Here is a 72,089-nt window from a genome sequence, read left to right as displayed (position 1 = left end):
CTGCTGTCATTCACTATCACAGCCCTTTGAACTTACTGTCATTCAATAAAACAGCCTTTCGAACATGCTGTCATTCAATAACACAGCCCTTTGAACCTGCTGTCATTCAATAACACAGCAGTGTGAACCTGTTGTCATTCAATAACACAGCCCTTTGAACCTGCTGTCATTCAATAACACAGCCCTGTGAACCTGCTGTCATTCAATAACACAGCCCTTTGAACCTGCTGTCATTCAATAACACAGCCCTTTGAACCTGCTGTCATTCAATAACACAGCCCTGTGAACCTGCTGTCATTCAATAACACAGCACTTTGAACCTGCTGTCATTCAATAACACAGCCCTTTGAACCTGCTGTCATTCAATAACACAGCCCTGTGAACCTGCTGTCATTCAATAACATAACACTTTGAACCTGCTGTCATTCAATAACACAGCAGTGTGAACCTGCTGTCATTCAATAACACAGCCCTGTGAACCTGCTGTCATTCAATAACACAGCCCTTTGAACCTGCTGTCATTCAATAACACAGCGCTTTGAACCGGCTGTCATTCAATAACACAGCCCTGTGAACCTGCTGTCATTCAATAACACAGCCCTGTGAACCTGCTGTCATTCAATAACATAACCCTTTGAACCTGCTGTCATTCAATAACACAGCCCTGTGAACCTGCTGTCATTCAATAACACAGCCCTGTGAACCTGCTGTCATTCAATAACACAGCCCTTTGAACCTGCTGTCATTCACTAACACAGCCCCTTGAACCTGCTGTCATTCAATAACACAGCCCTTTGACCCTGCTGTCATTCAATAACACAGCCCTGTGAACCTGCTGTCATTCAATAACACAGCCCTTTGAACCTGCTGTCATTCAATAACACAGCCCTTTGAACCTGCTGTCATTCAATAACACAGCCCTTTGAACCTGCTGTCATTCAATAACACAGCCCTTTGAACCTGCTGTCATTCAATAACACAGCCCTTTGAACCTGCTGTCATTCAATAACACAGCCCTTTAAACCTGCTGTCATTCAATAACACAGCCTTTTGAACCTGCTGTCATTCAATAACACAGCCCTTTGAACCTGCTGTCATTCAATAACACAGCCCCTTGAACCTGCTGTAATTCAACAACACAGCCCCTTGAACCTGCTGTCATTCAATAACACAGCCCTGTGAACCTGCTGTCATTCAATAACACTGCCCTTTGAACCTGCTGTCATTCAATAACACAGCCCTGTGAAACTGCTGTCATTCAATAACACAGCCCCGTGAACCTGCTGTCATTCAATAACACAGCCCTTTGACCCTGCTGTCATTCAATAACACAGCCCTTTGAACCTGCTGTCATTCAATAACACAGCCTTTTGAACCTGCTGTCATTCAATAACACAGCCCTGTGAACCTGCTGTCATTCAATAACACAGCCCAGTGAACATGCTGTCATTCAATAACACAGCCCTTTGACCCTGCTGTCATTCAATAACACAGCCCTGTGAACCTGCTGTCATTCAATAACACTGCCCTTTGAACCTGCAGTCATTCAATAACACAGCCCTGTGAACCTGCTGTCATTCAATAACACAGCCCTGTGAACCTGCTGTCATTCAATAACACAGCCCTTTGAACCTGCTGTCATTCAATAACACTGCCCTTTGTACCTGCTGTCATTCAATAACACTGCCCTTTGAACCTGCTGTCATTCAATAACACAGCCCTGTGAACCTGCTGTCATTCAATAACACAGCCCTGTGAACCTGCTGTCATTCAAAAACACAGCCCTTTGTACCTGCTGTCATTCAATAACACTGCCCTTTGAACCTGCTGTCATTCAATAACACAGCCCTGTGAACCTGCTGTCATTCAATAACACAGCCCTGTGAACCTGCTGTCATTCAATAACACAGCCCTGTGAACCTGCTGTCATTCAATAACACAGCCCCTTGAACCTGCTGTCGTTCAATAACACAGCCCTGTGAACCTGCTGTCATTCACTAAAACAGCCCTTTGAACCTGCTGTCATTCAATAACACAGCCTTTTGAACCTGCTGTCATTCAATAACACAGCCCTTTGAACCTGCTGTCATTCAATAACACAGCCCTGTGACCCTGCTGTCATTCACTAACACAGCCCTTTGACCCTGCTGTCATTCAATAACACAGCCCTTTGAACCTGCTGTCATTCAATAACACAGCCCTGTGACCCTGCTGTCATTCACTAACACAGCCCTTTGACCCTGCTGTCATTCAATAACACAGCCCTGTGAACCTGCTGTCATTCAATAACACAGCCCTGTGAACCTGCTGTCGTTCATTAACACAGCCCCTTGAACCTGCTGTCGTTCAATAACACAGCCCTTTGAACCTGCTGTCATTCACTAAAACAGCCCTTTGAACCTGCTGTCATTCAATAACACAGCCCTTTGAACCTGCTGTCATTCAATAACACAGCCCTGTGACCCTGCTGTCATTCACTAACACAGCCCTTTGACCCTGCTGTCATTCAATAACACAGCCCTTTGAACCTGCTGTCATTCAATAACACAGCCCTGTGACCCTGCTGTCATTCACTAACACAGTCCTTTGACCCTGCTGTCATTCAATAACACAGCCCTGTGAACCTGCTGTCATTCAATAACACAGCCCTGTGAACCTGCTGTCGTTCATTAACACAGCCCCTTGAACCTGCTGTCGTTCAATAACACAGCCCTTTGAACCTGCTGTCATTCACTAAAACAGCCCTTTGAACCTGCTGTCATTCAATAACACAGCCTTTTGAACCTGCTGTCATTCAATAACACAGCCCTTTGAACCTGCTGTCATTCAATAACACAGCTCTGTGAACCTGCTGTCATTCACTAACACAGCCCTTTGAACCTGCTGTCATTCAATAACACTGCCCTTTGAACCTGCTGTCATTCAATAACACTGCCCTTTGAACCTGCTGTCATTCAATAACACAGCCCTTTGAACCTGCTGACATTCAATAACACAGCCCTTTGAACCTGCTGTCATTAGATAACACAGCCCTTTGAACCTGCTGTCATTCAATAACACAGCCCTGTGAAACTGCTGTAATTCACTAACACAGCCCTGTGAAACTGCTGTCATTCAATAACACAGCCCTTTGAAACTGCTGTCATTCAATAACACAGCCCTTTGAACCTGCTGTCATTCAATAACACAGCCCTGTGAACCTGCTGTTATTCAATAACACAGCCGTTTGAACCTGCTGTGATTCAATAACACAGCCCTTTGAACCTGCTGTCATTCACTAACACAGCCCTTTGAACCTGCTGTCATTCAATAACACAGCCCTTTGAACCTGCTGTCATTCAATAACACAGCCCTTTGAACCTGCTGTCATTCACTAACACAGCCCTGTGAACCTGCTGTCATTCAATAACACAGCCCTGTGAACCTGCTGTCATTCAATAACACAAGCCTTTGAACCTGCTGTCATTCAATAACACAGCCCTTTGAACTTGCTGTCATTCAATAAGACAGCCCTGTGAACCTGCTGTCATTCAATAACACAGCCCTTTGAACCTGCTGTCATTCAATAACACAGCCCTTTGAACCTGCTGTCATTCAATAACACAGCCCTTTGAACCTGCTGTCATTCACTAACACAGCCCTTTGAACCTGCTGTCATTCAATAACACAGCCCTGTGAACCTGCTGTCATTCAATAACAGAGCCCTGTGAACCTGCTGTCATTCACTATCACAGCCCTTTGAACTTACTGTCATTCAATAAAACAGCCTTTCGAACCTGCTGTCATTCAATAACACAGCCCTTTGAACCTGCTGTCATTCAATAAAACAGCCTTTCGAACCTGCTGTCATTCAATAACACAGCCCTTTGAACCTGCTGTCATTCAATAACACAGCCCTTTGAACCTGCTGTCATTCAATAACAGAGCCCTGTGAACCTGCTGTCATTCACTATCACAGCCCTTTGAACTTACTGTCATTCAATAAAACAGCCTTTCGAACCTGCTGTCATTCAATAACACAGCCCTTTGAACCTGCTGTCATTCAATAACACAGCCCTGTGAACCTGCTGTCATTCAATAACACAGCCCTTTGAACCTGCTGTCATTCAATAAAACAGCCTTTCGAACCTGCTGTCATTCAATAACACAGCCCTTTGAACCTGCTGTCATTCAATAACACAGCCCTTTGAACCTGCTGTCATTCAATAACAGAGCCCTGTGAACCTGCTGTCATTCACTATCACAGCCCTTTGAACTTACTGTCATTCAATAAAACAGCCTTTCGAACCTGCTGTCATTCACTAACACAGCCCTTTGAACCTGCTGTCATTCAATAACACAGCGCTGTGAACCTGCTGTCATTCACGAACACAGCCCTTTGAACTTGCTGTCATTCAATAACACAGCCCTTTGATCCTGCTGTCATTCAATAACACAGCCCTGTGAACCTGCTGTCATTCACTAACACAGCCCTTTGAACCTGCTGTCATTCAATAACATAACACTTTGAACCTGCTGTCATTCAATAACACAGCAGTGTGAACGTGTTGTCATTCAATAACACAGCCCTTTGAACCTGCTGTCATTCAATAACACAGCCCTGTGAACCTGCTGTCATTCAATAACACAGCCCTTTGAACCTGCTGTCATTCAATAACACAGCCCTGTGAACCTGCTGTCATTCAATAACACAGCCCTTTGAACCTGCTGTCATTCAATAACACAGCCCTTTGAACCTGCTGTCATTCAATAACACAGCCCTTTGAACCTGCTGTCATTCAATAACACAGCCCTTTGAACCTGCTGTCATTCAATAACACAGCCCTTTGAACCTGCTGTCATTCAATAACACAGCCCTTTAAACCTGCTGTCATTCAATAACACAGCCTTTTGAACCTGCTGTCATTCAATAACACAGCCCTTTGAACCTGCTGTCATTCAATAACACAGCCCCTTGAAACTGCTGTAATTCAACAACACAGCCCCTTGAACCTGCTGTCATTCAATAACACAGCCCTGTGAACCTGCTGTCATTCAATAACACTGCCCTTTGAACCTGCTGTCATTCAATAACACAGCCCTGTGAAACTGCTGTCATTCAATAACACAGCCCTGTGAACCTGCTGTCATTCAATAACACAGCCCTTTGACCCTGCTGTCATTCAATAACACAGCCCTTTGAACCTGCTGTCATTCAATAACACAGCCTTTTGAACCTGCTGTCATTCAATAACACAGCCCTGTGAACCTGCTGTCATTCAATAACACAGCCCTGTGAACATGCTGTCATTCAATAACACAGCCCTTTGACCCTGCTGTCATTCAATAACACAGCCCTGTGAACCTGCTGTCATTCAATAACACAGCCCTTTGAACCTGCTGTCATTCAATAACACAGCCCTGTGAACCTGCTGTCATTCAATAACACAGCCCTGTGAACCTGCTGTCATTCAATAACACAGCCCTTTGAACCTGCTGTCATTCAATAACACTGCCCTTTGTACCTGCTGTCATTCAATAACACTGCCCTTTGAACCTGCTGTCATTCAATAACACAGCCCTGTGAACCTGCTGTCATTCAATAACACAGCCCTGTGAACCTGCTGTCATTCAAAAACACAGCCCTTTGACCCTGCTGTCATTCAATAACACAGCCCTGTGAACCTGCTGTCATTCAATAACACAGCCCTGTGAACCTGCTGTCGTTCATTAACACAGCCCCTTGAACCTGCTGTCGTTCAATAACACATAGCTTTGAACCTGCTGTCATTCGATAACACAGCCCTGTGAACCTGCTGTCATTCACTAAAACAGCCCTTTGAACCTGCTGTCATTCAATAACACAGCCCTGTGAACCTGCTGTCATTCAATAACACAGCCCTGTGAACCTGCTGTCATTCAATAACACAGCCCTGTGAACCTGCTGTCATTCAATAACACAGCCCTGTGAACCTGCTGTCATTCAATAACACAGCCCTTTGAACCTGCTGTCATTCAATAACACAGCCCTTTGAACCTGCTGTCATTCAATAACACAGGCCTGTGAACCTGCTGTCATTCAATAACAGAGCCCTGTGAACCTGCTGTCATTCACTATCACAGCCCTTTGGACTTACTGTCATTCAATAAAACAGCCTTTCGAACCTGCTGTCATTCAATAACACAGCCCTTTGAACCTGCTGTCATTCAATAACACAGCGCTGTGAACCTGCTGTCATTCACGAACACAGCCCTTTGAACTTGCTGTCATTCAATAACACAGCCCTTTGAACCTGCTGTCATTCAATAACACAGCCCTGTGAACCTGCTGTCATTCACTAACACAGCCCTTTGAACCTGCTGTCATTCAATAACACAGCCTTTTGAACCTGCTGTCATTCAATAACACAGCCCTTTGAACCTGCTGTCATTCAATAACACAGCCCTTTGAACCTGCTGTCATTCAATAACACAGCCCTTTGAACCTGCTGTCATTCAATAACACAGCCCTTTAAACCTGCTGTCATTCAATAACACAGCCTTTTGAACCTGCTGTCATTCAATAACACAGCCCTTTGAACCTGCTGTCATTCAATAACACAGCCCCTTGAACATGCTGTCATTCAATAACACAGCCCCTTGAACCTGCTGTCATTCAATAACACAGCCCTGTGAACCTGCTGTCATTCAATAACACTGCCCTTTGAACCTGCTGTCATTCAATAACACAGCCCTGTGAACCTGCTGTCATTCAATAACACAGCCCTGTGAACCTGCTGTCATTCAATAACACAGCCCTTTGACCCTGCTGTCATTCAATAACACAGCCCTTTGAACCTGCTGTCATTCAATAACACAGCCTTTTGAACCTGCTGTCATTCAATAACACAGCCCTGTGAACCTGCTGTCATTCAATAACACAGCCCTGTGAACATGCTGTCATTCAATAACACAGCCCTTTGACCCTGCTGTCATTCAATAACACAGCCCTGTGAACCTGCTGTCATTCAATAACACTGCCCTTTGAACCTGCTGTCATTCAATAACACAGCCCTGTAAACCTGCTGTCATTCAATAACACAGCCCTGTGAACCTGCTGTCATTCAATAACACAGCCCTTTGAACCTGCTGTCATTCAATAACACTGCCCTTTGTACCTGCTGTCATTCAATAACACTGCCCTTTGAACCTGCTGTCATTCAATAACACAGCCCTGTGAACCTGCTGTCATTCACTATCACAGCCCTTTGAAATTACTGTCATTCAATAAAACAGCCTTTCGAACCTGCTGTCATTCAATAACACAGCCCTTTGAACCTGCTGTCATTCAATAACACAGCGCTGTGAACCTGCTGTCATTCACGAACACAGCCCTTTGAACTTGCTGTCATTCAATAACACAGCCCTTTGAACCTGCTGTCATTCAATAACACAGCCCTGTGAACCTGCTGTCATTCACTAACACAGCCCTTTGAACCTGCTGTCATTCAATAACACAGCCTTTTGAACCTGCTGTCATTCAATAACACAGCCCTTTGAACCTGCTGTCATTCAATAACACAGCCCTTTGAACCTGCTGTCATTCAATAACACAGCCCTGTGAACCTGCTGTCATTCAATAACATAACACTTTGAACCTGCTGTCATTCAATAACACAGCAGTGTGAACCTGCTGTCATTCAATAACACAGCCCTTTGAACCTGCTGTCATTAAATAACACAGCCCTTTGAACATGCTGTCATTCAATAACACAGCCCTTTGAACCTGCTGTCATTCAATAACACAGCGCTTTGAACCGGCTGTCATTCAATAACACAGCCCTGTGAACCTGCTGTCATTCAATAACACAGCCCTGTGAACCTGCTGTCATTCAATAACATAACCCTTTGAACCTGCTGTCATTCAATAACACAGCCCTTTGAACCTGCTGTCATTCAATAACATAACCCTTTGACCCTGCTGTCATTCACTAACACAGCCCTTTGACCCTGCTGTCATTCAATAAAACAGCACTTTGACCCTGCTGTCATTCAATAACACAGCACTTTGAACCTGCTGTCATTCAATAACACAGCCCTTTGAACCTGCTGTCATTCAATAACACAGCCCTTTAAACCTGCTGTCATTCAATAACACAGCCTTTTGAACCTGCTGTCATTCAATAACACAGCCCTTTGAACCTGCTGTCATTCAATAACACAGCCCCTTGAACCTGCTGTAATTCAATAACACAGCCCCTTGAACCTGCTGTCATTCAATAACACAGCCCTGTGAACCTGCTGTCATTCAATAACACTGCCCTTTGAACCTGCTGTCATTCAATAACACAGCCCTGTGAACCTGCTGTCATTCAATAACACAGCCCTGTGAACCTGCTGTCATTCAATAACACAGCCCTTTGACCCTGCTGTCATTCAATAACACAGCCCTTTGAACCTGCTGTCATTCAATAACACAGCCCCTTGAACCTGCTGTCATTCAATAACACAGCCCTGTGAACCTGCTGTCATTCAATAACACAGCCCTGTGAACATGCTGTCATTCAATAACACAGCCCTTTGACCCTGCTGTCATTCAATAACACAGCCCTGTGAACCTGCTGTCATTCAATAACACTGCCCTTTGAACCTGCTGTCATTCAATAACACAGCCCTGTAAACCTGCTGTCATTCAATAACATAGCCCTGTGAACCTGCTGTCATTCAATAACACAGCCCTTTGAACCTGCTGTCATTCAATAACACTGCCCTTTGTACCTGCTGTCATTCAATAACACTGCCCTTTGAACCTGCTGTCATTCAATAACACAGCCCTGTGAACCTGCTGTCATTCAATAACACAGCCTTTTGAACCTGCTGTCATTCAATAACACAGCCCTGTGAACCCGCTGTCATTCAATAACACAGCCCTTGAACCTGCTGTCATTCAATAACACAGCCCTGTGAACCTGCTGTCATTCAATAACACAGCCTTTTGAACCTGCTGTCATTCAATAACACAGCCCTTGAACCTGCTGTCATTCAATAACACTGCCCTTTGAACCTGCTGTCATTCAATAACACAGCCCTGTGAACCTGCTGTCATTCAATAACACAGCTCTGTGAACCTGCCGTCATTCAATAACACAGCCCTGTGAACCTGCTGTCATTCAAAAACACAGCCCTTTGACCCTGCTGTCATTCAATAACACAGCCCTGTGAACCAGCTGTCATTCAATAACACAGCCCTCTGAACCTGCTGTCATTCATTAACACAGCCCTTTGAACCTGCTGTCATTCAATAACACAGCCCTGTGAACCTGCTGTCATTCAAAAACACAGCCCTTTGACCCTGCTGTCATTCAATAACACAGCCCTCTGAACCTGCTGTCATTCAAAAACACAGCCCTTTGACCCTGCTGTCATTCAATAACACAGCCCTGTGAACCTGCTGTCATTCAATAACACAGCCCCTTGAACCTGCTGTCGTTCAATAACACATAGCTTTGAACCTGCTGTCATTCAATAACACAGCCCTTTGAACCTGCTGTCATTCGATAACACAGCCCTTTGAACCTGCTGTCATTCAATAACACAGCCCCTTGAACGTGCTGTCATTCAATAACACAGCCCCTTGAACCTGCTGTCATTCAATAACACAGCCCTGTGAACCTGCTGTCATTCACTAACACAGCCCTGTGAACCTGCTGTCATTCAATAACACAGCCCTTTGAACCTGCTGTCATTCAATAACACAGCCTTTTGAACCTGCTGTCATTCAATAACACAGCCCCTTGAACCTGCTGTCATTCAATAACACAGCCCTTTGAACTTGCTGTCATTCAATAACACAGCCCTTTGAACCTGCTGTCATTCAATAACACAGCCTTTTGAACCTGCTGTCATTCAATAACACAGCCCTGTGAACCTGCTATCATTCAATAACACAGCCTTTTGAACCTGCTGTCATTCAATAACACAGCCCTTCGAACCTGCTGTCATTCAATAATACAGTCCTGTGAACCTGCTGTCATTCAATAACACAGCCTTTTGAACCTGCTGTCATTCAATAACACAGCCCTTTGAACCTGCTGTCATTCAATAACACTGCCCTTTGAACCTGCTGTCATTGAATAAAACAGCCCTTTGAACCTGCTGTCATTCAATAACACAGCCCTTTGAACCTGCTGTCATTCAATAACACAGCCCTTTGACCCTGCTGTCATTCAATAACACAGCCCTGTGAACCTGCTGTCATTCATTAACACAGCCCCTTGAACCTGCTGTCATTCAATAACACATACCTTTGAACCTGCTGTCATTCGATAACACAGCCCCTTGTACCTGCTGTCATTCAATAACACAGCCCCTTGAACCTGCTGTCATTCAATAACACAGCCCTGTGAACCTGCTGTCATTCACTAACACAGCCCTGTGAACCTGCTGTCATTCAATAACACAGCCCTGTGAACCTGCTGTCATTCAATAACACAGCCTTTTGAACCTGCTGTCATTCAATAACACAGCCCCTTGAACCTGATGTCATTCAATAACACAGCCCTTTGAACCTGCTGTCATTCAATAACACAGCCCTTTGAACCTGCTGTCATTCAATAACACAGCCCTTTGAACCTGCTGTCATTCAATAACACAGCCCTTTAAACCTGCTGTCATTCAATAACACAGCCTTTTGAACCTGCTGTCATTCAATAACACAGCCCTTTGAACCTGCTGTCATTCAATAACACAGCCCCTTGAACCTGCTGTAATTCAATAACACAGCCCCTTGAACCTGCTGTCATTCAATAACACAGCCCTGTGAACCTGCTGTCATTCAATAACACTGCCCTTTGAACCTGCTGTCATTCAATAACACAGCCCTGTGAACCTGCTGTCATTCAATAACACAGCCCTGTGAACCTGCTGTCATTCAATAACACAGCCCTTTGACCCTGCTGTCATTCAATAACACAGCCCTTTGAACCTGCTGTCATTCAATAACACAGCCTTTTGAACCTGCTGTCATTCAATAACACAGCCCTGTGAACCTGCTGTCATTCAATAACACAGCCCTGTGAACATGCTGTCATTCAATAACACAGCCCTTTGACCCTGCTGTCATTCAATAACACAGCCCTGTGAACCTGCTGTCATTCAATAACACTGCCCTTTGAACCTGCTGTCATTCAATAACACAGCCCTGTAAACCTGCTATCATTCAATAACACAGCCCTGTGAACCTGCTGTCATTCAATAACACAGCCATTTGAACCTGCTGTCATTCAATAACACTGCCCTTTGTACCTGCTGTCATTCAATAACACTGCCCTTTGAACCTGCTGTCATTCAATAACACAGCCCTGTGAACCTGCTGTCATTCACTATCACAGCCCTTTGAACTTACTGTCATTCAATAAAACAGCCTTTCGAACCTGCTGTCATTCAATAACACAGCCCTTTGAACCTGCTGTCATTCAATAACACAGCGCTGTGAACCTGCTGTCATTCACGAACACAGCCCTTTGAACTTGCTGTCATTCAATAACACAGCCCTTTGAACCTGCTGTCATTCAATAACACAGCCCTGTGAACCTGCTGTCATTCACTAACACAGCCCTTTGAACCTGCTGTCATTCAATAACACAGCCTTTTGAACCTGCTGTCATTCAATAACACAGCCCTTTGAACCTGCTGTCATTCAATAACACAGCCCTTTGAACCTGCTGTCATTCAATAACACAGCCCTGTGAACCTGCTGTCATTCAATAACATAACACTTTGAACCTGCTGTCATTCAATAACACAGCAGCGTGAACCTGCTGTCATTCAATAACACAGCCCTTTGAACCTGCTGTCATTAAATAACACAGCCCTTTGAACATGCTGTCATTCAATAACACAGCCCTTTGAACCTGCTGTCATTCAATAACACAGCGCTTTGAACCGGCTGTCATTCAATAACACAGCCCTGTGAACCTGCTGTCATTCAATAACACAGCCCTGTGAACCTGCTGTCATTCAATAACATAACCCTTTGAACCTGCTGTCATTCAATAACACAGCCCTTTGAACCTGCTGTCATTCAATAACATAACCCTTTGACCCTGCTGTCATTCACTAACACAGCCCTTTGACCCTGCTGTCATTCAATAAAACAGCACTTTGACCCTGCTGTCATTCAATAACACAGCCCTTTGAACCTGCTGTCATTCAATAACACAGCCCTTTGAACCTGCTGTCATTCAATAACACAGCCCTTTAAACCTGCTGTCATTCAATAACACAGCCTTTTGAACCTGCTGTCATTCAATAACACAGCCCTTTGAACCTGCTGTCATTCAATAACACAGCCCCTTGAACCTGCTGTAATTCAATAACACAGCCCCTTGAACCTGCTGTCATTCAATAACACAGCCCTGTGAACCTGCTGTCATTCAATAACACTGCCCTTTGAACCTGCTGTCATTCAATAACACAGCCCTGTGAACCTGCTGTCATTCAATAACAAAGCCCTGTGAACCTGCTGTCATTCAATAACACAGCCCTTTGACCCTGCTGTCATTCAATAACACAGCCCTTTGAACCTGCTGTCATTCAATAACACAGCCTTTTGAACCTGCTGTCATTCAATAACACAGCCCCTTGAACCTGCTGTCATTCAATAACACAGCCCTGTGAACCTGCTGTCATTCAATAACACAGCCCTGTGAACATGCTGTCATTCAATAACACAGCCCTTTGACCCTGCTGTCATTCAATAACACAGCCCTGTGAACCTGCTGTCATTCAATAACACTGCCCTTTGAACCTGCTGTCATTCAATAACACAGCCCTGTAAACCTGCTGTCATTCAATAACACAGCCCTGTGAACCTGCTGTCATTCAATAACACAGCCCTTTGAACCTGCTGTCATTCAATAACACTGCCCTTTGTACCTGCTGTCATTCAATAACACTGCCCTTTGAACCTGCTGTCATTCAATAACACAGCCCTTTGACCCTGCTGTCATTCAATAACACAGCCCTTTGAACCTGCTGTCATTCATTAACACAGCCCCTTGAACCTGCTGTCGTTCAATAACACAGCCCTGTGAACCTGCTGTCATTCAATAGCACAGCCTTTTGAACCTGCTGTCATTCAATAACACAGCCCTTTGAACCTGCTGTCATTCGATAACACAGCCCTTTGAACCTGCTGTCATTCAATAACACAGCCCTGTGAAACTGCTGTCATTCAATAACACAGCCCTTTGAACCTGCTGTCATTCACTAACACAGCCCTGTGAACCTGCTGTCATTCACTAACACAGCCCTTTGAAACTGCTGTCATTCAATAACACAGCCCCTTGAACGTGCTGTCATTCAATAACACAGCCCCTTGAACCTGCTGTCATTCAATAACACAGCCCTGTGAACCTGCTGTCATTCACTAACACAGCCCTGTGAACCTGCTGTCATTCAATAACACAGCCCTTTGAACCTGCTGTCATTCAATAACACAGCCTTTTGAACCTGCTGTCATTCAATAACACAGCCCTGTGAACATGCTGTCATTCAATAACACAGCCCTTTGAACCTGCTGTCATTCAATAACACAGCCTTTTGAACCTGCTGTCATTCAATAACACAGCCCCTTGAACCTGCTGTCATTCAATAACACAGCCCTTTGAACTTGCTGTCATTCAATAACACAGCCCTTTGAACCTGCTGTCATTCAATAACACAGCCTTTTGAACCTGCTGTCATTCAATAACACAGCCCTGTGAACCTGCTGTCATTCAATAACACAGCCTTTTGAACCTGCTGTCATTCAATAACACAGCCCTTCGAACCTGTTGTCATTCAATAATACAGCCCTGTGAACCTGGTGTCATTCAATAACACAGCCTTTTGAACCTGCTGTCATTCAATAACACAGCCCTTTGAACCTGCTGTCATTCAATAACACAGCCCTTTGAACCTGCTGTCATTCAATAACACAGCCCTTTGACCCTGCTGTCATTCAATAACACAGCCCTGTGAACCTGCTGTCATTCATTAACACAGCCCCTTGAACCTGCTGTCATTCAATAACACATACCTTTGAACCTGCTGTCATTCAATAACACAGCCCCTTGTACCTGCTGTCATTCAATAACACAGCCCTGTGAACCTGCTGTCATTCACTAACACAGCCCTGTGAACCTGCTGTCATTCAATAACACAGCCCTGTGAACCTGCTGTCATTCAATAACACAGCCTTTTGAACCTGCTGTCATTCAATAACACAGCCCCTTGAACCTGATGTCATTCAATAACACAGCCCTTTGAACCTGCTGTCATTCAATAACACAGCCCTTTGGACCTGCTGTCATTCAATAACACGGCCTTTTGAACCTGCTGTCATTCAATAACACAGCCCTGTGAACCTGCTGTCATTCAATAACACAGCCTTTTGAACCTGCTGCCATTCAATAACACAGCCCTTCGAACCTGCTGTCATTCAATAATACAGCCTTTTGAACCTGCTGTCATTCAATAACACAGCCCTTTGAACCTGCTGTCATTCAATAACACTGCCCTTTGAACCTGCTGTCATTCAATAACACAGCCCTTTGAACCTGCTGTCATTCAATAACACTGCCCTTTGAACCTGCTGTCATTCAATAACACAGCCCTTTGAAACTGCTGTCATTCAATAACACAGCCCCTTGAACGTGCTGTCATTCAATAACACAGCCCCTTGAACCTGCTGTCATTCAATAACACAGCCCTGTGAACTTGCTGTCATTCACTAACACAGCCCTGTGAACCTGCTGTCATTCAATAACACAGCCCTTTGAACCTGCTGTCATTCAATAACACAGCCTTTTGAACCTGCTGTCATTCAATAACACAGCCCCTTGAACCTGCTGTCATTCAATAACACAGCCCTTTGAACTTGCTGTCATTCAATAACACAGCCCTTTGAACCTGCTGTCATTCAATAACACAGCCTTTTGAACCTGCTGTCATTCAATAACACAGCCCTGTGAACCTGCTGTCATTCAATAACACAGCCTTTTGAACCTGCTGTCATTCAATAACACAGCCCTTCGAACCTGCTGTCATTCAATAATACAGCCCTGTGAACCTGCTGTCATTCAATAACACAGCCTTTTGAACCTGCTGTCATTCAATAACACAGCCCTTTGAACCTGCTGTCATTCAATAACACTGCCCTTTGAACCTGCTCTCATTCAATAAAACAGCCCTTTGAACCTGCTGTCATTCAATAACACTGCCCTTTGAACCTGATGTCATTCAATAACACAGCCCTGTGAACCTGCTGTCATTCAATAACACAGCTCTGTGAACCTGCTGTCATTCACTATCACAGCCCTTTGACCCTGCTTTCATTCAATAACACAGCCCTGTGAACCTGCTGTCATTCAATAACACATACCTTTGAACCTGCTGTCATTCGATAACACAGCCCCTTGTACCTGCTGTCATTCAATAACACAGCCCCTTGAACCTGCTGTCATTCAATAACACAGCGCTGTGAACCTGCTGTCATTCACTAACACAGCCCTGTGAACCTGCTGTCATTCAATAACACAGCCCTGTGAACCTGCTGTCATTCAATAACACAGCCTTTTGAACCTGCTGTCATTCAATAACACAGCCCCTTGAACCTGCTGTCATTCAATAACACAGCCCTTTGAACCTGCTGTCATTCAATAACACAGCCCTTGAACCTGCTGTCATTCAATAACACAGCCTTTTGAACCTGCTGTCATTCAATAACACAGCCCTGTGAACCTGCTGTCATTCAATAACACAGCCTTTTGAACCTGCTGTCATTCAATAACACAGCCCTTCGAACCTGCTATCATTCAATAATACAGCCTTGTGAACCTGCTTTCATTCAATAACACAGCCTTTTGAACCTGCTGTCATTGAATAACACAGCCCTTTGAACCTGCTGTCATTGAATAACACAGCCCTTTGAACCTGCTGTCATTCAATAACACTGCCCTTTGAACCTGCTGTCATTCAATAACACAGCCCTTTGAACCTGCTGTCATTCAATAACACTGCCCTTTGAACCTGCTGTCATTCAATAACACAGCCCTTTGAACCTGCTGTCATTCAATAACACAGCCCTGTGAACCTGCTGTCATTCAATAACACAGCCCTTTGAACCTGCTGTCATTCAATAACACAGCACTTTGAACCTGCTGTCATTCAATAACACAGCCCTTTGAACCTGCTGTCATTCAATAACACAGCCCTTTGAACATGCTGTCATTCAATAACACTGCCCTTTGAACCTGCAGTCATTCAATAACACAGCCCTTTGAACCTGCTGTCATTCAATAACACTGCCCTTTGAACCTGCTGTCATTCAATAACAGCGCTGTGAAACTGTTGTCATTCCTTGACACAGTCCTTTGAACCTGCTGTCATTCAATAACACAGCTCTGTGAACCTGCTGTCATTCACTAACACAGCCCTTTGAACCTGCTGTCATTCAATAACACAGCCCTGTGAACCTGCTGTCATTCAATAACACAGCCCTGTGAACCTGCTGTCATTCAATAACACATCCCTTTGAACCTGCTGTCATTCAATAACACAGCCCTTTGAACCTGCTGTCATTCAATAACACTGCCCTTTGAACCTGCTGTCATTCAATAACACAGCCCTGTGAACCTGCTGTCATTCAATAACACAGCCCTTTGAACCTGCTGTCATTCAATAACACAGCCCTGTGAACCTGCTGTCATTCAATAACACAGCCCTGTGAACCTGCTGTCATTCAATAACACAGCCCTTTGAACCTGCTGTCATTCAATAACACAGCCCTTTGAACCTGCTGTCATTCAATAACACTGCCCTGTGAACCTGCTGTCATTCAATAACACAGCCCTTTGAACCTGCTGTCATTCAATAACACTGCCCTTTGAACCTGCTGTCATTCAATAACACAGCCCTTTGAACCTGCTGTCATTCACTAACACAGCCCTTTGAACCTGCTGTCATTCAATAACACAGCCCTGTGAACCTGCTGTCATTCAATAACACAGCCCTGTGAACCTGCTGTCATTCAATAACACATCCCTTTGAACCTGCTGTCATTCAATAACACAGCCCTTTGAACCTGCTGTCATTCAATAACACTGCCCTTTGAACCTGCTGTCATTCAATAACACAGCCCTGTGAACCTGCTGTCATTCAATAACACAGCCCTTTGAACCTGCTGTCATTCAATAACACAGCCCTGTGAACCTGCTGTCATTCAATAACACAGCCCTGTGAACCTGCTGTCATTCAATAACACAGCCCTTTGAACCTGCTGTCATTCAATAACACAGCCCTTTGAACCTGCTGTCATTCAATAACACTGCCCTGTGAACCTGCTGTCATTCAATAACACAGCCCTTTGAACCTGCTGTCATTCAATAACACTGCCCTTTGAACCTGCTGTCATTCAATAACACAGCCCTTTGAACCTGCTGTCATTCAATAACACTGCCCTTTGAACCTGCTTTCATTCAATAACACAGCCCTTTGAACCTGCTGTCATTCAATAACAGTCTTTTGAACCTGCTGTCATTCAATAACACAGCCCTTTGAACCTGCTGTCATTCAATAACACAGCCCTGTGAACCTGCTGTCATTCAATAACACTGCCCTTTGAACCTGCTGTCATTCAATAACACAGCCCTTTGAACCTGCTGTCATTCAATAACACAGTCTTTTGAACCTGCTGTCATTCAATAACACAGCCCTTTGAACCTGCTGTCATTCAATAACACAGCCCTGTGACCCTGCTGTCATTCAATAACACAGCCCTTTGAACTTGCTGTCATTCAATAACACTGCCCTTTGAACCTGCTGTCATTCAATAACACAGCCCTGTGACCCTGCTGTCATTCAATAACACAGCCCTTTGAACTTGCTGTCATTCAATAACACAGCCCTTTGAACCTGCTGTCATTCAATAACACAGCCCTGTGAACCTGCTGTCATTCAATAACACAGCCCTTTGAACCTGCTGTCATTCAATAACACAGCCCTTTGAACCTGCTGTCATTCAATAACACAGCCCTGTGAACCTGCTGTCATTCAATAACACAGCCCCTTGAACCTGCTGTCATTCAATAACACAGCCCTGTGAACCTGCTGTCATTCAATAACACAGCCCTGTGAACCTGCTGTCATTCAATAACACAGCCCTTTGAACCTGCTGTCATTCAATCACACAGCCCTGTGAACCTGCTGTCATTCAATAACACAGCCCTGTGAACCTGCTGTCATTCAATAACACAGCCCTGTGAACCTGCTGTCATTCAATAACACAGCCCTGTGAACCTGCTGTCATTCAATAACACAGCCCTTTGAACCTGGTGTCATTCAATAACACAGCCCTTTGAACCTGCTGTCATTCAATAACACAGCCCTGTGAACCTGCTGTCATTCAATAACACAGCCCTGTGAACCTGCTGTCATTCAATAACACAGCCCTGTGAACCTGCTGTCATTCAATAACACAGCCCTGTGAACCTGCTGTCATTCAATAACACAGCCTTTTGAACCTGCTGTCATTCAATAACACAGCCCTGTGAACCTGCTGTCATTCAATAACACAGCCTTTTGAACCTGCTGTCATTCAATAACACAGCCCTTCGAACCTGCTGTCATTCAATAATACAGCCCTGTGAACCTGCTGTCATTCAATAACACAGCCTTTTGAACCTGCTGTCATTCAATAACACAGCCCTTTGAACCTGCTGTCATTCAATAACACTGCCCTTTGAACCTGCTGTCATTCAATAAAACAGCCCTTTGAACCTGCTGTCATTCAATAACACTGCCCTTTGAACCTGCTGTCATTCAATAACACAGCCCTTTGACCCTGCTGTCATTCAATAACACAGCCCTGTGAACCTGCTGTCATTCATTAACACAGCCCCTTGAACCTGCTGTCATTCAATAACACATACCTTTGAACCTGCTGTCATTCGATAACACAGCCCCTTGTACCTGCTGTCATTCAATAACACAGCCCCTTGAACCTGCTGTCATTCAATAACACAGCCCTGTGAACCTGCTGTCATTCAATAACACAGCCTTTTGAACCTGCTGTCATTCAATAACACAGCCCCTTGAACCTGCTGTCATTCAATAACACAGCCCTTTGAACCTGCTGTCATTCAATAACACAGCCCTTTGAACCTGCTGTCATTCAATAACACAGCCTTTTGAACCTGCTGTCATTCAATAACACAGCCCTGTGAACCTGCTGTCATTCAATAACACAGCCTTTTGAACCTGCTGTCATTCAATAACACAGCCCTTTGAACCTGCTGTCATTCAATAACACTGCCCTTTGAACCTGCTGTCATTCAATAACACAGCCCTTTGAACCTGCTGTCATTCAATAACACTGCCCTTTGAACCTGCTGTCATTCAATAACACAGCCCTGTGAACCTGCTGTCATTCAATAACACAGCCTTTGAACCTGCTGTCATTCAATAACACAGCACTTTGAACCTGCTGTCATTCAATAACACAGCCCTTTGAACCTGCTGTCATTCAATAACACAGCCCTTTGAACCTGCTGTCATTCAATAACACTGCCCTTTGAACCTGCAGTCATTCAATAACACAGCCCTTTGAACCTGCTGTCATTCAATAACACTGCCCTTTGAACCTGCTGTCATTCAATAACACAGCGCTGTGAACCTGTTGTCATTCCTTAACACAGTCCTTTGAACCTGCTGTCATTCAATAACACAGCCCTGTGAACCTGCTGTCATTCAATAACACAGCCCTGTGAACCTGCTGTCATTCAATAACACAGCCCTTTGAACCTGCTGTCATTCAATAACACAGCCCTGTGAACCTGCTCTCATTCAAGAACACAGCCCCTTGAACCTGCTGTCATTCAATAACAGAGCCTTTGGAACATGCTGTAATTCAATAACACAGCCCTTTGAACCTGCTGTCATTCACTAACACAGCCCTTTGAACCTGCCGTCATTCAATAACACAGCCCCTTCAACCTGCTGTCATTCAATAACACAGCCCTTTGAACCTGCTGTCATTCAATAACACAGCCCTGTGAACCTGCTGTCATTCAATAACAAAGCCCTTTGAACCTGCTGTCATTCAATAACACAGCCCTTTGAACCTGCTGTCATTCAATAACACAGCCCTGTGAACCTGCTGTCATTCAATAACACAGCCCTGTGAACCTGCTGTCATTCAATAACACAGCCTTTTGAACCTGCTGTCATTCAATAACACAGCCCTGTGAACCTGCTGTCATTCAATAACACAGCCCTGTGAACCTGCTGTCATTCAATAACACAGCCCTGTGAACCTGCTGTCATTCAATAACACAGCCTTTTGAACCTGCTGTCATTCAATAACACAGCCCTTTGAACCTGCTGTCATTCAATAACACAGCCCTGTGAACCTGCTGTCATTCAATAACACAGCTCTGTGAACCTGCTGTCATTCAATAACACAGCCCCTTGAACCTGCTGTCATTCAATAACACAGCCCTGTGAACCTGCTGTCATTCAATAACACAGCCCTTTGAACCTGCTGTCATTCAATAACACTGCCCTTTGAACCTGCTGTCATTCACTAACACTGCCCTTTGAACCTGCTGTCATTCAATAACACAGCCCTGTGAACCTGCTGTCATTCAATAACACAGCCCCTTGAACCTGCTGTCATTCAATAACACAGCCCTTTGAACCTGCTGTCATTCAATAACACAGCCCTTTGAACCTGCTGTCATTCAATAACACAGCCCTTTGAACCTGCTGTCATTCAATAACACAGCCCTGTGAACCTGCTGTCATTCACTAACACTGCCCTTTGAACCTGCTGTCATTCAATAACACAGCCCTTCGAACCTGCTGTCATTCAATAACACAGCCCTGTGAACCTGCTGTCATTCAATAACACAGCCCTGTGAACCTGCTGTCATTCAATAACACAGCAATTTGAACCTGCTGTCATTCAATAACACTGCCCATAAACCCTGCTGTCATTCAATAACACAGCCCTTTGAACCTGCTGTCATTCACTAACACAGCCCTTTGAACCTGCTGTCATTCAATAACACAGCCCTTTGAACCTGCTGTCATTCAATAACACAGCCCTGTGAACCTGCTGTCATTCAATAACACAGCCCTTTGAACCTGCTGTCATTCAATAACACTGCCCTTTGATCCTGCTGTCATTCAATAACACAGCCCTGTGAACCTGCTGTCATTCAATAACACAGCCCTGTGAACCTGCTGTCATTCAATAACACAGCCCTGTGAACCTGCTGTCATTCAATAACACAGCCCTTTGAACCTGCTGTCATTCAATAACACTGCCCTTTGAACCTGCTGTCATTCAATAACACAGTCCTTTGAACCTGCTGTCATTCAATAACACAGCCCTTTGAACCTGCTGTCATCAAATAACACTGCCCTTTGAACCTGCTGTCATTCAATAACACTGCCCTTTGAACCTGCTGTCATTCAATAACACAGCCCTGTGAACCTGCTGTCATTCAACAACACAGCTCTGTGACCCTGCTGTCATTCAATAACACAGCTCTGTGACCCTGCTGTCATTCAATAACACAGCCCTGTGAACCTGCTGTCATTCAATAACACAGCTCTGTGACCCTGCTGTCATTCAATAACACAGCCCTTTGAACCTGCTGTCATTCAATAACACAGCTGTGAACCTGCTGTCATTCAATAACACAGCTCTGTGACCCTGCTGTCATTCACTAACACAGCCCTTTGAACTTGCTGTCATTCAATAACACAGCCCTGTGAACCTGCTGTCATTCAATAACACAGCCTTTTGAACCTGCTGTCATTCAATAACACAGCCCTGTGAACCTGCTGTCATTCAATAACACAGCCCTTTGACCCTGCTGTCATTCAATAACACAGCCCCTTGAACCTGCTGTCATTCAATAACACAGCCTTTTGAACCTGCTGTCATTCAATAACACAGCCCCTTGAACCTGCTGTCATTCAATAACACAGCCTTTTGAACCTGCTGTCATTCAATAACACAGCTCTGTGACCCTGCTGTCATTCAATAACACAGCCCTTTGAACCTGCTGTCATTCAATAACACAGCTCTGTGACCCTGCTGTCATTCAATAACACAGCCCTTTGAACCTGCTGTCATTCAATAACACAGCCCTTTGAACCTGCTGTCATTCAATAACACAGCTCTGTGAACCTGCTGTCATTCAATAACACAGCCCTGTGAACCAGCTGTCATTCAATAACACAGCCCTTTGAACCTGCTGTCATTCAATAACACATCCCTTTGAACCTGCTGTCATTCAATAACACAGCCCTGTGAACCTGCTGTCATTCAATAACACAGCTCTGTGACCCTGCTGTCATTCAATAACACAGCCCTTTGAACCTGCTGTCATTCAATAACACAGCTCTGTGACCCTGCTGTCATTCAATAACACAGCCCTTTGAACCTGCTGTCATTCAATAACACAGCCCTTTGAATCTGCTGTCATTCAATAACACAGCTCTGTGACCCTGCTGTCATTCAATAACACAGCCCTTTGAACCTGCTGTCATTCAATAACACAGCCCTGTGAACCTGCTGTCATTCAATAACACAGCTCTGTGACCCTGCTGTCATTCAATAACACAGCCCTTTGAACCTGCTGTCATTCAATAACACAGCTGTGAACCTGCTGTCATTCAATAACACAGCTCTGTGACCCTGCTGTCATTCACTAACACAGCCCTTTGAACTTGCTGTCATTCAATAACACAGCCCTGTGAACCTGCTGTCATTCAATAACACAGCCTTTTGAACCTGCTGTCATTCAATAACACAGCCCTGTGAACCTGCTGTCATTCAATAACACAGCCCTTTGACCCTGCTGTCATTCAATAACACAGCCCCTTGAACCTGCTGTCATTCAATAACACAGCTTTTGAACCTGCTGTCATTCAATAACACAGCCCCTTGAACCTGCTGTCATTCAATAACACAGCCTTTTGAACCTGCTGTCATTCAATAACACAGCTCTGTGACCCTGCTGTCATTCAATAACACAGCCCTTTGAACCTGCTGTCATTCAATAACACAGCTCTGTGACCCTGCTGTCATTCAATAACACAGCCCTTTGAACCTGCTGTCATTCAATAACACAGCCCTTTGAACCTGCTGTCATTCAATAACACAGCTCTGTGAACCTGCTGTCATTCAATAACACAGCCCTGTGAACCTGCTGTCATTCAATAACACAGCCCTGTGAACCTGCTGTCATTCAATAACACAGCCCTTTGACCCTGCATTCATTCAATAACACAGCCCTTTGAACCTGCTGTCATTCAATAACACAGCCCCTTGAACCTGCTGTCATTCAATAACACAGCTCTGTGACCCTGCTCTGTCATTTAATTACAATGTCGCTGGTCTGATTGTAATTTCCTCCCTACCTCTCATAACCTTGCAGCCCTTAGTTGATCCAGAATCCAAATATCCGTTTCCACTACTTTTGAGGGAGTTCCAAAAGTGACCCCATATTTTGACAATGACCCCTAGTTCTGGAATATGGCTGGTCCAATTTCTGCTCAATGGTGAGTGTCACGCTGTTCCCTGGGGGGTACAGCGCTGGCAATCCAAGGTGAGATGGTTAGATCCTCTCTTGTAGGAGATGGTCACTGCCTGGCACTTGTGTGGTGTGAATGTAACTTGCCCCTTGCCAGCCCCGAGCCTGGATATTGTCCGGGTCTTGCTGCATTTGGACAGGGACTGCTCAGTGTCTGAGGAGTCGCGAATGGTGCTGAACATTGTGCAGTCATCCGCAAACATCCCCACTTCTGACCTTCTGATGGAAGGGAGGTCATTGATGGAGCAGCTGAATGTGTTGGGACCGAGGACACTACCTTGGGGAACTCCTGCAGTGATGTCCTGGAGCTGAGATGATTGACCTCCAACCACCACAACCATCTTCCTTTGTGCCGGGTCTGACCGCCCCCCAGCGGAGAGTTTTCCCCCCGATTACCACTGACTCCGTTTTTTCTCGGGCTCGTCTGACTGAAGATTTGTGTCCATGTTGGGGGCGGTCACTCGCGCGTCGCCAAAGTAGTTCAGCTTAACTAATAATGTTTGGACCAAGGTTGTGGTGAGGTCAGGAGCTGAGTGACCCTGGGCGGAACCCAAACTGAGCCTCCGTGAGCAGGTTATTGCTCAGTAAGTGCCGCTTGATACCACTGTTGATGACTCCTTCCATCACTGTTTGATGGGGACAGTGCAGAGGGAGCTTTACTCTGTCTCTAACCCCGTGCTGTACCTGTCCTGGGAGTGTTTGATGGGGACAGTGTAGAGGGAGCTTTACTCTGTCTCTAACCCCGTGCTGTACCTGTCCTGGGAGTGTTTGATGGGGACAGTGTAGAGGGAGCTTTACTCTGTATCTAACCCCGTGCTGTACCTGTCCTGGGAGTGTTTGATGGGGACAGTGTAGAGGGAGCTTTACTCTGTATCTAACCCGTGCTGTACCTGTCCTGGGAGTGTTTGATGGGGACAGTGTAGAGGGAGCTTTACTCTGTCTCTAACCCCGTGCTGTACCTGTCCTGGGAGTGTTTGATGGGGACAGTGTAGAGGGAGCTTTACTCTGTATCTAACCCCGTGCTGTGCCTGTCCTGGGAGTGTTTGATGGGGACAGTGTAGAGGGAGCTTTACTCTGTATCTAACCCGTGCTGTACCTGTCCTGGGAGTGTTTGATGGGGAGAGTGTAGAGGGAGCTTTACTCTGTATCTAACCCCGTGCTGTGCCTGTCCTGGGAGTGTTTGAGGGGACAGTGTAGAGGGAGCTTTACTCTGTATCTAACCCCGTGCTGTACCTGTCCTGGGAGTGTTTGATGGGGACAGTGTAGAGGGAGCTTTACTCTGTATCTCACCCCGTGCTGTACCTGTCCTGGGAGTGTTTGATGGGGAGAGTGTAGAGGGAGCTTTACTCTGTATCTCACCCCGTGCTGTACCTGTCCTGGGAGTGTTTGATGGGGACAGTGTAGAGGGAGCTTTACTCTGTATCTAACCCCGTGCTGTGCCTGTCCTGGGAGTGTTTGATGGGGACAGTGTACAGGGAGCTTTACTCTGTATCTAACCCCGTGCTGTGCCTGTCCTGGGAGTGTTTGATGGGGACAGTGTACAGGGAGCTTTACTCTGTATCTAACCCCATGCTGTACCTGTCCTGGGAGAGTTTGATGGGGACAGTGTAGATGGAGCTTTACCATGTATCTAACCCCGTGCTGTACCTGTCCTGGGAGTGTTTGAGGGGGACAGTGTAGAGGGAGCTTTACTCTGTTATCTAACCCCGTGCTGTACCTGTCCTGGGAGTGTTTGAGGGGGACAGTTTAGAGGGAGCTTTACTCTGTTATCTAACCCCGTGCTGTACCTGTCCTGGGAGTGTTTGATGGGGTCAGTGTAGAGGGAGCTTTACTCTGTATCTAACCCCATGCTGCACCTGTCCTGGGAGTGTTTGATGGGGACAGTGTAGAGGGAGTTTTACTCTGTATCTAACCCCGTGCTGTACCTATCCTGGGAGTGTTTGATGGGGACAGTGTAGAGGGAGTTTTACTCTGTATCTAACCCCGTGCTGTACCTGTCCTGGGAGTGTTTGATGGGGACAGTGTAGAGGGAGCTTTACTCTGTATCTAACCCCGTGCTGTACCTGTCCTGGGAGTGTTTGATGGGGACAGTGTAGAGGGAGATTTACTCTGTATCTAACCCCGTGCTGTACCTGTCCTGGGAGTGTTTGATGGGGACAGTGTGGAGGGAGCTTTACTCTGTATCTAACCCCGTGCTGTACCTGTCCTGGGAGTGTTTGATGGGGACAGTGTAGAGGGAGCTTTACTCTGTATCTAACCCCGTGCTGTACCTGTCCTGGGAGTGTTTGATGGGCACAGTGTAGAGGGAGCGTTACTCTGTATCTAACCCCGTGCTGTACCTGTCCTGAGAGTGTTTGATGGGGACAGTGTAGAGGGAGCTTTACTCTGTATCTAACCCCGTGCTGTACCTGTCCTGGGGGTGTTTGATGGGGACAGTGTAGAGGGAGCTTTACTCTGTATCTAACACCGTGCTGTACCTGTCCTGGGAGTGTTTGAGGGGGACAGTGTAGAGGGAGCTTTACTCTGTTATCTTATCCCGTGCTGTACCTGTCCTGGGAGTGTTTGATGGGGAGAGTGTAGAGGGAGCTTTACTCTGTATCTAACCCCGTGCTGTACCCGTCCTGGGAGTGTTTGATGGGGACAGTCTAGAGGGAGCTTTACTGTGTTATCTAACCCCGTGCTGTACCTGTCCTGGGAGTGTTTGATGGGGACAGTGTAGAGGGAGCTTTTCTCTGTATCTAACCCCTTGCAGTACCTGTCCTGGGAGTGTTTGATGGAGACAGTGTAGAGGGAGCTTTACTCTGTATCTAACCCCGTGCTGTACCTGTCCTGGGAGTGTTTGATGGGGGCAGTGTAGAGGGAGCTTTACTCTGTATCTAACCCCGTGCTGTACCTGTCCTGGGAGTGTTTGATGGGGACAGTGTAGAGGGAGCTTTACTCTGTATCTAACCCCGTGCTGTACCTGTCCTGGGAGTGTTTGATGGGGACAGTCTAGAGGGAGCTTTACTGTGTTATCTAACCCCGTGCTGTACCTGTCCTGGGAGTGTTTGATGGGGACAGTGTAGAGGGAGCTTTTCTCTGTATCTAACCCCTTGCAGTACCTGTCCTGGGAGTGTTTGATGGAGACAGTGTAGAGGGAGCTTTACTCTGTATCTAACCCCGTGCTGTACCTGTCCTGGGAGTGTTTGATGGGGGCAGTGTAGAGGGAGCTTTACTCTGTATCTAACCCCGTGCTGTACCTGTCCTGGGAGTGTTTGATGGGGACAGTGTAGAGGGAGCTTTACTCTGTATCTAACCCCGTGCTGTGCCTGTCCTGGGAGTGTTTGATGGGGACAGTGTACAGGGAGCTTTACTCTGTATCTAACCCCGCGCTGTACCTGTCCTGGGAGTGTTTGATGGGGACAGTGTAGAGGGAGCTTTACTCTGTATCTAACCCCGTGCTGTACCTGTCCTGCGAGTGTTTGATGGGGACATTTCTATCTTGTGCAACCTCCTTGGGTCATGGTCATGTATAGTTTCACCCTCCTGTACCCAACACAGTGACCTGTTCTTCATCCAAGATTGTGTATCAGTGGCTATTCGGTTAATGGAGGATTCACAAACAAGCCTAATCCAAGAACATTCTGGCAAAACGTGGGGTTTTCGGACATTTTATATCGACTCAAGTTGAATGCTCTTCTATCCCAAGAGGATCTCGAATCACAGTAGTGTTAGCCCAGCTGATTATCCCCCACGGATGTGTTTGTCAGAATAATATCACCAATCCAGTGGCTCTCTTGTTACACAAACATTTTACTCTTCAAACTGGAGGATGCACCAGGGGTGTGATTCCTGCCCCTCCCCACTCGCTCTTGCTGGATGGCGAGTTCCACGCACCTCGCTACCTCGGACTAGCGAGGGGGTGGCTGAGGAAAGGTCAGCACACGGAGGCTGTAACCCCCGACCCCTCAGACTCCACCTCCGGCTGGCGGAGACCTTTCTGTCTTTTCAGTGAGGGCAGCTCGCGCCCCCTGGAATTGATACCAGCCCAGAGGGGGGGTGTGAGCGGGGATCAAACCCCGGAGGCAAGGGCTGGAGGCCGAGGAGGACCTCAGCCCCTCTGACAGTCTCGGCTGGTGGGTTAGTTCGGGAGTAAGTGGGGGGGGGGGGGGTTTGTACAGTTCCCTCGGCATTGCTGCCAATATTAATTGTCCCCGCCCCCCCAATGCCATATTGGAACAGGCCCCGCAAGGTCACTCAGCAGGAGGGGATGTGTGCGTGGGCCAGACGTGACTGGTGGCCAGTGAGGATGACTCCTGCGTGCGGGGCGGGACACCCATCTCCGCTGCCAGCCACCTGCCAGAAATCCACCTTGGCAATGGCGGCAATTTTCTTGTTCCACTCATCCACCACCATCACCTTCTCGGCCAGCGTCAAGCCCATGGTGTCCTGGTGTTTCTGCTGGATGTGCCTCTTGATGGTGCTGAGTTTGAGTGTGGCCAGGGTGCTGCCACACACCATGCAGACCAGTCCGTGTCTCCCCTGGTCGTAGTCCATCAGATACTCCAGCCTCCAGCGCTCCTGGTAATTACGCCAGTGGTCCCGCCCTGGGACCCGGCCACGCATTGTCCGTGCTGGCGAGCTCAGCTCCTGCTCCTCCACACACACTTCGATTTCTGCCGGAGTACTGTCCCCGGGGCACTCTCCATCCCAGTCCGGATCCACACACTTGGCAAAGTCCGTCTCTGGATTGTCACCTGCCGTGTAAAAAACAGACCATCAGAGAGAATAGGATCAAATTACAGCGCCTTCAACCGGGTCAAACTTCCCAACATACTGCACCCGAGTGGGAATCAGACACACTGTGTCACACTGAGATACTGCACCCGAGTGGGAATCAGACACACTGTGTCACTGAGATACTGCACCCGAGTGGGAATCAGACACACTGTCACACTGAGATACTGCACCCGAGTGGGAATCAGACACACTGTGTCACTGAGATACTGCACCCGAGTGGGAATCAGACACACTGTGTCACACTGAGATACTGCACCCGAGTGGGAATCAGACACACTGTGTCACTGAGATACTGCACCCGAGTGGGAATCAGACACACTGTGTCACACTGAGATACTGCACCCGAGTGGGAATCAGACACACTGTGTCACTGAGATACTGCACCCGAGTGGGAATCAGACACACTGTGTCACTGAGATACTGCACCCGAGTGGGAATCAGACACACTGTGTCACTGAGATACTGCACCCGAGTGGGAATCAGACACACTGTGTCACACTGAGATACTGCACCCGAGTGGGAATCAGACACACTGTGTCACTGAGATACTGCACCCGAGTGGGAATCAGACACACTGTCACACTGAGATACTGCACCCGAGTGGGAATCAGACACACTGTGTCACTGAGATACTGCACCCGAGTGGGAATCAGACACACTGTCACACTGAGATACTGCACCCGAGTGGGAATCAGACACACTGTCACACTGAGATACTGCACCAGAGTGGGAATCAGACACACTGTCACACTGAGATACTGCACCCGAGTGGGAATCAGACACACTGTCACACTGAGATACTGCACCCGAGTGGGAATCAGACACACTGTCACACTGAGATACTGCACCCGAGTGGGAATCAGACACACTGTGTCACACTGAGATACTGCACCCGAGTGGGAATCAGACACACTGTGTCACTGAGATACTGCACCCGAGTGGGAATCAGACACACTGTCACACTGAGATACTGCACCCGAGTGGGAATCAGACACACTGTCACACTGAGATACTGCACCCGAGTGGGAATCAGACACACTGTGTCACACTGAGATACTGCACCCGAGTGGGAATCAGACACACTGTCACACTGAGATACTGCACCCGAGTGGGAATCAGACACACTGTGTCACTGAGATACTGCACCCGAGTGGGAATCAGACACACTGTGTCACTGAGATACTGCACCCGAGTGGGAATCAGACACACTGTGTCACTGAGATACTGCACCCGAGTGGGAATCAGACACACTGTCACACTGAGATACTGCACCCGAGTGGGAATCAGACACACTGTCACACTGAGATACTGCACCCGAGTGAGAATCAGACACACTGTGTCACACTGAGATACTGCACCCGAGTGGGAATCAGACACACTGTCACACTGAGATACTGCACCCGAGTGGGAATCAGACACACTGTCACACTGAGATACTGCACCCGAGTGGGAATCAGACACACTGTGTCACACTGAGATACTGCACCCGAGTGGGAATCAGACACACTGTGTCACACTGAGATACTCCACCCGAGTGGGAATCAGACACACTGTGTCATACTGAGATACTGCACCCGAGTGGGAATCAGACACACTGTGTCACACTGAGATACTGCACCCGAGTGGGAATCAGACACACTGTCACACTGAGATACTGCACCCGAGTGGGAATCAGACACACTGTGTCACTGAGATACTGCACCCGAGTGGGAATCAGACACACTGTGTCACACTGAGATACTGCACCCGAGTGGGAATCAGACACACTGTCACACTGAGATACTGCACCCGAGTGGGAATCAGACACACTGTGTCACTGAGATACTGCACCCGAGTGGGAATCAGACACACTGTGTCACACTGAGATACTGCACCCGAGTGGGAATCAGACACACTGTGTCACACTGAGATACTGCACCCGAGTGGGAATCAGACACACTGTCACACTGAGATACTGCACCCGAGTGGGAATCAGACACACTGTCACACTGAGATACTGCACCCGAGTGGGAATCAGACACACTGTCACACTGAGATACTGCACCCGAGTGGGAATCAGACACACTGTCACACTGAGATACTGCACCCGAGTGGGAATCAGACACACTGTCACACTGAGATACTGCACTCGAGTGGGAATCAGACACACTGTGTCACTGAGATACTGCACCCGAGTGGAAATCAGACACACTGTGTCACTGAGATACTGCACCCGAGTGGGAATCAGACACACTGTGTCACTGAGATACTGCACCCGAGTGGGAATCAGACACACTGTGTCACTGAGATACTGCACCCGAGTGGGAATCAGACACACTGTCACACTGAGATACTGCACCCGAGTGGGAATCAGACACACTGTGTCACTGAGATACTGCACCCGAGTGGGAATCAGACACACTGTGTCACTGAGATACTGCACCCGAGTGGGAATCAGACACACTGTGTCACTGAGATACTGCACCCGAGTGGGAATCAGACACACTGTGTCACTGAGATACTGCACCCGAGTGGGAATCAGACACACTGTCACACTGAGATACTGCACCCGAGTGGGAATCAGACACACTGTCACACTGAGATACTGCACCCGAGTGGGAATCAGACACACTGTCACACTGAGATACTGCACCCGAGTGGGAATCAGACACACTGTGTCACACTGAGATACTGCACCCGAGTGGGAATCAGACACACCGTGTCACTGAGATACTGCACCCGAGTGGGAATCAGACACACTGTGTCACTGAGATACTGCACCCGAGTGGGAGTCAGACACACTGTCACACTGAGATACTGCACCCGAGTGGGAATCAGACACACTGTCACACTGAGATACTGCACCCGAGTGGGAATCAGACACACTGTGTCACACTGAGATACTGCACCCGAGTGGGAATCAGACACACTGTGTCACACTGAGATACTGCACCCGAGTGGGAATCAGACACACTGTGTCATACTGAGATACTGCACCCGAGTGGGAATCAGACACACTGTGTCACACTGAGATACTGCACCCGAGTGGGAATCAGACACACTGTCACACTGAGATACTGCACCCGAGTGGGAATCAGACACACTGTGTCACTGAGATACTGCACCCGAGTGGGAATCAGACACACTGTGTCACACTGAGATACTGCACCCGAGTGGGAATCAGACACACTGTCACACTGAGATACTGCACCCGAGTGGGAATCAGACACACTGTGTCACTGAGATACTGCACCCGAGTGGGAATCAGACACACTGTGTCACACTGAGATACTGCACCCGAGTGGGAATCAGACACACTGTGTCACACTGAGATACTGCACCCGAGTGGGAATCAGACACACTGTCACACTGAGATACTGCACCCGAGTGGGAATCAGACACACTGTCACACTGAGATACTGCACCCGAGTGGGAATCAGACACACTGTCACACTGAGATACTGCACCCGAGTGGGAATCAGACACACTGTCACACTGAGATACTGCACCCGAGTGGGAATCAGACACACTGTCACACTGAGATACTGCACTCGAGTGGGAATCAGACACACTGTGTCACTGAGATACTGCACCCGAGTGGAAATCAGACACACTGTGTCACTGAGATACTGCACCCGAGTGGGAATCAGACACACTGTGTCACTGAGATACCGCACCCGAGTGGGAATCAGACACACTGTGTCACTGAGATACTGCACCCGAGTGGGAATCAGACACACTGTCACACTGAGATACTGCACCCGAGTGGGAATCAGACACACTGTGTCACTGAGATACTGCACCCGAGTGGGAATCAGACACACTGTGTCACTGAGATACTGCACCCGAGTGGGAATCAGACACACTGTCACACTGAGATACTGCACCCGAGTGGGAATCAGACACACTGTCACACTGAGATACTGCACCCGAGTGGGAATCAGACACACTGTGTCACTGAGATACTGCACCCGAGTGGGAATCAGACACACTGTCACACTGAGATACTGCACCCGAGTGGGAATCAGACACACTGTGTCACTGAGATACTGCACCCGAGTGGGAATCAGACACACTGTGTCACTGAGATACTGCACCCGAGTGGGAATCAGACTCACTGTCACACTGAGATACTGCACCCGAGTGGGAATCAGACACACTGTCACACTGAGATACTGCACCCGAGTGGGAATCAGACACACTGTCACACTGAGATACTGCACCCGAGTGGGAATCAGACGCACTGTGTCACTGAGATACTGCACCCGAGTGGGAATCAGACACACTGTCACACTGAGATACTGCACCCGAGTGGGAATCAGACACACTGTGTCACACTGAGATACTGCACCCGAGTGGGAATCAGACACACTGTGTCACTGAGATGCTGCACCCGAGTGGGAATCAGACACACTGTGTCACACTGAGATACTGCACCCGAGTGGGAATCAGACACACTGTGTCACTGAGATACTGCACCCGAGTGGGAATCAGACACACTGTGTCACTGAGACACTGCACCCGAGTGGGAATCAGACACACTGTGTCACTGAGATACTGCATCCGAGTGGGAATCAGACACACTGTGTCACTGAGATACTGCACCCGAGTGGGAATCAGACACACCGTCACACTGAGATACTGCACCCGAGTGGGAATCAGACACACTATGTCACACTGAGATACTGCACCCGAGTGGGAATCAGACACACTGTGTCACTGAGATACTGCACCCGAGTGGGAATCAGACACACTGTGTCACACTGAGATACTGCACCCGAGTGGGAATCAGACACACTGTGTCACTGAGATACTGCACCCGAGTGGGAATCAGACACACTGTGTCACTGAGACACTGCACCCGAGTGGGAATCAGACACACTGTGTCACTGAGATACTGCACCCGAGTGGGAATCAGACACACTGTGTCACACTGAGATACTGCACCCGAGTGGGAATCAGACACACTGTCACACTGAGATACTGCACCCGAGTGGGAATCAGACACACTGTGTCACTGAGATACTGCACCCGAGTGGGAATCAGACACACTGTCACACTGAGATACGGCACCCGAGTGGGAATCAGACACACTGTATCACTGAGATACTGCACCCGAGTGGGAATCAGACACACTGTCACACTGAGATACTGCACCCGAGTGGGAATCAGACACACTGTGTCACACTGAGATACTGCACCCGAGTGGGAATCAGACACACCGTGTCACTGAGATACTGCACCCGAGTGGGAATCAGACACACTGTGTCACTGAGATACTGCACCCGAGTGGGAATCAGACACACTGTCACACTGAGATACTGCACCCGAGTGGGAATCAGACACACTGTCACACTGAGATACTGCACCCGAGTGGGAATCAGACACACTGTGTCACACTGAGATACTGCACCCGAGTGGGAATCAGACACACTGTGTCACACTGAGATACTGCACCCGAGTGGGAATCAGACACACTGTGTCATACTGAGATACTGCACCCGAGTGGGAATCAGACACACTGTGTCACACTGAGATACTGCACCCGAGTGGGAATCAGACACACTGTCACACTGAGATACTGCACCCGAGTGGGAATCAGACACACTGTGTCACTGAGATGCTGCACCCGAGTGGGAATCAGACACACTGTGTCACACTGAGATACTGCACCCGAGTGGGAATCAGACACACTGTCACACTGAGATACTGCACCCGAGTGGGAATCAGACACACTGTGTCACTGAGATACTGCACACGAGTGGGAATCAGACACACTGTGTCACACTGAGATACTGCACCCGAGTGGGAATCAGACACACTGTGTCACACTGAGATACTGCACCCGAGTGGGAATCAGACACACTGTCACACTGAGATACTGCACCCGAGTGGGAATCAGACACACTGTCACACTGAGATACTGCACCCGAGTGGGAATCAGACACACTGTCACACTGAGATACTGCACCCGAGTGGGAATCAGACACACTGTCACACTGAGATACTGCACCCGAGTGGGAATCAGACACACTGTCACACTGAGATACTGCACTCGAGTGGGAATCAGACACACTGTGTCACTGAGATACTGCACCCGAGTGGAAATCAGACACACTGTGTCACTGAGATACTGCACCCGAGTGGGAATCAGACACACTGTGTCACTGAGATACTGCACCCGAGTGGGAATCAGACACACTGTGTCACTGAGATACTGCACCCGAGTGGGAATCAGACACACTGTCACACTGAGATACTGCACCCGAGTGGGAATCAGACACACTGTGTCACTGAGATACTGCACCCGAGTGGGAATCAGACACACTGTGTCACTGAGATACTGCACCCGAGTGGGAATCAGACACACTGTCACACTGAGATACTGCACCCGAGTGGGAATCAGACACACTGTCACACTGAGATACTGCACCCGAGTGGGAATCAGACACACTGTGTCACTGAGATACTGCACCCGAGTGGGAATCAGACACACTGTCAAACTGAGATACTGCACCCGAGTGGGAATCAGACACACTGTGTCACTGAGATACTGCACCCGAGTGGGAATCAGACACACTGTGTCACTGAGATACTGCACCCGAGTGGGAATCAGACTCACTGTCACACTGAGATACTGCACCCGAGTGGGAATCAGACACACTGTCACACTGAGATACTGCACCCGAGTGGGAATCAGACACACTGTCACACTGAGATACTGCACCCGAGTGGGAATCAGACGCACTGTGTCACTGAGATACTGCACCCGAGTGGGAATCAGACACACTGTCACACTGAGATACTGCACCCGAGTGGGAATCAGACACACTGTGTCACACTGAGATACTGCACCCGAGTGGGAATCAGACACACTGTGTCACTGAGATGCTGCACCCGAGTGGGAATCAGACACACTGTGTCACACTGAGATACTGCACCCGAGTGGGAATCAGACACACTGTGTCACTGAGATACTGCACCCGAGTGGGAATCAGACACACTGTGTCACTGAGACACTGCACCCGAGTGGGAATCAGACACACTGTGTCACTGAGATACTGCATCCGAGTGGGAATCAGACACACTGTGTCACTGAGATACTGCACCCGAGTGGGAATCAGACACACCGTCACACTGAGATACTGCACCCGAGTGGGAATCAGACACACTATGTCACACTGAGATACTGCACCCGAGTGGGAATCAGACACACTGTGTCACTGAGATACTGCACCCGAGTGGGAATCAGACACACTGTGTCACACTGAGATACTGCACCCGAGTGGGAATCAGACACACTGTCACACTGAGATACTGCACCCGAGTGGGAATCAGACACACTGTGTCACTGAGACACTGCACCCGAGTGGGAATCAGACACACTGTGTCACTGAGATACTGCACCCGAGTGGGAATCAGACACACTGTGTCACACTGAGATACTGCACCCGAGTGGGAATCAGACACACTGTCACACTGAGATACTGCACCCGAGTGGGAATCAGACACACTGTGTCACTGAGATACTGCACCCGAGTGGGAATCAGACACACTGTCACACTGAGATACTGCACCCGAGTGGGAATCAGACACACTGTGTCACTGAGATACTGCACCCGAGTGGGAATCAGACACACTGTCACACTGAGATACTGCACCCGAGTGGGAATCAGACACACTGTCACACTGAGATACTGCACCCGAGTGGGAATCAGACACACTGTCACACTGAGATACTGCACCCAAGTGGGAATCAGACACACTGTGTCACTGAGATACTGCACCCGAGTGGGAATCAGACACACTGTGTCACTGAGATACTGCACCCGAGTGGGAATCAGACACACTGTGTCACACTGAGATACTGCACCCGAGTGGGAATCAGACACACTGTGTCACACTGAGATACTGCACCCGAGTGGGAATCAGACACACTGTGTCACTGAGATACTGCACCCGAGTGGGAATCAGACACACTGTCACACTGAGATACTGCACCCGAGTGGGAATCAGACACACTGTGTCACACTGAGATACTGCACCCGAGTGGGAATCAGACACACTGTCACACTGAGATACTGCACCCGAGTGGGAATCAGACACACTGTGTCACACTGAGATACTGCACCCGAGTGGGAATCAGACACACTGTCACACTGAGATACTGCACCCGAGTGGGAATCAGACACACTGTGTCACTGAGATACTGCACCCGAGTGGGAATCAGACACACTGTGTCACTGAGATACTGCACCCGAGTGGGAATCAGACACACTGTCACACTGAGATACTGCACCCGAGTGGGAATCAGACACACTGTCACACTGAGATACTGCACCCAAGTGGGAATCAGACACACTGTGTCACTGAGATACTGCACCCGAGTGGGAATCAGACACACTGTCACACTGAGATACTGCACCCGAGTGGGAATCAGACACACTGTGTCACACTGAGATACTGCACCCGAGTGGGAATCAGACACACTGTGTCACACTGAGATACTGCACCCGAGTGGGAATCAGACACACTGTGTCACACTGAGATACTGCACCCGAGTGGGAATCAGACACACTGTCACACTGAGATACTGCACCCGAGTGGGAATCAGACACACTGTCACACTGAGATACTGCACCCGAGTGGGAATCAGACACACTGTGTCACTGAGATACTGCACCCGAGTGGGAATCAGACACACTGTCACACTGAGATACTGCACCCGAGTGGGAATCAGACACACTGTGTCACACTGAGATACTGCACCCGAGTGGGAATCAGACACACTGTCTCACACTGAGATACTGCACCCGAGTGGGAATCAGACACACTGTCACACTGAGATACTGCACCCGAGTGGGAATCAGACACACTGTCACACTGAGATACTGCACCCGAGTGGGAATCAGACACACTGTGTCACACTGAGATACTGCACCCGAGTGGGAATCAGACACACCGTCACACTGAGATACTGCACCCGAGTGGGAATCAGACACACTGTCACACTGAGATACTGCACCCGAGTGGGAATCAGACACACTGTGTCACTGAGATACTGCACCCGAGTGGGAATCAGACACACTGTGTCACTGAGATACTGCACCCGAGTGGGAATCAGACACACTGTGTCACTGAGATACTGCAACCGAGTGGGAATCAGACACACTGTCACACTGAGATACTGCACCCGAGTGGGATCAGACACACTGTGTCACTGAGATACTGCACCCGAGTGGGAATCAGACACACTGTCACACTGAGATACTGCACCCGAGTGGGAATCAGACACACTGTCACACTGAGATACTGCACCCGAGTGGGAATCAGACACACTGTGTCACTGAGATACTGCACCCGAGTGGGAATCAGACACACTGTCACTGAGATACTGCACCCGAGTGGGAATCAGACACACTGTCACACTGAGATACTGCACCCGAGTGGGAATCAGACACACTGTCACACTGAGATACTGCACCCGAGTGGGAATCAGACACACTGTCACACTGAGATACTGCACCCGAGTGGGAATCAGACACACTGTGTCACACTGAGATACTGCACCCGAGTGGGAATCAGACACACTGAGTCACTGAGATACTGCACCTGAGTGGGAATCAGACACACTGTGTCACTGAGATACTGCACCCGAGTGGGAATCAGACACACTGTGTCACACTGAGATACTGCACCCGAGTGGTAATCAGACACACCGTCACACTGAGATACTGCACCCGAGTGGGAATCAGACACACTGTGTCACTGAGATACTGCACCCGAGTGGGAATCAGACACACTGTGTCACTGAGATACTGCACCCGAGTGGGAATCAGACACACCGTCACACTGAGATACTGCACCCGAGTGGGAATCAGACACACTATGTCACACTGAGATACTGCACCCGAGTGGGAATCAGACACACTGTGTCACTGAGATACTGCACCCGAGTGGGAATCAGACACACTGTGTCACACTGAGATACTGCACCCGAGTGGGAATCAGACACACTGTGTCACTGAGACACTGCACCCGAGTGGGAATCAGACACACTGTGTCACTGAGATACTGCACCCGAGTGGGAATCAGACACACTGTGTCACTGAGATACTGCACCCGAGTGGGAATCAGACACACCGTCACACTGAGATACTGCACCCGAGTGGGAATCAGACACACTATGTCACACTGAGATACTGCACCCGAGTGGGAATCAGACACACTGTGTCACTGAGATACTGCACCCGAGTGGGAATCAGACACACTGTGTCACACTGAGATACTGCACCCGAGTGGGAATCAGACACACTGTGTCACTGAGATACTGCACCCGAGTGGGAATCAGACACACTGTGTCACTGAGACACTGCACCCGAGTGGGAATCAGACACACTGTGTCACTGAGATACTGCACCCGAGTGGGAATCAGACACACTGTGTCACACTGAGATACTGCACCCGAGTGGGAATCAGACACACTGTCACACTGAGATACTGCACCCGAGTGGGAATCAGACACACTGTGTCACTGAGATACTGCACCCGAGTGGGAATCAGACACACTGTCACACTGAGATACTGCACCCGAGTGGGAATCAGACACACTGTGTCACTGAGATACTGCACCCGAGTGGGAATCAGACACACTGTCACACTGAGATACTGCACCCGAGTGGGAATCAGACACACTGTCACACTGAGATACTGCACCCGAGTGGGAATCAGACACACTGTCACACTGAGATACTGCACCCAAGTGGGAATCAGACACACTGTGTCACTGAGATACTGCACCCAAGTGGGAATCAGACACACTGTGTCACTGAGATACTGCACCCGAGTGGGAATCAGACACACTGTGTCACACTGAGATACTGCACCCGAGTGGGAATCAGACACACTGTGTCACTGAGATACTGCACCCGAGTGGGAATCAGACACACTGTGTCACAGAGATACTGCACCCGAGTGGGAATCAGACACACTGTGTCACTGAGATACTGCACCCGAGTGGGAATCAGACACACTGTGTTACACTGAGATACTGCACCCGAGTGGGAATCAGCCACACTGAGTCACTGAGATACTGCAGCCGAGTGGGAATCAGACACACTGTCACACTGAGATACTGCACCCGAGTGGGAATCAGACACACTGTGTCACACTGAGATACTGCACCCGAGTGGGAATCAGACACACTGTGTCACTGAGATACTGCACCCGAGTGGGAATCAGACACACTGTCACACTGAGATACTGCACCCGAGTGGGAATCAGACACACTGTGTCACACTGAGACACTGCACCCGAGTGGGAATCAGACACACTGTCACACTGAGATACTGCACCCGAGTGGGAATCAGACACACTGTGTCACACTGAGATACTGCACCCGAGTGGGAATCAGACACACTGTCACACTGAGATACTGCACCCGAGTGGGAATCAGACACACTGTGTCACTGAGATACTGCACCCGAGTGGGAATCAGACACACTGTCACACAGAGATACTGCACCCGAGTGGGAATCAGACACACTGTCACACTGAGATACTGCACCCAAGTGGGAATCAGACACACTGTGTCACTGAGATACTGCACCCGAGTGGGAATCAGACACACTGTCACACTGAGATACTGCACCCGAGTGGGAATCAGACACACTGTGTCACACTGAGTTACTGCACCCGAGTGGGAATCAGACACACTGTGTCACACTGAGATACTGCACCCGAGTGGGAATCAGACACACTGTCACACTGAGATACTGCACCCAAGTGGGAATCAGACACACTGTCACACTGAGATACTGCACCCGAGTGGGAATCAGACACACTGTGTCACTGAGATACTGCACCCGAGTGGGAATCAGACACACTGTGTCACTGAGATACTGCACCCGAGTGGGAATCAGACACACTGAGTCACTGAGATACTGCACCCGAGTGGGAGTCAGACACACTGTGTCACTGAGATACTGCACCCGAGTGGGAATCAGACACACTGTCACACTGAGATACTGCACCCGAGTGGGAATCAGACACACTGTCACACTGAGATACTGCACCCGAGTGGGAATCAGACACACTGTGTCACACTGAGATACTGCACCCGAGTGGGAATCAGACACACTGTCTCACACTGAGATACTGCACCCGAGTGGGAATCAGACACACTGTCACACTGAGATACTGCACCCGAGTGGGAATCAGACACACTGTCACACTGAGATACTGCACCCGAGTGGGAATCAGACACACTGTGTCACACTGAGATACTGCACCCGAGTGGGAATCAGACACACCGTCACACTGAGATACTGCACCCGAGTGGGAATCAGACACACTGTCACACTGAGATACTGCACCCGAGTGGGAATCAGACACACTGTCACACTGAGATACTGCACCCGAGTGGGAATCAGACACACTGTCACACTGAGATACTGCACCCGAGTGGGAATCAGACACACTGTGTCACTGAGATACTGCACCCGAGTGGGAATCAGACACACTGTGTCACTGAGATACTGCACCCGAGTGGGAATCAGACACACTGTGTCACTGAGATACTGCACCCGAGTGGGAATCAGACACACTGTCACACTGAGATACTGCACCCGAGTGGGATCAGACACACTGTGTCACTGAGATACTGCACCCGAGTGGGAATCAGACACACTGTCACACTGAGATACTGCACCCGAGTGGGAATCAGACACACTGTGTCACAGAGATACTGCACCCGAGTGGGAATCAGACACACTGTCACACTGAGATACTGCACCCGAGTGGGAATCAGACACACTGTCACACTGAGATACTGCACCCGAGTGGGAATCAGACACACTGTGTCACACTGAGATACTGCACCCGAGTGGGAATCAGACACACTGTGTCACACTGAGATACTGCACCCGAGTGGGAATCAGACACACTGTCACACTGAGATACTGCACCCGAGTGGGAATCAGACACACTGTCACACTGAGATACTGCACCCGAGTGGGAATCAGACACACTGTGTCACTGAGATACTGCACCCGAGTGGGAATCAGACACACTGTGTCACACTGAGATACTGCACCCGAGTGGGAATCAGACACACTGTGTCACACTGAGATACTGCACCCGAGTGGGAATCAGACACACTGTCACACTGAGATACTGCACCCGAGTGGGAATCAGACACACTGTCACACTGAGATACTGCACCCGAGTGGGAATCAGACACACTGTGTCACTGAGATACTGCACCCGAGTGGGAATCAGACACACTGTGTCACTGAGATACTGCACCCGAGTGGGAATCAGACGCACTGTCACACTGAGATACTGCACCCGAGTGGGAATCAGACACACTGTCACACTGAGATACTGCACCCGAGTGGGAATCAGACACACTGTGTCACACTGAGATACTGCACCCGAGTGGGAATCAGACACACCGTCACACTGAGATACTGCACCCGAGTGGGAATCAGACACACTGTCACACTGAGATACTGCACCCGAGTGGGAATCAGACACACTGTCACACTGAGATACTGCACCCGAGTGGGAATCAGACACACTGTCACACTGAGATACTGCACCCGAGTGGGAATCAGACACACTGTGTCACTGAGATACTGCACCCGAGTGGGAATCAGACACACTGTGTCACTGAGATACTGCACCCGAGTGGGAATCAGACACACTGTGTCACTGAGATACTGCACCCGAGTGGGAATCAGACACACTGTCACACTGAGATACTGCACCCGAGTGGGATCAGACACACTGTGTCACTGAGATACTGCACCCGAGTGGGAATCAGACACACTGTCACACTGAGATACTGCACCCGAGTGGGAATCAGACACACTGTGTCACAGAGATACTGCACCCGAGTGGGAATCAGACACACTGTCACACTGAGATACTGCACCCGAGTGGGAATCAGACACACTGTCACACTGAGATACTGCACCCGAGTGGGAATCAGACACACTGTGTCACACTGAGATACTGCACCCGAGTGGGAATCAGACACACTGTGTCACACTGAGATACTGCACCCGAGTGGGAATCAGACACACTGTCACACTGAGATACTGCACCCGAGTGGGAATCAGACACACTGTCACACTGAGATACTGCACCCGAGTGGGAATCAGACACACTGTGTCACTGAGATACTGCACCCGAGTGGGAATCAGACACACTGTGTCACTGAGATACTGCACCCGAGTGGGAATCAGACGCACTGTCACACTGAGATACTGCATCCGAGTGGGAATCAGACACACTGTGTCACTGAGATACTGCACCCGAGTGGGAATCAGACACACTGTGTCACTGAGATACTGCACCCGAGTGGGAATCAGACACACTGTGTCACTGAGATACTGCACCCGAGTGGGAATCAGACACACTGTGTCACTGAGATACTGCACCCGAGTGGGAATCAGACACACTGTGTCACTGAGATACTGCACCCGAGTGGGAATCAGACACACTGTGTCACTGAGATACTGCACCCGAGTGGGAATCAGACACACTGTCACACTGAGATACTGCACCCGAGTGGGAATCAGACACACTGTGTCACTGAGATACTGCACCCGAGTGGGAATCAGACACACTGTGTCACTGAGATACTGCACCCGAGTGGGAATCAGACGCACTGTCACACTGAGATACTGCACCCGAGTGGGAATCAGACACACTGTCACACTGAGATACTGCACCCGAGTGGGAATCAGACACACTGTGTCACACTGAGATACTGCACCCGAGTGGGAATCAGACACACTGTCACACTGAGATACTGCACCCGAGTGGGAATCAGACACACTGTCACACTGAGATACTGCACCCGAGTGGGAATCAGACACACTGTGTCACTGAGATCCTGCACCCGAGTGGGAATCAGACACACTGTGTCACTGAGATACTGCACCCGAGTGGGAATCAGACGCACTGTCACACTGAGATACTGCACCCGAGTGGGAATCAGACACACTGTGTCACTGAGATACTGCACCCGAGTGGGAATCAGACACACTGTCACTGAGATACTGCACCCGAGTGGGAATCAGACACACTGTCACACTGAGATACTGCACCCGAGTGGGAATCAGACACACTGTCACACTGAGATACTGCACCCGAGTGGGAATCAGACACACTGTCACACTGAGATACTGCACCCGAGTGGGAATCAGACACACTGTGTCACACTGAGATACTGCACCCGAGTGGGAATCAGACACACTGAGTCACTGAGATACTGCACCTGAGTGGGAATCAGACACACTGTGTCACTGAGATACTGCACCCGAGTGGGAATCAGACACACTGTGTCACACTGAGATACTGCACCCGAGTGGGAATCAGACACACCGTCACACTGAGATACTGCACCCGAGTGGGAATCAGACACACTGTGTCACTGAGATACTGCACCCGAGTGGGAATCAGACACACTGTGTCACTGAGATACTGCACCCGAGTGGGAATCAGACACACTGTGTCACTGAGATACTGCACCCGAGTGGGAATCAGACACACCGTCACACTGAGATACTGCACCCGAGTGGGAATCAGACACACTATGTCACACTGAGATACTGCACCCGAGTGGGAATCAGACACACTGTGTCACTGAGATACTGCACCCGAGTGGGAATCAGACACACTGTCACACTGAGATACTGCACTCGAGTGGGAATCAGACACACTGTGTCACACTGAGATACTGCACCCGAGTGGGAATCAGACACACTGTCACACTGAGATACTGCACCCGAGTGGGAATCAGACACACTGTGTCACTGAGATACTGCACCCGAGTGGGAATCAGACACACTGTGTCACTGAGATACTGCACCCGAGTGGGAATCAGACACACTGTGTCACTGAGATACTGCACCCGAGTGGGAATCAGACACACTGTCACACTGAGATACTGCACCCGAGTGGGATCAGACACACTGTGTCACTGAGATACTGCACCCGAGTGGGAATCAGACACACTGTCACACTGAGATACTGCACCCGAGTGGGAATCAGACACACTGTCACACTGAGATACTGCACCCGAGTGGGAATCAGACACACTGTGTCACTGAGATACTGCACCCGAGTGGGAATCAGACACACTGTCACACTGAGATACTGCACCCGAGTGGGAATCAGACACACTGTCACACTGAGATAATGCACCCGAGTGGGAATCAGACACACTGTCACACTGAGATACTGCACCCAAGTGGGAATCAGACACACTGTCACACTGAGATACTGCACCCGAGTGGGAATCAGACACACTGTCACACTGAGATACTGCACCCGAATGGGAATCAGACACACTGTGTCACACTGAGATACTGCACCCGAGTGGGGATCAGACACACTGTGTCACTGAGATACTGCACCCGAGTGGGAATCAGACACACTGTGTCACTGAGATAGTGCACCCGAGTGGGAATCAGACACACTGTCACACTGAGATACTGCACTCGAGTGGGAATCAGACACACTGTGTCACACTGAGATACTGCACCCGAGTGGGAATCAGACACACTGTCACACTGAGATACTGCACCCGAGTGGGAATCAGACACACTGTCACACTGAGATACTGCACCCGAGTGGGAATCAGACACACTGTGTCACTGAGATACTGCACCCGAGTGGGAATCAGACACACTGTGTCACTGAGATACTGCACCCGAGTGGGAATCAGACACACTGTCACACTGAGATACTGCACCCGAGTGGGAATCAGACACACTGTCACACTGAGATACTGCACCCGAGTGGGATCAGACACACTGTGTCACTGAGATACTGCACCCGAGTGGGAATCAGACACACTGTCACACTGAGATACTGCACCCGAGTGGGAATCAGACACACTGTCACACTGAGATACTGCACCCGAGTGGGAATCAGACACACTGTGTCACACTGAGATACTGCACCCGAGTGGGAATCAGACACACTGAGTCACTGAGATACTGCACCTGAGTGGGAATCAGACACACTGTGTCACTGAGATACTGCACCCGAGTGGGAATCAGACACACTGTGTCACACTGAGATACTGCACCCGAGTGGGAATCAGACACACCGTCACACTGAGATACTGCACCCGAGTGGGAATGAGACACACTGTGTCACTGAGATACTGCACCCGAGTGGGAATCAGACACACTGTGTCACTGAGATACTGCACCCGAGTGGGAATCAGACACACCGTCACACTGAGATACTGCACCCGAGTGGGAATCAGACACACTATGTCACACTGAGATACTGCACCCGAGTGGGAATCAGACACACTGTGTCACTGAGATACTGCACCCGAGTGGGAATCAGACACACTGTCACACTGAGATACTGCACTCGAGTGGGAATCAGACACACTGTGTCACACTGAGATACTGCACCCGAGTGGGAATCAGACACACTGTCACACTGAGATACTGCACCCGAGTGGGAATCAGACACACTGTCACACTGAGATACTGCACCCGAGTGGGAATCAGACACACTGTGTCACTGAGATACTGCACCCGAGTGGGAATCAGACACACTGTGTCACTGAGATACTGCACCCGAGTGGGAATCAGACACACTGTCACACTGAGATACTGCACCCGAGTGGGATCAGACACACTGTGTCACTGAGATACTGCACCCGAGTGGGAATCAGACACACTGTCACACTGAGATACTGCACCCGAGTGGGAATCAGACACACTGTCACACTGAGATACTGCACCCGAGTGGGAATCAGACACACTGTGTCACACTGAGATACTGCACCCGAGTGGGAATCAGACACACTGTCACACTGAGATACTGCACCCGAGTGGGAATCAGACACACTGTGTCACACTGAGATACTGCACCCGAGTGGGAATCAGACACACTGTGTCACTGAGATACTGCACCCGAGTGGGAATCAGACACACTGTGTCACTGAGATACTGCACCCGAGTGGGAATCAGACACACTGTCACACTGAGACACTGCACCCGAGTGGGAATCAGACACACTGTGTCACTGAGATACTGCACCCGAGTGGGAATCAGACACACTGTGTCACTGAGATACTGCACCCGAGTGGGAATCAGACACACTGTCACTGAGATACTGCACCCGAGTGGGAATCAGACACACTGTGTCACTGAGATACTGCACCCGAGTGGGAATCAGACACACTGTGTCACTGAGATACTGCATCCGAGTGGGAATCAGACACACTGTCACACTGAGATACTGCACCCGAGTGGGAATCAGACACACTGTGTCACTGAGATACTGCACCCGAGTGGGAATCAGACACACTGTGTCACTGAGATACTGCACCCGAGTGGGAATCAGACACACTGTCACACTGAGATACTGCACCCGATTGGAAATCAGACACACTGTCACACTGAGATACTGCACCCGAGTGGGAATCAGACACACTGTCACACTGAGATACTGCACCCGAGTGGGAATCAGACACACTGTGTCACTGAGATGCTGCAGCCGAGTGGGAATCAGACACACTGTCACACTGAGATACTGCACCCGAGTGGGAATCAGACACACTGTGTCACACTGAGATACTGCACCCGAGTGGGAATCAGACACACTGTCACACTGAGATACTGCACCCGAGTGGGAATCAGACACACTGTGTCACTGAGATGCTGCAGCCGAGTGGGAATCAGACACACTGTCACACTGAGATACTGCACCCGAGTGGGAATCAGACACACTGTGTCACACTGAGATACTGCACCCGAGTGGGAATCAGACACACTGTCACACTGAGATACTGCACCCGAGTGGGAATCAGACACACTGTGTCACTGAGATACTGCACCCGAGTGGGAATCAGACACACTGTCACACTGAGATACTGCACCCGAGTGGGAATCAGACACACTGTCACACTGAGATACTGCACCCGAGTGGGAATCAGACACACTGTGTCACTGAGATACTGCACCCGAGTGGGAATCAGACACACTGTGTCACTGAGATACTGCACCCGAGTGGGAATCAGACACACTGTGTCACACTGAGATACTGCACCCGAGTGGGAATCAGACACACTGTGTCACTGAGATGCTGCAGCCGAGTGGGAATCAGACACACTGTCACACTGAGATACTGCACCCGAGTGGGAATCAGACACACTGTCACACTGAGATACTGCACCCGAGTGGGAATCAGACACACTGTCACACTGAGATACTGCACCCGAGTGGGAATCAGACACACTGTCACACTGAGATACTGCACCCGAGTGGGAATCAGACACACTGTCACACTGAGATACTGCACCAGAGTGGGAATCAGACACACTGTGTCACACTGAGATACTGCACCCGAGTGGGAATCAGACACACTGTCACACTGAGATACTGCACCCGAGTGGGAATCAGACACACCGTCACACTGAGATACTGCACCCGAGTGGGAATCAGACACACTGTCACACTGAGATACTGCACCCGAGTGGGAATCAGACACACTGTGTCACTGAGATACTGCACCCGAGTGGGAATCAGACACACTGTCACACTGAGATACTGCACCCGAGTGGGAATCAGACACACTGTCACACTGAGATACTGCACCCGAGTGGGAATCAGACACACTGTGTCACTGAGATACTGCACCCGAGTGGGAATCAGACACACTGTCACACTGAGATACTGCACCCGAGTGGGAATCAGACACACTGTGTCACTGAGATACTGCACCCGAGTGGGAATCAGACACACTGTCACACTGAGATACTGCACCCGAGTGGGAATCAGACACACTGTCACACTGAGATACTGCACCCGAGTGGGAATCAGACACACTGTCACACTGAGATACTGCACCCGAGTGGGAATCAGACACACTGTGTCACTGAGATACTGCACCCGAGTGGGAATCAGACACACTGTCACACTGAGATACTGCACCCGAGTGGGAATCAGACACACTGTCACACTGAGATACTGCACCCGAGTGGGAATCAGACACACTGTGTCACTGAGATACTGCACCCGAGTGGGAATCAGACACACTGTGTCACTGAGATACTGCACCCGAGTGGGAATCAGACACACTGTGTCACTGAGATACTGCATCCGAGTGGGAATCAGACACACTGTGTCACTGAGATACTGCACCCGAGTGGGAATCAGACACACTGTGTCACTGAGATACTGCACCCGAGTGGGAATCAGACACACTGTCACACTGAGATACTGCACCCGATTGGAAATCAGACACACTGTCACACTGAGATACTGCACCCGAGTGGGAATCAGACACACTGTGTCACTGAGATACTGCACCCGAGTGGGAATCAGACACACTGTGTCACTGAGATACTGCACCCGATTGGAAATCAGACACACTGTCACACTGAGATACTGCACCCGAGTGGGAATCAGACACACTGTGTCACACTGAGATACTGCACCCGAGTGGGAATCAGACACACTGTCACACTGAGATACTGCACCCGATTGGAAATCAGACACACTGTCACACTGAGATACTGCACCCGAGTGGGAATCAGACACACTGTCACACTGAGATACTGCACCCGAGTGGGAATCAGACACACTGTGTCACACTGAGATACTGCACCCGAGTGGGAATCAGACACACTGTGTCACTGAGATACTGCAGCCGAGTGGGAATCAGACACACTGTGTCACTGAGATACTGCACCCGAGTGGGAATCAGACACACTGTCACACTGAGATACTGCACCCGAGTGGGAATCAGACACACTGTCACACTGAGATACTGCACCCGAGTGGGAATCAGACACACTGTGTCACACTGAGATACTGCACCCGAGTGGGAATCAGACACACTGTCACACTGAGATACTGCACCCGAGTGGGAATCAGACACACTGTGTCACTGAGATACTGCACCCGAGTGGGAATAAGACACACTGTCACACTGAGATACTGCACCCGAGTGGGAATCAGACACACTGTCACACTGAGATACTGCACCCGAGTGGGAATCAGTCACACTGTCACACTGAGATACTGCACCCGAGTGGGAATCAGACACTGTCACACTGAGATACTGCACCCGAGTGGGAATCAGACACACTGTGTCACTGAGATACTGCAGCCGAGTGGGAATCAGACACACTGTCACAGTGAGATACTGCACCCGAGTGGGAATCAGACACACTGTGTCACTGAGATACTGCAGCCGAGTGGGAATCAGACACACTGTCACACTGAGATACTGCACCCGAGTGGGAATCAGACACACTGTCACACTGAGATACTGCACCCGAGTGGGAATCAGACACACTGTCACACTGAGATACTGCACCCGAGTGGGAATCAGACACACTGTCACACTGAGATACTGCACCCGAGTGGGAATCAGACACACTGTCACACTGAGATACTGCACCCGAGTGGGAATCAGACACACTGTCACACTGAGATACTGCACCCGAGTGGGAATCAGACACACTGTGTCACTGAGATACTGCACCCGAGTGGGAATCAGACACACTGTGTCACTGAGATACTGCACCCGAGTGGGAATCAGACACACTGTCACACTGAGATACTGCACCCGAGTGGGAATCAGACACACTGTCACACTGAGATACTGCACCAGAGTGGGAATCAGACACACTGTCACACTGAGATACTGCACCCGAGTGGGAATCAGACACACTGTGTCACTGAGATACTGCACCCGAGTGGGAATCAGACACACTGTGTCACTGAGATACTGCACCCGAGTGGGAATCAGACACACTGTGTCACTGAGATACTGCACCCGAGTGGGAATCAGACACACTGTCACACTGAGATACTGCACCCGAGTGGGAATCAGACACACTGTGTCACTGAGATACTGCACCCGAGTGGGAATCAGACACACTGTGTCACTGAGATACTGCACCCGAGTGGGAATCAGACACATTGTCACACTAAGATACTGCACCCGAGTGGGAATCAGACACACTGTGTCACACTGAGATACTGCACCCGAGTGGGAATCAGACACACTGTGTCATTGAGATACTGCACCCGAGTGGGAATCAGACACACTGTCACACTGAGATACTGCACCCGAGTGGGAATCAGACACACTGTCACACTGAGATACTGCACCCGAGTGTGAATCAGACACACTGAGTCACACTGAGATACTGCACCCAAGTGGGAATCAGACACACTGTGTCACAGAGATACTGCACCCGAGTGGGAATCAGACACACTGTGTCACTGAGATACTGCACCCGAGTGGGAATCAGACACACTGTGTCACTGAGATACTGCAACCGAGTGGGAATCAGACACACTGTCACACTGAGATACTGCATCCGAGTGGGAATCAGACACACTGTGTCACTGAGATACTGCACCCGAGTGGGAATCAGACACACTGTGGCACTGAGATACTGCACCCGAGTGGGAATCAGACACACTGTGTCACTGAGATACTGCACCCGAGTGGGAATCAGACACACTGAGTCACTGAGATACTGCACCCGAGTGGGAATCAGACACACTGTGTCACTGAGATACTGCACCCGAGTGGGAATCAGACACACTGTCACACTGAGATACTGCACCCGAGTGGGAATCAGACATACTGTCACACTGAGATACTGCACCCGAGTGGGAATCAGACACACTGAGTCACTGAGATACTGCACCCGAGTGGGAATCAGACACACTGTGTCACTGAGATACTGCACCCGAGTGGGAATCAGACACACTGTCACACTGAGATACTGCACCCGAGTGGGAATCAGACACACTGTCACACTGAGATACTGCACCCGAGTGGGAATCAGACACACTGTCACACTGAGATACTGCACCCGAGTGGGAATCAGACACACTGTGTCACTGAGATACTGCACCCGAGTGGGAATCAGACACACTGTGTCACTGAGATACTGCACCCGAGTGGGAATCAGACATACTGTCACACTGAGATACTGCACCCGAGTGGGAATCAGACACACTGTCACACTGAGATACTGCACCCGAGTGGGAATCAGACACACTGTCACACTGAGATACTGCACCCGAGTGGGAATCAGACACACTGTCACACTGAGATACTGCACCCGAGTGGGAATCAGACACACTGTGTCACTGAGATACTGCACCCGAGTGGGAATCAGACACACTGTGTCACACTGAGATACTGCACCCGAGTGGGAATCAGACACACCGTCACACTGAGATACTGCACCCGAGTGGGAATCAGACACACTGTCACACTGAGATACTGCACCCGAGTGGGAATCAGACACACTGTGTCACTGAGATACTGCACCCGAGTGGGAATCAGACACACTGTCACACTGAGATACTGCACCCGAGTGGGAATCAGACACACTGTCACACTGAGATACTGCACCCGAGTGGGAATCAGACACACTGTGTCACTGAGATACTGCACCCGAGTGGGAATCAGACACACTGTGTCACACTGAGATACTGCACCCGAGTGGGAATCAGACACACTGTCACACTGAGATACTGCACCCGAGTGGGAATCAGACACACTGTCACACTGAGATACTGCACCCGAGTGGGAATCAGACACACTGTGTCACTGAGATACTGCACCCGAGTGGGAATCAGACACACTGTGTCACTGAGATAGTGCACCCGAGTGGGAATCAGACACACTGTCACACTGAGATACTGCACTCGAGTGGGAATCAGACACACTGTGTCACACTGAGATACTGCACCCGAGTGGGAATCAGACACACTGTCACACTGAGATACTGCACCCGAGTGGGAATCAGACACACTGTCACACTGAGATACTGCACCCGAGTGGGAATCAGACACACTGTGTCACTGAGATACTGCACCCGAGTGGGAATCAGACACACTGTGTCACTGAGATACTGCACCCGAGTGGGAATCAGACACACTGTCACACTGAGATACTGCACCCGAGTGGGATCAGACACACTGTGTCACTGAGATACTGCACCCGAGTGGGAATCAGACACACTGTCACACTGAGATACTGCACCCGAGTGGGAATCAGACACACTGTCACACTGAGATACTGCACCCGAGTGGGAATCAGACACACTGTGTCACTGAGATACTGCACCCGAGTGGGAATCAGACACACTGTCACACTGAGATACTGCACCCGAGTGGGAATCAGACACACTGTCACACTGAGATACTGCACCCGAGTGGGAATCAGACACACTGTCACACTGAGATACTGCACCCGAGTGGGAATCAGACACACTGTCACACTGAGATACTGCACCCGAGTGGGAATCAGACACACTGTCACACTGAGATACTGCACCCGAGTGGGAATCAGACACACTGTCACACTGAGATACTGCACCCGAGTGGGAATCAGACACACTGTGTCACACTGAGATACTGCACCCGAGTGGGAATCAGACACACTGAGTCACTGAGATACTGCACCTGAGTGGGAATCAGACACACTGTGTCACTGAGATACTGCACCCGAGTGGGAATCAGACACACTGTGTCACACTGAGATACTGCACCCGAGTGGGAATCAGACACACCGTCACACTGAGATACTGCACCCGAGTGGGAATCAGACACACTGTGTCACTGAGATACTGCACCCGAGTGGGAATCAGACACACTGTGTCACTGAGATACTGCACCCGAGTGGGAATCAGACACACCGTCACACTGAGATACTGCACCCGAGTGGGAATCAGACACACTATGTCACACTGAGATACTGCACCCGAGTGGGAATCAGACACACTGTGTCACTGAGATACTGCACCCGAGTGGGAATCAGACACACTGTCACACTGAGATACTGCACTCGAGTGGGAATCAGACACACTGTGTCACACTGAGATACTGCACCCGAGTGGGAATCAGACACACTGTCACACTGAGATACTGCACCCGAGTGGGAATCAGACACACTGTCACACTGAGATACTGCACCCGAGTGGGAATCAGACACACTGTGTCACTGAGATACTGCACCCGAGTGGGAATCAGACACACTGTGTCACTGAGATACTGCACCCGAGTGGGAATCAGACACACTGTCACACTGAGATACTGCACCCGAGTGGGATCAGACACACTGTGTCACTGAGATACTGCACCCGAGTGGGAATCAGACACACTGTCACACTGAGATACTGCACCCGAGTGGGAATCAGACACACTGTCACACTGAGATACTGCACCCGAGTGGGAATCAGACACACTGTGTCACTGAGATACTGCACCCGAGTGGGAATCAGACACACTGTCACACTGAGATACTGCACCCGAGTGGGAATCAGACACACTGTCACACTGAGATACTGCACCCGAGTGGGAATCAGACACACTGTCACACTGAGATACTGCACCCAAGTGGGAATCAGACACACTGTCACACTGAGATACTGCACCCGAGTGGGAATCAGACACACTGTCACACTGAGATACTGCACCCGAGTGGGAATCAGACACACTGTGTCACACTGAGATACTGCACCCGAGTGGGAATCAGACACACTGTGTCACTGAGATACTGCACCCGAGTGGGAATCAGACACACTGTGTCACTGAGATACTGCACCCGAGTGGGAATCAGACACACTGTCACACTGAGACACTGCACCCGAGTGGGAATCAGACACACTGTGTCACTGAGATACTGCACCCGAGTGGGAATCAGACACACTGTGTCACTGAGATACTGCACCCGAGTGGGAATCAGACACACTGTCACTGAGATACTGCACCCGAGTGGGAATCAGACACACTGTGTCACTGAGATACTGCACCCGAGTGGGAATCAGACACACTGTGTCACTGAGATACTGCATCCGAGTGGGAATCAGACACACTGTCACACTGAGATACTGCACCCGAGTGGGAATCAGACACACTGTGTCACTGAGATACTGCACCCGAGTGGGAATCAGACACACTGTGTCACTGAGATACTGCACCCGAGTGGGAATCAGACACACTGTCACACTGAGATACTGCACCCGATTGGAAATCAGACACACTGTCACACTGAGATACTGCACCCGAGTGGGAATCAGACACACTGTCACACTGAGATACTGCACCCGAGTGGGAATCAGACACACTGTGTCACTGAGATGCTGCAGCCGAGTGGGAATCAGACACACTGTCACACTGAGATACTGCACCCGAGTGGGAATCAGACACACTGTGTCACACTGAGATACTGCACCCGAGTGGGAATCAGACACACTGTCACACTGAGATACTGCACCCGAGTGGGAATCAGACACACTGTGTCACTGAGATGCTGCAGCCGAGTGGGAATCAGACACACTGTCACACTGAGATACTGCACCCGAGTGGGAATCAGACACACTGTGTCACTGAGATACTGCACCCGAGTGGGAATCAGACACACTGTCACACTGAGATACTGCACCCGAGTGGGAATCAGACACACTGTGTCACTGAGATACTGCACCCGAGTGGGAATCAGACACACTGTGTCACTGAGATACTGCACCCGAGTGGGAATCAGACACATTGTCACACTAAGATACTGCACCCGAGTGGGAATCAGACACACTGTGTCACACTGAGATACTGCACCCGAGTGGGAATCAGACACACTGTGTCATTGAGATACTGCACCCGAGTGGGAATCAGACACACTGTCACACTGAGATACTGCACCCGAGTGGGAATCAGACACACTGTCACACTGAGATACTGCACCCGAGTGTGAATCAGACACACTGAGTCACACTGAGATACTGCACCCATGTGGGAATCAGACACACTGTGTCACAGAGATACTGCACCCGAGTGGGAATCAGACACACTGTGTCACTGAGATACTGCACCCGAGTGGGAATCAGACACACTGTGTCACTGAGATACTGCAACCGAGTGGGAATCAGACACACTGTCACACTGAGATACTGCATCCGAGTGGGAATCAGACACACTGTGTCACTGAGATACTGCACCCGAGTGGGAATCAGACACACTGTGGCACTGAGATACTGCACCCGAGTGGGAATCAGACATACTGTCACACTGAGATACTGCACCCGAGTGGGAATCAGACACACTGAGTCACTGAGATACTGCACCCGAGTGGGAATCAGACACACTGTGTCACTGAGATACTGCACCCGAGTGGGAATCAGACACACTGTCACACTGAGATACTGCACCCGAGTGGGAATCAGACACACTGTCACACTGAGATACTGCACCCGAGTGGGAATCAGACACACTGTCACACTGAGATACTGCACCCGAGTGGGAATCAGACACACTGTGTCACTGAGATACTGCACCCGAGTGGGAATCAGACACACTGTGTCACTGAGATACTGCACCCGAGTGGGAATCAGACATACTGTCACACTGAGATACTGCACCCGAGTGGGAATCAGACACACTGTCACACTGAGATACTGCACCCGAGTGGGAATCAGACACACTGTCACACTGAGATACTGCACCCGAGTGGGAATCAGACACACTGTCACACTGAGATACTGCACCCGAGTGGGAATCAGACACACTGTGTCACTGAGATACTGCACCCGAGTGGGAATCAGACACACTGTGTCACACTGAGATACTGCACCCGAGTGGGAATCAGACACACCGTCACACTGAGATACTGCACCCGAGTGGGAATCAGACACACTGTCACACTGAGATACTGCACCCGAGTGGGAATCAGACACACTGTGTCACACTGAGATACTGCACCCGAGTGGGAATCAGACACACTGTCACACTGAGATACTGCACCCGAGTGGGAATCAGACACACTGTGTCACTGAGATACTGCACCCGAGTGGGAATCAGACACACTGTCACACTGAGATACTGCACCCGAGTGGGAATCAGACACACTGTCACACTGAGATACTGCACCCGAGTGGGAATCAGACACACTGTGTCACTGAGATACTGCACCCGAGTGGGAATCAGACACACTGTGTCACACTGAGATACTGCACCCGAGTGGGAATCAGACACACTGTCACACTGAGATACTGCACCCGAGTGGGAATCAGACACACTGTCACACTGAGATACTGCACCCGAGTGGGAATCAGACACACTGTGTCACTGAGATACTGCACCCGAGTGGGAATCAGACACACTGTGTCACTGAGATACTGCACCCGAGTGGGAATCAGACACACTGTCACACTGAGATACTGCACCCGAGTGGGATCAGACACACTGTGTCACTGAGATACTGCACCCGAGTGGGAATCAGACACACTGTCACACTGAGATACTGCACCCGAGTGGGAATCAGACACACTGTCACACTGAGATACTGCACCCGAGTGGGAATCAGACACACTGTGTCACTGAGATACTGCACCCGAGTGGGAATCAGACACACTGTCACACTGAGATACTGCACCCGAGTGGGAATCAGACACACTGTCACACTGAGATACTGCACCCGAGTGGGAATCAGACACACTGTCACACTGAGATACTGCACCCAAGTGGGAATCAGACACACTGTCACACTGAGATACTGCACCCGAGTGGGAATCAGACACACTGTCACACTGAGATACTGCACCCGAATGGGAATCAGACACACTGTGTCACACTGAGATACTGCACCCGAGTGGGGATCAGACACACTGTGTCACTGAGATACTGCACCCGAGTGGGAATCAGACACACTGTGTCACTGAGATAGTGCACCCGAGTGGGAATCAGACACACTGTCACACTGAGATACTGCACTCGAGTGGGAATCAGACACACTGTGTCACACTGAGATACTGCACCCGAGTGGGAATCAGACACACTGTCACACTGAGATACTGCACCCGAGTGGGAATCAGACACACTGTCACACTGAGATACTGCACCCGAGTGGGAATCAGACACACTGTGTCACTGAGATACTGCACCCGAGTGGGAATCAGACACACTGTGTCACTGAGATACTGCACCCGAGTGGGAATCAGACACACTGTCACACTGAGATACTGCACCCGAGTGGGATCAGACACACTGTGTCACTGAGATACTGCACCCGAGTGGGAATCAGACACACTGTCACACTGAGATACTGCACCCGAGTGGGAATCAGACACACTGTCACACTGAGATACTGCACCCGAGTGGGAATCAGACACACTGTGTCACTGAGATACTGCACCCGAGTGGGAATCAGACACACTGTCACACTGAGATACTGCACCCGAGTGGGAATCAGACACACTGTCACACTGAGATACTGCACCCGAGTGGGAATCAGACACACTGTCACACTGAGATACTGCACCCGAGTGGGAATCAGACACACTGTCACACTGAGATACTGCACCCGAGTGGGAATCAGACACACTGTCACACTGAGATACTGCACCCGAGTGGGAATCAGACACACTGTCACACTGAGATACTGCACCCGAGTGGGAATCAGACACACTGTGTCACACTGAGATACTGCACCCGAGTGGGAATCAGACACACTGAGTCACTGAGATACTGCACCTGAGTGGGAATCAGACACACTGTGTCACTGAGATACTGCACCCGAGTGGGAATCAGACACACTGTGTCACACTGAGATACTGCACCCGAGTGGGAATCAGACACACCGTCACACTGAGATACTGCACCCGAGTGGGAATCAGACACACTGTGTCACTGAGATACTGCACCCGAGTGGGAATCAGACACACTGTGTCACTGAGATACTGCACCCGAGTGGGAATCAGACACACCGTCACACTGAGATACTGCACCCGAGTGGGATCAGACACACTATGTCACACTGAGATACTGCACCCGAGTGGGAATCAGACACACTGTCACACTGAGATACTGCACCCGAGTGGGAATCAGACACACTGTCACACTGAGATACTGCACCCGAGTGGGAATCAGACACACTGTGTCACTGAGATACTGCACCCGAGTGGGAATCAGACACACTGTCACACTGAGATACTGCACCCGAGTGGGAATCAGACACACTGTCACACTGAGATACTGCACCCGAGTGGGAATCAGACACACTGTCACACTGAGATACTGCACCCAAGTGGGAATCAGACACACTGTCACACTGAGATACTGCACCCGAGTGGGAATCAGACACACTGTCACACTGAGATACTGCACCCGAGTGGGAATCAGACACACTGTGTCACACTGAGATACTGCACCCGAGTGGGAATCAGACACACTGTGTCACTGAGATACTGCACCCGAGTGGAAATCAGACACACTGTGTCACTGAGATACTGCACCCGAGTGGGAATCAGACACACTGTCACACTGAGACACTGCACCCGAGTGGGAATCAGACACACTGTGTCACTGAGATACTGCACCCGAGTGGGAAACAGACACACTGTGTCACTGAGATACTGCACCCGAGTGGGAATCAGACACACTGTCACTGAGATACTGCACCCGAGTGGGAATCAGACACACTGTGTCACTGAGATACTGCACCCGAGTGGGAATCAGACACACTGTGTCACTGAGATACTGCATCCGAGTGGGAATCAGACACACTGTCACACTGAGATACTGCACCCGAGTGGGAATCAGACACACTGTGTCACTGAGATACTGCACCCGAGTGGGAATCAGACACACTGTGTCACTGAGATACTGCACCCGAGTGGGAATCAGACACACTGTCACACTGAGATACTGCACCCGATTGGAAATCAGACACACTGTCACACTGAGATACTGCACCCGAGTGGGAATCAGACACACTGTCACACTGAGATACTGCACCCGAGTGGGAATCAGACACACTGTGTCACTGAGATGCTGCAGCCGAGTGGGAATCAGACACACTGTCACACTGAGATACTGCACCCGAGTGGGAATCAGACACACTGTGTCACACTGAGATACTGCACCCGAGTGGGAATCAGACACACTGTCACACTGAGATACTGCACCCGAGTGGGAATCAGACACACTGTGTCACTGAGATGCTGCAGCCGAGTGGGAATCAGACACACTGTCACACTGAGATACTGCACCCGAGTGGGAATCAGACACACTGTGTCACACTGAGATACTGCACCCGAGTGGGAATCAGACACACTGTCACACTGAGATACTGCACCCGAGTGGGAATCAGACACACTGTGTCACTGAGATACTGCACCCGAGTGGGAATCAGACACACTGTCACACTGAGATACTGCACCCGAGTGGGAATCAGACACACTGTCACACTGAGATACTGCACCCGAGTGGGAATCAGACACACTGTGTCACACTGAGATACTGCACCCGAGTGGGAATCAGACACACTGTCACACTGAGATACTGCACCCGAGTGGGAATCAGACACACTGTGTCACTGAGATACTGCACCCGAGTGGGAATAAGACACACTGTCACACTGAGATACTGCACCCGAGTGGGAATCAGACACACTGTCACACTGAGATACTGCACCCGAGTGGGAATCAGTCACACTGTCACACTGAGATACTGCACCCGAGTGGGAATCAGACACTGTCACACTGAGATACTGCACCCGAGTGGGAATCAGACACACTGTGTCACTGAGATACTGCACCCGATTGGAAATCAGACACACTGTGTCACTGAGATACTGCACCCGAGTGGGAATAAGACACACTGTCACACTGAGATACTGCACCCGAGTGGGAATCAGACACACTGTCACATTGAGATACTGCACCCGAGTGGGAATCAGTCACACTGTCACACTGAGATACTGCACCCGAGTGGGAATCAGACACTGTCACACTGAGATACTGCACCCGAGTGGGATCAGACACACTGTGTCACTGAGATACTGCACCCGAGTGGGAATCAGACACACTGTGTCACTGAGATACTGCACCCGAGTGGGAATCAGACACACTGTGTCACTGAGATACTGCAGCCGAGTGGGAATCAGACACACTGTCACAGTGAGATACTGCACCCGAGTGGGAATCAGACACACTGTGTCACTGAGATACTGCAGCCGAGTGGGAATCAGACACACTGTCACACTGAGATACTGCACCCGAGTGGGAATCAGACACACTGTCACACTGAGATACTGCACCCGAGTGGGAATCAGACACACTGTCACACTGAGATACTGCACCCGAGTGGGAATCAGACACACTGTCACACTGAGATACTGCACCCGAGTGGGAATCAGACACACTGTCACACTGAGATACTGCACCCGAGTGGGAATCAGACACACTGTCACACTGAGATACTGCACCCGAGTGGGAATCAGACACACTGTGTCACTGAGATACTGCACCCGAGTGGGAATCAGACACACTGTCACACTGAGATACTGCACCCGAGTGGGAATCAGACACACTGTCACACTGAGATACTGCACCAGAGTGGGAATCAGACACACTGTCACACTGAGATACTGCACCCGAGTGGGAATCAGACACACTGTCACACTGAGATACTGCACCCGAGTGGGAATCAGACGCACTGTGTCACTGAGATACTGCACCCGAGTGGGAATCAGACACACTGTCACACTGAGATACTGCACCCGAGTGGGAATCAGACACACTGTGTCACTGAGATACTGCACCCGAGTGGGAATCAGACACACTGTGTCACACTGAGATACTGCACCCGAGTGGGAATCAGACACACTGTGTCACTGAGATACTGCACCCGAGTGGGAATCAGACACACTGTGTCACTGAGATACTGCACCCGAGTGGGAATCAGACACACTGTGTCACTGAGATACTGCACCCGAGTGGGAATCAGACACACTGTCACACTGAGATACTGCACCCGAGTGGGAATCAGACACACTGTGTCACTGAGATACTGCACCCGAGTGGGAATCAGACACACTGTCACACTGAGATACTGCACCCGAGTGGGAATCAGACACACTGTCACACTGAGATACTGCACCCGAGTGGGAATCAGACACACTGTCACACTGAGATACTGCACCCGAGTGTGAATCAGACACACTGAGTCACACTGAGATACTGCACCCGAGTGGGAATCAGACACACTGTGTCACAGAGATACTGCACCCGAGTGGGAATCAGACACACTGTGTCACTGAGATACTGCACCCGAGTGGGAATCAGACACACTGTGTCACTGAGATACTGCAACCGAGTGGGAATCAGACACACTGTCACACTGAGATACTGCATCCGAGTGGGAATCAGACACACTGTGTCACTGAGATACTGCACCCGAGTGGGAATCAGACACACTGTGTCACTGAGATACTGCACCCGAGTGGGAATCAGACATACTGTCACACTGAGATACTGCACCCGAGTGGGAATCAGACACACTGAGTCACTGAGATACTGCACCCGAGTGGGAATCAGACACACTGTGTCACTGAGATACTGCACCCGAGTGGGAATCAGACACACTGTCACACTGAGATACTGCACCCGAGTGGGAATCAGACACACTGTCACACTGAGATACTGCACCCGAGTGGGAATCAGACACACTGTCACACTGAGATACTGCACCCGAGTGGGAATCAGACACACTGTGTCACTGAGATACTGCACCCGAGTGGGAATCAGACACACTGTGTCACTGAGATACTGCACCCGAGTGGGAATCAGACATACTGTCACACTGAGATACTGCACCCGAGTGGGAATCAGACACACTGTCACACTGAGATACTGCACCCGAGTGGGAATCAGACACACTGTCACACTGAGATACTGCACCCGAGTGGGAATCAGACACACTGTCACACTGAGATACTGCACCCGAGTGGGAATCAGACACACTGTGTCACTGAGATACTGCACCCGAGTGGGAATCAGACACACTGTCACACTGAGATACTGCACCCGAGTGGGAATCAGACACACTGTCACACTGAGATACTGCACCCGAGTGGGAATCAGACACACTGTCACACTGAGATACTGCACCCGAGTGGGAATCAGACACACTGTGTCACTGAGATACTGCACCCGAGTGGGAATCAGACACACTGTGTCACACTGAGATACTGCACCCGAGTGGGAATCAGACACACCGTCACACTGAGATACTGCACCCGAGTGGGAATCAGACACACTGTCACACTGAGATACTGCACCCGAGTGGGAATCAGACACACTGTGTCACTGAGATACTGCACCCGAGTGGGAATCAGACACACTGTCACACTGAGATACTGCACCCGAGTGGGAATCAGACACACCGTCACACTGAGATACTGCACCCGAGTGGGAATCAGACACACTGTGTCACTGAGATACTGCACCCGAGTGGGAATCAGACACACTGTCACACTGAGATACTGCACCCGAGTGGGAATCAGACACACCGTCACACTGAGATACTGCACCCGAGTGGGAATCAGACACACTGTCACACTAAGATACTGCACCCGAGTGGGAATCAGACACACTGTGTCACTGAGATACTGCACCCGAGTGGGAATCAGACACACTGTGTCACTGAGATACTGCACCCGAGTGGGAATCAGACACACTGTGTCACTGAGATACTGCATCCGAGTGGGAATCAGGCACACTGTGTCACTGAGATACTGCACCCGAGTGGGAATCAGACACACTGTCACACTGAGATACTGCACCCGAGTGGGAATCAGACACACTGTCACACTGAGATACTGCACCCGAGTGGGAATCAGACACACTGTGTCACACTGAGATACTGCACCCGAGTGGGAATCAGACACACTGTGTCACTGAGATACTGCACCCGAGTAGGAATCAGACACACTGTGTCACTGAGATACTGCACCCGAGTGGGAATCAGACACACTGTCACACTGAGATACTGCACCCGAGTGGAAATCAGACACACTGTCACACTGAGATACTGCACCCGAGTGGGAATCAGACACACTGTGTCACTGAGATACTGCACCCGAGTGGGAATCAGACACACTGTGTCACTGAGATACTGCACCCGAGTGGGAATCAGACACACTGTGTCACTGAGATACTGCATCCGAGTGGGAAGCAGACACACTGTGTCACTGAGATACTGCACCCGAGTGGGAATCAGACACACTGTCACACTGAGATACTGCACCCGAGTGGGAATCAGACACACTGAGTCACTGAGATACTGCACCCGAGTGGGAATCAGACACACTGTGTCACTGAGATACTGCACCCGAGTGGGAATCAGACACACTGTCACACTGAGATACTGCACCCGAGTGGGAATCAGACACACTGTCACACTGAGATACTGCACCCGAGTGGGAATCAGACACACTGTGTCACACTGAGATACTGCACCCGAGTGGGAATCAGACACACTGTCACACTGAGATACTGCACCCGAGTGGGAATCAGACACACTGTCACACTGAGATACTGCACCCGAGTGGGAATCAGACACACTGTGTCACTGAGATACTGCACCCGAGTGGGAATCAGACACACTGTCACACTGAGACACTGCACCCGAGTGGGAATCAGACACACTGTGTCACTGAGATACTGCACCCGAGTGGGAATCAGACACACTGTGTCACTGAGATACTGCACCCGAGTGGGAATCAGACACACTGTGTCACACTGAGATACTGCACCCGAGTGGGAATCAGACACACTGTGTCACACTGAGATACTGCACCCGAGTGGGAATCAGACACACTGTGTCACTGAGATACTGCACCCGAGTGGGAATCAGACACACTGTGTCACTGAGATACTGCACCCGAGTGGGAATCAGACACACTGTGTCACACTGAGATACTGCACCCGAGTGGGAATCAGACACACTGTCACACTGAGATACTGCACCCGAGTGGGAATCAGACACACTGTCACACTGAGATACTGCACCCGAGTGGGAATCAGACACACTGTGTCACTGAGATACTGCACCCGAGTGGGAATCAGACACACTGTGTCACTGAGATACTGCACCCGAGTGGGAATCAGACACACTGTGTCACACTGAGATACTGCACCCGAGTGGGAATCAGACACACTGTCACACTGAGATACTGCACCCGAGTGGGAATCAGACACACTGTCACACTGAGATACTGCACCCGAGTGGGAATCAGACACACTGAGTCACTGAGATACTGCACCCGAGTGGGAATCTGACACACTGTGTCACTGAGATACTGCACCCGAGTGGGAATCAGACACACTGTGTCACTGAGATACTGCACCCGAGTGGGAATCAGACACACTGTGTCACACTGAGATACTGCACCCGAGTGGGAATCAGACACACTGTCACACTGAGATACTGCACCCGAGTGGGAATCAGACACACTGTCACACTGAGATACTGCACCCGAGTGGGAATCAGACACACTGTGTCACACTGAGATACTGCACCCGAGTGGGAATCAGACACACTGAGTCACTGAGATACTGCACCCGAGTGGGAATCAGACACACTGTGTCACTGAGATACTGCACCCGAGTGGGAATCTGACACACTGTGTCACTGAGATACTGCACCCGAGTGGGAATCAGACACACTGTGTCACTGAGATACTGCACCCGAGTGGGAATCAGACACACTGTGTCACACTGAGATACTGCACCCGAGTGGGAATCAGACACACTGTCACACTGAGATACTGCACCCGAGTGGGAATCAGACACACTGTGTCACTGAGATACTGCACCCGAGTGGGAATCAGACACACTGTGTCACTGAGATACTGCACCCGAGTGGGAATCAGACACACTGTGTCACTGAGATACTGCATCCGAGTGGGAAGCAGACACACTGTCACACTGAGATACTGCACCCGAGTGGGAATCAGACACACTGTGTCACTGAGATACTGCACCCGAGTGGGAATCAGACACACTGTCACACTGAGATACTGCACCCGAGTGGGAATCAGACACACTGTGTCACTGAGATACTGCACCCGAGTGGGAATCAGACACACTGTGTCACTGAGATACTGCACCCGAGTGGGAATCAGACACACTGTGTCATACTGAGATACTGCACCCGAGTGGGAATCAGACACACTGTGTCACTGAGATACTGCACCCGAGTGGGAATCAGAAACACTGTCACTGAGATACTGCACCCGAGTGGGAATCAGACACACTGTGTCACTGAGATACTGCACCCGAGTGGGAATCAGACACACTGTCACACTGAGATACTGCACCCGAGTGGGAATCAGACACACTGTCACACTGAGATACTGCACCCGAGTGGGAATCAGAAACACTGTCACACTGAGATACTGCACCCGAGTGGGAATCAGACACACTGTGTCACACTGAGATACTGCACCCGAGTGGGAATCAGACACACTGTCACACTGAGATACTGCACCCGAGTGGGAATCAGACACACTGTCACACTGAGATACTGCACCCGAGTGGGAATCAGACACACCGTGTCACTGAGATACTGCACCCGAGTGGGAATCAGACACACTGTCACACTGAGATACTGCACCCGAGTGGGAATCAGACACACTGTCACACTGAGCTGCTTAAGGAGGTATCAGGGGAAATGAGTTGTTACGGCTGGGCGGGTAACACTGAGGCCGCATTTGGTCCCCATTTTCTGCTCTGGGGATCTCCGCCTGCTGGACCTCTCCAGTGCCGGTCAGATCGGGTCGCCCTCTTTGACTGAAGCATCAATCCACACTCACCAATATTCACACCGGCCTCCAACGTTGCTCCGGGAATATCTGTGAACACAAACGCACTGTGTTATTGGGCAGGAGGCCAATCAGCCCATTGTTCCTGCTGTCCCCTCTCTCGTTGAACTCTGCTTTCAAGCTCCAGTAGCCTGCCTTGTGTCCATTCTGTCCGTCACCTACCCCCCTGCCCTGTGTAAGTATAATTTAGCCTCCCTACTTGTTACCTGAAAATTGAGTCCAGGACCATCCCCTTTCTTGCAGGTACTTCTACATACTGGCTTAAAACTTCTCCTGGATGCATTTTAAGAATTTCCCTCCCTCTTAACCATTGACACTATGGCTACCCCAGTTCAGGTCTCGGATCATGTTTTCAGGATCCTTAAGGGGGAGGGGGAGCAGCCCCAAGTTGTGGTCCACACAGGTACCAACGACATCGGTAGGAAAAGGGATAGGGATGCAAGGCAGGAATTCAGGGAGCTAGGGTGGGAACTTAGATCTAGGACAAACAGAGTTATTATCTCTGGGTTGTTACCCGTGCCACGTGATAGCAAGACGAGGAATAGGGGGAGAGAGGAGTTGAACACGTGGCTACAGGGGGTGCAGGAGGGAGGGTTTCAGATTTCTGGATAATTGGGGCTCATTCTGGGGTCGCTGGGACCTCTACAAACGGGATGGTCTACACCTGGACCAGAGAGGGTACCAATATCCTGGGGGGGAAATTTGCTAATGCTCTTCGGGAGGGTTTAAACTAGTTCAGCAGGGGATTGGGAACCTGAATTGTAGCTCCAGTCCACAGGAGGTTGAGAGTAGTGAGGTCATGAGTAAGGTTTCAAAGTTGCAGGTGGTTAGGGTTTTTTAAAGTGTGTCTTCTTCAATGCCAGGAGCATCCGGAATAAGGTGGGTGAACTTGCGGCGTGGGTTGGTACCTGGGACTTCGATGTTGTGGCCATTTCGGAGACATGGATAGAGCAGGGACAGGAATGGTTGTTGCAGGTGCCGGGGTTTAGATATTTCAGTAAGCTCAGGGAAGGTGGTAAAAGAGGGGGAGGGGTGGCATTGTTAGTCAAGGACAGTAGTAAAAGATAGTTTTGTGAAGAATAAAAGGATTAAGGGTTATGGTGTTCAGGCTGGAAAGTGGAGCTGAGTCCACAAAAGATCAGCCATGATCTCATTGAATGGCGGAGCAGGCTCGAGGGGCCAGGTGGCCGACTCCTGCTCCTAGTTCTTATGTTCTTATTACAGTGACAGAAAGGACGTTTGATGAGGACTCGTCTACTGAGGTAGTATGGGCTGAGGTTAGAAACAGGAAAGGAGAGGTCACCCTGTTAGGGGTTTTCTATAGGCCTCCGAAAAGTTCCAGAGATGTAGAGGAGAGGATTGCAAAGATGATTCTGGATAGGAGCGAAAGCAACAGGGTAGTTGTTATGGGGGACTTTAACTTTCCAAATATTGACTGTAAACGCTATAGTTCAAGTACTTTAGATGGGTCCGTGTTTGTCCAATGTGTGCAGGAGGGCTTCCTGACACAGTATGTAGATAGGCCAACGAGAGGCGAGGCCATATTGGATTTGGTACTGGGTAATGAACCAGGATAGGTGTTAGATTTGGAGGTAGGTGAGCACTTTGGTGATAGTGACCACAATTCGATTCCGTTTACTTTAGTGATGGAAAGGGATAGGTATATACCGCAGGGCAAGAGTTATATCTGGGGGAAAGGCAATTATGATGCGATGAGGCAAGACTTAGGATACATCGGATGGAGAGGAAAACTGCAGGGGATGGGCACAATGGAAATGTGGAGCTTGTTCAAGGAACAGCTACTGCATGTCCTTGATAAGTATGTACCTGTCAGGCAGGGAGGAAGTGGTCGAGCGAGGGAACCGTGGTTACTAAAGCAGTCGAAACACTTGTCAAGAGGAAGAAGGAGACTTATGTAAAGATGAGACATGAAGGTTCAGTTAGGGCGCTCGAGAGTTTCAAGTTAGCTAGGAAGGACCTAAAGAGAGAGCTAAGAAGAGCCAGGAGGGGACATGAGAAGTCTTTGACAGTAGGATCAAGGATAACCCTAAAGCTTTCTATAGATATGTCAGGAATAAAAGAATGACCAGGGTAAGAGTAGGGCCAGTCAAGGACAGTAGTGGGAAGTTGTGTTTGGAGTCCGAGGAGATAGGAGAGGTGCTAAATTAATATTTTTCGTCAGTATTCACACAGGAAAAAGACAATGTTGTCGAGGAGAATACTGAGATTCAGGCTACTAGACTAGAAGGGCTTGAGGTTCATAAGGAGGAGGTGGTAGCAATTCTGGAAAGTGTGGAAATAGATAAGTCCCCTGGGCCAGATGGGATTTATCCTAGGATTCTCTGGTAAGCTAGGGAGGAGATTGCTGAGCCTTTGGCTTTGATCTTTAAGTCATCTTTGTCTGCAGGAATAGTGCCAGAAGACTGGAGGATAGCAAATGTTGTCCCCTTGTTCAAGAAGGGGAGTAGAGACAACCCCGGTAACTATAGACCAGTGAGCCTTACTTCTGTTGTGGGCAAAATCTTGGAAAGGTTTATAAGAGATAGGATGTATAATCATCTGGAAAGGAATAATTTGATTAGAGATAGTCAACACGGTTTTGTGAAGGGTAGGTCGTGCCTCACAAACCTTATTGAGTTCTTTGAGAAGGTGACCAAACAGGTGGATTAGGGTAAAGCAGTTGATGTGGTGTATATGGATTTCAGTAAAGCGTTTGATAAGGTTCCCCACGGTAGGCTACTGCAGAAAATACGGAGGCATGGGATTCTGGGAGATTTAGCAGTTTGGATCAGAAATTGGCTAGCTGGAAGAAGACAAAGGGTGGTGGTTGATGGGAAATGTTCAGACTGGAGTCCAGTTACTAGTGGTGTACCACAAGGATCTGTTTTGGGGCCACTGCTGTTCGTCATTTTTATAAATGACCTGAAGGAGGGCGTAGAAGGATGGGTGAGTAAATTTGCAGATGACACTAAAGTCGGTGGATTGTGGACAGTGCGGAAGGATGTTACAAGTTACAGAGGGACATAGATAAGCTGCAGCGCTGGGCTGAGAGGTGGCAAATGGAGTTTAATGCAGAAAAGTGTGAGGTATTTCATTTTGGAAGGAATAACAGGAAGACAGAGTACTGGGCTAATGGTAAGATTCTTGGTAGTGTGGATGAGCAGAGGGATCTAGGTGTCCATGTACATAGATCCCTGAGAGTTGCCACCCAGGTTGAGAGGGTTGTTAAGAAGGCGAACGGTGGACTTCCGGTTGCGGCTATGTGGAGCTAAGTCGCACATTCGGCGGCTCCCGCAAAAACAGACTTTTGGGCTCTTTTCAGGGCCCCCAAGGGCACTTTTTCGACATTTCCCGGTGTGGGAAGGAGTTAATAACAGCTCCCCGTCAGTATATGGCTTCTACTAGGAGCGGGGTGACAGAAAAGGTGGTGTTGGACCAGAAGAAGGGAGGGAAGAAGGACAAAATGGCGGCGGGCGGAGACCAGGCAGCGTGGATGCAGTGGGCGGAGGAGCAGCAGGAGGGTATCCAGCGCTGCCTCAGAGAGATTAAAACGGACCTGCTAGAGTCGATGAAGGCTTCTATTGATAAGCTGCTGGAGACACAGACGGCCCAGGGGGTGGCGATCCGAGAGGCTCAACAAAAGATCTCTGACACTGAGGACGAGATCTTGGGCCTGGCGGTAAAGGTGGAGGCGCACGAGGCGCTCCACAAGAAATGGCAGGAGCGGTTCGAGGAGATGGAGAATCGGTCGAGGTGGAAGAATCTGCGGATTCTGGGCCTCCTGGAGGGGCCGGACGTGGGGGCCTATGTGGTCACCATGTTGAACTCGCTGATGGGAGCGGGGTCCTTCCAGGGGCCCCTGGAGCTGGAAGGGGCCCATAGAGTGCTGGCGAGGAGGCCCAAGGCTAACGAGCCTCCGCGGGCGGTGCTGGTGCGGTTCCATCGGTTCGTCGATCGGGACTGTGTGCTCAGGTGGGCCAAGAAGGAGAGGAGCAGCAGGTGGGAGAACGCGGAGGTTCGGATATATCAGGACTGGAGTGCGGAAGTGGCGAAGAGGAGGGCCGGGTACAACCGGACGAAGGCGGTGCTGCACAGGAAGGGGGTGAAGTTTGGCATGTTGCAACCGGCGCGATTGTGGGTTACCTACAAGGACCGGAACCATTATTACGAGTCTCCGGAGGAGGCGTGGGCCTTTGTTCAGGCCGAGAAGCTGGACACAGACTGAGGGTCGGGATGGGCGATTGGGGACTGCGGTGGATATGTTATGTTTATTCTTTTTTCGAGGGGGGGGCCTTTGCATTGCTCTGGGTTTCTTCTTTTTCTCTGTTTTTCTCTTTCGGGTTGGTGAGGGTGGTTGGGGCGGGTTGGGCACTGTTTTGGTTGGGTTGGTCGGGGGGGCTCTTCGAGGGGGGGTAGGTAAACGGAACAGGGGCGGTGGCCGGTGGTGAGATGGGGCCCCGCGGGGGAGGAGGAGGCCCGAGTCGGGGGTGAGGGGACTGGGCCTGTAAAAGGAGCTGTGTCAGAGGTGGCGGGGCCGGGTAGGTGGAAAGCGCGGGCTTTTTCCCGCACTAAAGACTGGAGGGGGCGGGGCCGGGGCGGGGCCGGGGCGGGGAAGCGAGGGTTGTTTCCTGCGCTGAGAATGGAAGGGGGAGGGGGAGAGCCTATGGATGGGGAACGGGAGAGGAAAGTGTGCCACACAATGGGAGGACTCGAAGGAGAGGCGGGAGTGGCCGGGGTGCGCAGGAGTCAGCTGACTTGCGGAAGTGCAATGTGGGGAGTAAATCAGCTAGGATGGGTCCTAGCCGGGGATGGGGGGGGGGGAATCGAGTTGCTGCTGCTGCTAAGATCAAGGAGGAGCTGGAGCGAGTGGCGGGGGGGTCGAGACGGGGGTATGCCGCTGTGGGGAACGGACCGGGTGTGGGGTGCGGGCGCGTGGCTGGCCGAGGAGGGGTCATGGCTAGTCGGCGGGGGAGGGGGGCGGGTAGCCCCCTGATCTGGCTGATAACCTGGAATGTAAGGGGACTGAATGGGCCGGTTAAGTGGGCCTGCGTGTTCGCGCACCTGAAGGGGCTCAAGGCGGATGTGGTTATGCTTCAGGAGGCACACCTGAAGGTGGCAGACCAGGTAAGACTGAGGAAAGGGTGGGTAGGTCAGGTGTTTCACTCGGGGCTGGATGCCAAAAATCGAGCGGTGGCGATCTTGGTGGGAAAGAAGGTGTTATTCGAGGTGTCGAGCATTGTGGCAGATAATGCCGGTAGATACTTAATGGTAAGTGCTAAGTTGCAGGGAGAGAGGGTGGCACTGGTCAATGTGTATGCTCCGAACTGGGACAATGCGGGTTTTATGCGGCGTATGTTGGGTCGGAAGTGGGGGGACTGATAATGGGGGGATACTTCAACACGGTGCTGGATCCGGCACTGGATCACTCCAGGTCTAGGACGGGTAGGAAGCCGGCGGCGGCTAGAGTGTTGAGGGGGTTTATGGACCAGATGGGAGGGGTGGACCCTTGGAGATTTGCAAGGCCGGGGGCTAGGGAATTTTCATTCTTCTCACATGTCCATAAGGCTTATTCTCGAATCGACTTTTTCATTTTGAGCAGGGCGCTGATGGCGAGAGTAGAGGATACCGAGTATTCGGCAATAGCCATTTCGGACCACGCCCCGCATTGGGTGGACTTGGAGATGGGGGAGGAGAGGGACCAGCGCCCGCTGTGGTGCTTGGAGGTGGGGCTGTTGGCGGACGAGGAGGTGAGCGAGCGGGTCCGAGGAAGTATAGAGAGGTACCTGGAGACCAACGACAACGGGGAGGTCCGAGTGGGGATGGGAGAGGAGTGGGGAGGACAGGGGAGGGAGTGTGGTGCGGAGTGGGGTTGGCATCAATGGGGTCTTCAGGGACTTCTACGAGGAATTGTACCGATCCGAGCCCCCAGAGGGGAGGGAGGGATGGGCCGTTTCCTGGACCAATTGAGGTTTCCAAAGGTGGAAGAGGGACTGGTGGCGGGACTGGGGGCCCCGATTGGGCTGGAGGAGCTGATCAAAGGGATAGGAA

General features: G+C 49.9%; 1 long non-coding RNA gene across 1 annotated transcript; it reads right to left on the bottom strand.

Moving 5' to 3' along the window:
- Positions 1 to 27,242: 27,242 nt before the first annotated feature.
- LOC140399827 (uncharacterized) lies at positions 27,243 to 66,252 on the bottom strand. Its single transcript, XR_011937894.1, has 2 exons — positions 66,033 to 66,252; positions 27,243 to 28,342 (listed from the first exon to the last, which is right to left on the bottom strand). It is a non-coding gene; the product is annotated as an uncharacterized lncRNA (long non-coding RNA).
- Between the last annotated feature and the right edge of the window lie 5,837 nt (positions 66,253 to 72,089).

Source organism: Scyliorhinus torazame, chromosome 24 (genome assembly GCF_047496885.1).
Source record: "Scyliorhinus torazame isolate Kashiwa2021f chromosome 24, sScyTor2.1, whole genome shotgun sequence".
NCBI lineage: Eukaryota > Metazoa > Chordata > Chondrichthyes > Carcharhiniformes > Scyliorhinidae > Scyliorhinus > Scyliorhinus torazame.
Note: the sequence above shows the minus strand (reverse complement) of the source record. Positions and strands in the feature narration are given on the sequence as shown.